The sequence below is a fragment of the Cyprinus carpio genome, chromosome B22 (genome assembly GCF_018340385.1).
Source record: "Cyprinus carpio isolate SPL01 chromosome B22, ASM1834038v1, whole genome shotgun sequence".
Classification (NCBI taxonomy): Eukaryota; Metazoa; Chordata; class Actinopteri; order Cypriniformes; family Cyprinidae; genus Cyprinus; species Cyprinus carpio.
The window spans coordinates 19,257,397-19,314,925 of NC_056618.1; the positions used below are offsets into that span (position 1 = coordinate 19,257,397).

General features: G+C 33.1%; 1 protein-coding gene and 1 long non-coding RNA gene across 3 annotated transcripts; both read right to left on the reverse strand.

Moving 5' to 3' along the window:
* Positions 1 to 1,253: 1,253 nt before the first annotated feature.
* On the reverse strand, positions 1,254 to 42,396 carry LOC109057810 (DNA annealing helicase and endonuclease ZRANB3-like). The gene is made up of 17 exons (XM_042749109.1): positions 42,285 to 42,396; positions 42,033 to 42,211; positions 38,943 to 39,174; positions 35,392 to 35,477; positions 33,168 to 33,339; positions 28,124 to 28,240; positions 24,635 to 24,754; positions 22,212 to 22,331; positions 19,713 to 19,892; positions 19,270 to 19,434; positions 18,468 to 18,876; positions 13,235 to 13,474; positions 11,274 to 11,380; positions 7,053 to 7,154; positions 6,758 to 6,900; positions 5,342 to 5,479; positions 1,254 to 1,848 (listed from the first exon to the last, which is right to left on the reverse strand). The coding sequence occupies exons 2-17, from the start codon at positions 42,209 to 42,211 to the stop codon at positions 1,383 to 1,385; spliced, it is 2,976 nt and encodes a 991-aa protein (XP_042605043.1). The 5' UTR covers positions 42,285 to 42,396; the 3' UTR covers positions 1,254 to 1,382.
* Positions 42,397 to 54,535: 12,139 nt separating this feature from the next.
* Positions 54,536 to 55,198, reverse strand: LOC109046402. Of its 2 annotated transcripts, none has more exons than XR_006157862.1 (3): positions 55,103 to 55,198; positions 54,744 to 54,878; positions 54,536 to 54,627 (listed from the first exon to the last, which is right to left on the reverse strand). It is a non-coding gene; the product is annotated as an uncharacterized LOC109046402 (long non-coding RNA). The 2 variants fall into 2 exon arrangements; XR_006157863.1 differs by having other exon boundaries at positions 54,744 to 54,851; positions 55,103 to 55,188.
* Positions 55,199 to 57,529: the final 2,331 nt, after the last annotated feature.

The window sequence follows — 57,529 nt, forward strand, 5'->3', positions numbered from 1 at the left end:
GATGCTCCGGGGAGGAAAGGACGGCTGTGTGTGTGTGTGTGTGTGTGATGATAACTCTACAGAGAGAGTCAGAGAGCAGACGCCCGAGGCCGCTAAGCTCTTATTGCTTCTGCAAGCTAAACAGGCCATCTTTATTTATCTTTCTCTGTAAGCAATATTTTTTCAATAAAATGCAGCGTCTGCTGAGTTACTTGTGAATGTTTGGGGATAATTCCAGCTAATGTGCTTTTGGAAGAGACTAATGCGTGCTTTTTCCCAAACTCTGGCCAACTTCCCAGACGAAATTAGTCCTGGTGCTACGTACACCTCGCGCAGTTTGTGAGCAGGAGCTCTGAGGAGGCCAATCGACTGCTTCTGTGGACGTGCATGAAACTCTGAGAGGACTATCTACAGAAGATTCTGAAGAAAGAAAAATAAGAAATAAGAAAAAGATCTATGAAGAGTAGATGCTGCTACTTATTGCTGCTTATTATTAATGAGTAATTAAGTAATGAACATTTCCTACAAATATTATATTTGATGATTATTGCTGCTTATTATTAATGAGTAATTAAGTAATGAACATTTCCTACAAATATTATATTTATTTATATTTATTAATATTTGCTTATTAATGAGTAATTAAGTAATGAACATTTCCTACAAATATTATATTTATTTATATTTATTAATGTTATATTGTAGTAATTTATTAATATATTCCATTAATAATAATAATAATAATAACAATATTAATAATATTTTGAAGCATATTTAGACACGCATTGCATTTTGAAGACATTTCAACTTAAATGCTTTTATAATTATTATTAAAAATGATGATAATAATAATAATTTTTAATAACAACAAAACAATATTATTTTATTAATATTTTGAGGCATATTTAGTTAAGCATTAAATTTGTAACTGTAATGCTTTTATTATTGTTATTAAAATGATGATGATGATGATATTATTTTGTGGCATCTTAGGTTTTTAAATGAGTAAAAATATTATTTGTAGCATATTTATTATTATTATTATTACTGACTATTTCTTGTTGTTAACAACAATAGCGGCTACTATTTTTAACGCTGACAAATAATAACAACATGCCACAAATATTGTTAATAATAATATTTTTTATTTTTTTTTTATTATTTATTTAAGTTTTTTTTTTTTATTTGGTATTTCAAATTATACTAGTTATTGTATTATATTAATAATTGTGGTCTGATGGTTGTTTTTTGTTTTTTTTTATTATGCAATTCACAAAAGGGGATAATAAAAATGTAGAGTGCAGTGTCTTTAATTTTTTGTTATATTTATCCTAGTCTTGACACCTAATAGCTGAGAGAGTGCTGTGACTTAAATGGTAAAAATACTAAAACTGTTTTGCATTTCAGTTTAAAAAAAAGACCAGAATATGCATATTGAAGAGTTTGAGTAACTTTAGCATGTAATGGATGGATGGAAAGAAAGAAATATGGCCAAATGTGCAGATGAGGCTCCTAGAAATGAGCCCAACCTGTTTGAGAGGGAGTTGTGCCAGCCAGGTGTTGTCCAGTATCTCCTTGCGGTGTGTGCACGGGGCGTCCCGGACCTGCACGTACAGCTGGTGGGCATTGAGTCCGCAGTGCTGACACACACCCTGCTCCGTCTCCAACACACGGGTGCGCATGTAGGCCTGATTGGAGCGCAGCTGGAAGTCCTCCATACAGGCAGGGCTGCAGAAGCCTCCTGCCCAGCCGCGGTGCTCCCCGCTGGGCTTCTGGCAGGACAGACACAGGGGGGTCCCGGCCGAGTCCATGGCCTGCAGGTAACCGGCTGTAGTGTTTGTCTGAACACACACCGAGCTCTCTGCTTCTCTGCAGACACAAACACACATTAGCAAGTAGATCTGCACAGTTTCTGAAGAAATATACAGTACTGTGCAGAAGTCTTAGGCCATTAGTATTTTCACCAACAAAAAATAAATGGTTTTAAGACATTTTATATATACATTCATATATACATTCATTTATAAACAATATATATTTATTCTGAATTTGTTTGTTGTTTTTAATGTTGTGTCTATTTGTTTTATGTTTGATTTGAGTTTTTTTTATAGATTTGTTTTTTTTTTTTTAAGTTTCCAAAAAAGCCACAAACTATAATTATGCATTATTTAAGAATAATAAAATAATTAAATTAAATAATTTGTGACTATTTTCCAAAAAAGCATAAATATGGCACATTATTATTATTATTAATACTATAACTATAAGTATAGCATCTGCATATGTATACATTTTTGTAAGTTATCAGAAGTTATATAAAATATTTGAATACAAAACAATATTGCAACTAATTATATTATATATAAATTATAAATATGGCACATACAATGTTAATTAATGTTAATTAACAATGTTAACAATGTTAATTAAAATGTGAATTATTAATATTTTTTAACAATAATAACTATTAAATAATAAACATTTATTAAATATGAATTAAAGTTATTATTAGCACTATTGTTATTTTAAAATATTAATTAGTTAAGTTATTATTAGAAGTAATATACATATTGTATTTTGTTCCAAAAAGCATAAAAAAGGGGGGGAAATGCATAAAACTATTTTTATTTGGAAAAAAACTTGCACAAATGTGGCAATAATAATAATAATAATACAAAATATTAATCAAGTTATTATTATTAGCAGTAGTAATATACATAATGTATAATTCCAAAAAGCAACAAAACGATACAAAAATGCAAAAAATAAAAAACTGCAAAAATGTGGCAGTAAAAGTTTATTATTATTATACAAATTTATTTTTTGTTCAAAAACATAAATAAAATGATACAAAAATGCATTAAAAATGCATAAAACTATATATATTTGCAAAAATGTGGCAATTAAAAAATATATATATTATTATCCAAATGTATTTTTTGTTACAAAAAAAAAAAAAAAAAAAACAATACACAAAAAACAGTTCTTAGTTACTTAACCTTAAATAATCTGCTGTAAAAAAAAAAAATAATAAAAATAAATCAAATCACATGGGTAACGTGTGCTAACCATTACACTGCGGCTCTAACAAGGCATATTCTTTCGCTAACCAATTTGAATGTTTAGTGTTAACACGTATGTATGTACGAGACTAGTCTTGACCACACTAACTAGTCTAAACTTCACCAGGAACGACTTTCTCTCTAGTCCTCCATCAGTTCTCACTTTTTCTCTCTCTCTCTCTCTTCCCGGTTTCTTCCTCTTTTCTCTCCATCGTCTAAAAATATCCAGCCCCAGACAGCACTCAGTACGTCGCAATTTTTTCCTCCCGCGGTTTCCATGGCGACGCCGCAGCACTCGCATGTGTGTGGATTAAGCCCTTATTCTCTGCACTAAGCATTCTTGAACACACTCCACACACACACACTCATATCGCAGCTTTACAAGGTTAACTGTTCGCTGCTACACACATAATTACATGCCGAAAGGCACTTTCAAAGTAAATTGTCACTCGCTGTGCAATATATCTATATATATATCTATATCTAGCTATATATCTATATCTATATCTATTGCAATATATCTATATATATGATAGATAGATAGATAGATAGAAGCTATATATCTATATCTATATCTATCTATCTATTTTTGCAGGAGTGATGCAAATTCATAGATATGTATCTGTCAGCCAAGTGAAAAACACATATATTCATTTCCATTTGTGGATTAGCTACACCTGGGGCAGCATCCGCCGCGGTTTGAGATCTCATCGCGCGACAACAAAGTCTGATGACTTTCTCACATAGCCACAAAGTACGAGAGGAAACAGCTGTCACATATGATCAAAAAGCCACGGTGTGTCTGACAGGGCCCATGCGCGCGAGTGTGTTGTGTGAGGGGGCAGATGTGAGATATTGTGTTGATGACTTTGTGTGTCTTTGAGGGGTTATTCGCTCGTGTGTCTCGCTAGTTGATAAGTGGGTGTTGTTATGTTATCAGCCGTTGCCGCGTTATTCCCTCGTTCTGGCCACTTCCCCAAAACCCAGTCTACTGAAGGAGTTTGTGTTGGAAATACTCACTAGTTGATAAGTGGGTGTTGTTATGTGGTTGCTAGGGTGTTATGAATGTTTTACTGTGTTGCTATGCACTTGCTGTGACGTTTTTGATGGTTCTTGACGATTTTCTTCTGAAGGATTTAACATTTAAACACTAGTAGCTAAGTGGGTGGTTGTTAGGGTGCTATAAGTAGTTAACTTTTAGATAATTGTGTGTTTGTTGGTGTTTTATAAGTAGTTGGTAGGGTGTTATGAGTGTTTTTACTGAATTGCTGTGCAATTGCTATGATGTTCTTGATGGTTGTTCTTGATGATCATCTGAAGGATTTAGCGTTTGAAATACTAGTTGATAACCAGGTGATGCTATGTGGTTGCTAGGGTGTTCTGAGTGGTTGCTCGGGTTTTATGAATGTTTTGTGTTGCTATGCAGTTGCTATGATGTTTTTTATGGTCGTCTTCTGAAGGATTTAACATTTGAAATACTCGATAGTTTAGCAGGTGTTGATATGTGGTTGCCAGGGTGCTATGTGTGTTTTTACTGCATTGCTATGCAGTTGCTATGTTTTTGATGGTTGTTCTTGATGGTCTTCTTCTGAAGGATTTAACATTTAAAATACCAGTTGATACGTGGGTGTTGCTATGTGGTTGCTAGGGTGTTATAAGTGGTTGCTAGGGTGTTATGAGTGTATGGTGGTCATCTTCTTTAACCGTGTTGATAAAGTGGTTTGCTATGTGGTTGCTAGGGTGTTATGAGTGTTTTACCGTGTTGCTATGCAGTTGCTAAGATGTGCTTACTGGAGAAGAATGATGGTCATCTTCTGAAGGATTTAACATTTAAAATACGTGTTGATAAGTGGGTGTTGCTATGTGGTTGCTAGGGTGTTATAAGTGGTTGCTAGGGTGTTATGAGTGTTTTACTGTGTTGCTATGCAGTTGCTAAGATGTTCTTGATGGTGGAGGTCGTCTAATTAATAGTTTCAATAAGCAGAAAGAAAACAACAAATAATAATAATAAAAAAATCTTAATTTGTCACTTTCTATTGTTAAAAATAAGCAAGTGGCACACATTACTAACATTTTTGTTATGCAAATTGACTTTTCAATAAGCAAAAATAAAATGACAAAGATAATTTTTGCATAAGCTATCACAAAATATTACAAGTGGTCTTTTGTAACTATTTATTATTGTTGTGCCTTATCTAGATTTTTGCAACATGACAACAATTAATATTAATAAAAACTACATTTGTATAACAATGACTTTAATAACAGTTATTATTATTAAGGGTTATGGGAGGTCAGACCTGTTGCTGGGGTCGGTAGGTTTGGATAAGGATTGTCTTTTCGGACCGATGTTGTCCTTTTTGATGATGCGGAGAGCTCCGCCCTCTTTCTGGGCCACAGCGATGGAGGTCTGAGCTACATCCTGTCTGGAGAGATACCTGACAGAGACAGAGAGAGAGAGAGAGAGACTGTGAAGAACTCTGAGTGCCAGAAAGGGAACATCATGGTGGCACGAAGAGGGCAGTACAGTATCTGCTCCCAGAAAACACACACAGCTGATGTTTGTGTAACAGAACAGCAAACTGATGCTTGTAATGCGCCGGAAAATCCTTGATTAAAACTTACAAATTAAAAACTACTTCACCAATAATCTCACATTATTCTTAGCCTCAGGGGAAACTTTTGCAGAAATAAACTAAAAGAAATAGCGGAAAGAGAAAAAAAAAAAAAAAAAAAAAAAAAAAATTAAAACCCATATGAATAAGACTGAAGAACTGGTTAAAAAAAAAATATATATATTTTTTTTTTAATGATTAAATTACAAACATAAGAATGTTAAAAAATATATAAAAATACAATTAATATTAAATTAAAAATTTTAATAAAATGCAATTAAAAATTGATTAATTTGAAAAAATAATACATTTAAAAAATACATAAATATACACTACTTTTCAACAGTTTAGGTCAATGAAATTTATTTAGAAACAAATTCAGATTTTTTTTTTCAGCAAGGATGCATTAAATTAAGTGACAATTTTACATAAGATTTTTTTTTCTTTATTTCAAATAAATGCTATACTTTTGAACTTTCTAATGGTCAAAGAACCCTGAAAAAAATGTATAATGTTTTCTACAAAAATATTATTATCAGCATATTAGAATGATTTCTGAAGGATCACGTGACACTGAAAACTGAAGTAATGGAGCTGAAAATTCAGCTTTGCATCACAGGAATAATTGTAATTTTACAATTCAAATATAAATCAGTTATTTTACATTGCATTAATATTTCACAATTTTAGAGTTTTTTTTTTTTTTTTTTTGATCAAATAAGTGCAACCCTGATAAACATAAGACTTCTTTCAAAAATATAAAAAATGCACACCAACCCCAAACTGTTGAACAGTAGTGTATATATTTCAGAAATAGATAAAAAATACAAAAAAGTGTATTTCCACAATAAACTTAATTATAATATAACATAAAATGTATATCTAATTAAATTTGTAAAAGGAAATAAAATATACAATAAAAATAAAATAAAGGTCCCATGACTTTGTTTAACATTTTGAGTGTGGGGGAAAACAAACAAACAAAAACAAAACCACACTTAATTTGATTGACACCCACATCTGAGCCAATGAGATTCAGATCCGCCCACACGTCCCAGAGCTCTCCAGCTTTAATGGTGTGTGTGTGTGTGTGTTTCTTGCCTGGAGGTGCTGCTGTGCCGGCGCTGGGATTGAGTGAGCTCCTCTAGCAGCAGGATGGGGCTGTGAAACACTCTTCCACTCTTCTTCACCATCCTCTGCCTCATCGCAGTCAGAGAGATCCACTCACGCACAAATCGCACAACCTGACACACAAACACACACGCACGCACGCACGCACGCACGCACGAACGCACGCACACACACACACACACGCGTTTCAAGAAATCTGATGAAACAGTACTTGAATATCCCGTCACACACACACACACACACACACACACACACACACACACACCTGTCTCCTGTTCTCGCTGTGATTGAATTCTGGTGGCAGTTCCTCCCAGTTCTGCAGTCTGATATCCAAGGGAATGAAGTTACAGTGGAGCGGGAGGCCGTCCTGTAGAGAAACACACACCAAACCATATAAACCTGAATATTTACAATATATTTAATATTTTATTGACAATATGAAATTATCCAGCATTATATTTGAAGTGTTTTTATTTGACTGTTTCCTCAAGACTGTACTGTTGGACTAGTTTCAAGCTCAGCAGTGATATCAGATATTGTTTTGAAATTTGATTCATTTCTGTGAATCGGTTCCTTTAAGCTGCCAGTTTCAGTGAATTTGCTCAAAGTGATTCAATGAAATATTTCTGTCATCACTCAGAAGTGTTATAGAAATATCAGTGGGGCATCTGACCAGTTTTAAAATGTTTTAGTAAAATGTAAGTACAGAAGTATGTATGTAGGTGCACATAAATAAAAAATATTCAAAAACTATATTAAGCAAATAAGTGGACATGGTTTGATGCAAACATTTAATCTGGAAAAAGTCAACAAAAGTCATCAACTAAATTCAAGACTAACAACCGTAGATTTATTGTGTGTGTATGTGTGTGTGTGTGTGTGTGTGTGTGTGTGTAAAATAAAATAAAATAAAATAAAGAAGCACCTAACCAATAATGTCATGATTCACACATTCACAGTTAATGAACATTCATAAACTATATTTATTAAATATTAACTGTTTTATAATATATATATATATATATATGGATATGGATATAGATATAGCGATATATAGTGAACACAGCCTGAAAAATATTCGAACACTATACCATAACTCTAATGCCTATGCTAAACAAAATATGTACATAAAAATAATTAGTAATAATAAAAACATAAATCAGTGCAGTCAGAGAATCTAAACAAGTAACAACACTGCTGTTACTTTAAGTGAGAAATATGAATATGAAGAGAGACCCAAAGGTGGTCCCTCAAGGTCATGATGACAGCGAGCCGTGTTCACGCGAGCGGAGAGACGTTCGTTAAACGAGAGCGGCCCTTACAGTCAGCGGTCCAGCTCTCCTCCACCAGCAGGACCGCCGTCCCACATCGTCTGTCCACAGGGAGACAAAAGATTACATTTCCAGCCCACGGCACGCATCTTTTCCAGCTCTTCCTCTGTCTCCCTGCTAAACTCCATTCATCACTGCTCGGCTGAGATGGCCTCAGGAAAAGCTCTTATTAAAAACCAACCCGGATAATATTTCTCAATCAAAGTCAATTAGAGGCCCCCTGCTTATATCTGCTTCCATTTAATACAGTTGCAGAGAACTGTAAGAATCCCGGCGCTGCGCTGTACAAATGAGGACGAGAGATTTGCCCTCAGATTAACACTGAACCGTGTGTTCAAGATCCAGAGAATATTTAGGGCCATTCTCATATTACAGCTACTGATGCAGATCAGAGGTTGGTTTGGTATGAAAGAAATCCTGATGAATTTGAAGAATAGAAGTGCTTCTGACAATACGTTATGTAAGAAATACATTTTGTGTCGTGCATACTTAAACACTTGGTTTTCTATGATATTACTTGTAAGTACAGCTTGTCAAAGATGTCCGGTAAAATGATTGGCTGATTAAGTAGTAACAGAATTACTTGTAATCACATCAGGTAGAAAAAAACTGACAAAATGTACTGTACTCACTGATCTATAATATAGATCAGTGACTGTACTGTATTTTCCAGAATGCCGCATTTTTTAAAACTAATGTTTAAAATGCTTGTAAAGTTTTTTTTTTTTTTTTTTTTTTTTTACAAATATTTTACATTATTCCTGAATGTAATAATAAAACGTGACTTATACAACAATGCAATTTATGAGTTTTTTTTTCCACTTAATGCAATTTTACCCCAGCATTTATTTTCCAGAAATAACGTGTCATAATGATCCAGCAGAAGTGTTATGAATTTAAGTAGTTCCTGTAAAATTATAATACTTCTATAATGTAATACAATACAATATAATATAATATAATTTTACAATGTAACTTCCAGCTATTACTGCAATTTTTAAAGTGATTTCGAAAGAAAAAATAAAAGTAATATATATTTTAAAATAATACAAAATATTACTGCTAAATTAGTTTAGAAAATAAATTGGATTAAAATATATATATATTAAAAATAATATTAAATATTAAATACTAACTAAATTATACATATAAATAAAATATAAATGTAATTTTTTAAACATAATATTGTAAAAATATAATACATTAATATTTTGAAAATTATGAAAAATATTATGTATTTTAAAATTACATATATATTTTATTTATAGTATAATTTACATATAATTCTATATAATTAGAATATGTATAATTGCATAATACTACATATTAAATTATTATTATTTTTTTTTATAAAAAGCTAATTTTAAAACAGACAATTTAATACACAACTATAGATTTATATTTAAAAAATTACATTTTATTAAAAAAATTACATTACATTACATTAATTTAAAAATGATAAATTAAAAAAAAAAAAAAAAAAATCAGGGGCAGTGAAATCATTGTCATGCCAAATATAAATATATTTGCTCAACTATGAAAGAAAAAAATATATATAAAATTGTACTGTAAAAAGAAAATGATGTGAAAATAAAATTATAAACCACCTAACCAATAATGTACTGATTCACATTAAGAGCTATTGAAAATAACTGCTGAAACGTCTAGAAAATCCATAAAATATATATTTATTAAATATAAACTGTCTTATTTTAAATATTGTTAAAACAAATTAGTATAAAATAAAAACTAAATATAAAATAATTTTAAGCATAATAAAATGATAGTGTCATCACACGTCTCAACCAATGAGAGCATTTGGACTTGGCCAAAGACTGCAGCAGCGCTCACATGAAAATTATTTAGGCTAAGCATCAAAATTCACAAACCACTGTTCACTGTTATTTTTAACAGAAAAGAATGCAACGTGCTCGTAATCCCGACTTCATGAGTGGGAAACAGGAAGTTTCTGATAGCATGTGAAGACAGAAGTGCTCTCGCTCAGAACAGTGGAGTGCATCATTTTGATAACTTTGTTGTTTTTTATATTGAATCGTTTGGGATCGTGGTAACCCACGGCCCTCTCACAATATACTGCTTTACAGATCTATCACTCCTGCTGCTCAGAAATATCCACGCAATCATGCAGCACATATCATAAGTTCAGTGCTCACACTCACTGATCTATATATAACTGAACCGCGCTCTGGCCCACCTCTTCCAACCGAGTCAGGGACAGCTAAACGAACCGCGCCCGATTTGGGGGTCAAACCCACTTGGGCACGGTTAAGATTGCCTAGTGTGAGTACCCCCTCATACTTCCGCATCCCGCACACACGAGTCTCTACCAGCACTCGCCCATCAAGTGTTGTCCCACGCTGCACTCTGCTTCATTATTGAGAAAAATAATTATTGAATTTTATGCATAACAATTGCTTCATTATTGAGAAAATTCATCAGTGAATCATTGCCTAAAATTAATAAATATATTATATAGCATATATATATATATATAATATATATATAGGATAGATAGATAGATAGATAGATAGATAGATAGATAGATAGATAGATAGTTTCTTTTCTGCAGGGGATGATTACTGAATCAAACACTTGATTTGATTCACCGAATCACACGATTCATTTGAACTGATTCACAGAAATAAGGTGCCTTTTTGATGGCAAGATACGCTATTAAAACTCACAATGCTCAGGAAATGTCAAGAGTCAAATAAAATGGCAATAAAAAATGCTTTATCGCAACATTCGTGATGTTTGGCAAAATCATTGTAATTATAATGTGAATATTGAATGTACTGCAGCTGCTTTGGTTTCTAAAGCCCCGTTCACACCAAGGACGATAACTATAAAGATAACGATAAAGATAAAGCTCTAAAAATCGAGTCCACACTACAACTATAACATTAAAGGCAAAGAGAAATGATATCGTTGGAATCATTTTCAGAACTATTTTTTTTCAGTGACTATTTTTTTCAGCAACAATGACGCCCAATCAGAAGCAATCCTGCTGTAACGAGCTGAGAATTTAAAGCAGCAGACGAGCGTGCACTTACAGATGATGTCGTTCACTGGTGTGGACTCTAATATCTTTATAGTTATTGTTCTTGGTGTGAACGGGGCTTAACACTGTATACCTTGTCGTAGATGTAGATCCTGTCCGTGTTTTTGCTGGCACAGAACTTCAGACAGTCGTACACGGGAACAGAGTCATCCGACTCCTCATGAATGTGAATGTCTTTAGCTATCAAAGAGAGAGAGAGAGAGAGAGAGAGAGAGAGACATGATGGGAAAGCCGAAGTAACTAATAGGAGGAGAAAAAAGAGAGCAGGGCAATGAGAGGACGAGAGGAGCGGATGATCATTATGCTCCTGATAAAGGTCAGGTGACGCGAGCGCTAACGAACGCTGGAATGCAGCAGGTACGCCGTGACCTCAAACAATCCTGCAGTTCGGAGAAATCAGATTCATCCGGATTTCGTCCCACAGAGCTGTTCTACATTCATTTGGGTCAGGCTCACTGCAAAGACACCCCACGAGGCTTAGTTACCAGAACCCTACTGCGGTCTAAAATAGCCGAGCCGTCGCCGGCTGGCCAATCACAACGTGTTATTAAAGAGCCATTATGCTTACTGTGTGCTGCTGGGAAGCTGGGATTCTGTGTGTGTGTCGTAAAGGTGGGCGTTAAGACAAACCCTGCAGTGTCTGAAAATTGCACTCTTTATAAGAAAGGTGAACGCTCGTCGATTGTCTGGCTTTGAAATGGCCTGTTATTATCCATATTTCACGAAGACATGCTCTTAGCTGCGGTGACGCAACTGTCAAATTGTTCTTAGAAGGTAATTTTGATCATCGAGGGCCGTTTTCTCTTAAAGAACGCAACGGGAGATATTTCGCAAAAAGTGCAAGCTGCTCTTTGCTTCTTTTCGGATTCAATGACACTGAAATTTCACGTCTTGTAACTCGTAACTTTATAAAAAAGAAAACTGGCAAAAAGAAAATCGTCCAGGTTTGAAGGTCTGCCTTGGAGTTTATGTATAATTATATTACTTGAATAATCTCCAGCTTTTTATTTATTTAAATAACTATATTTTTTAAATAATATAAAATATTAAATAATAATTGCTAAATTACACAAATATATAAAAAAGTACATTTTATTATTTATTTAAAAATTATATAAAAATATAAAATATTGATAAATATACAAATAAAATTATGAATACATTTAAAATATATTTTTAATAATATAAAATATTAAATAAGAACTGTTTAATTACACAAAAATTCTATATAAAATAAGATTGTATTTTTTATTTAAAAAGCAATCATTTTTTTAAATAATATAAAAGATCAATAAATATACAAATACAATTATGAATATATTTTAAATATATTTTTTAAATAATATAAAATATTAATTTATAACTGTTAAATTATACAAATTATATATAAAATATTTTTTCTTTAAAAAGGTAATCATTATCATTATTAATCATTCAATATTAAATATACACAAAAATTATGAATATTTAAATAATTTTTTTTAATACAATTTATTACATGGAAAAAAAAGTGTCTAGAGTTTCTGTATAATTGGTGCTGAAATATCTTGTACATAAATGTCTCATAAATAATTGCTTTCATAGTATGGAAAAAAATTAGCTTAAACATTCGGCAAAACTTCGAAACTTCATACGTTTTAGGTGAAAATTACAGGAATATCAAATATCGGTAAAAAACAGTACATAAAAACAATAACTGCTTGATAAATTTTTGACTGATATCCAATATTGCTTGCTTATTTGATTTTATTTGTATTTTAATATTTAATGTATTTAAATGCATTTATTTAGTTTTTTAAATTCAATTATTCAACACAATATTCTTGTAAAATGGGCTGTTCACTTTCAGAAGCTTGTGTCGAGTGCTTTAGTTTAGTATTGGTTCTTCATACTGCTTATTTGACAAATCAGTAGCACTCAAACAATATTGGTTGATCTAAAGGAAATGATAAGAATTGACATTTTAGGGCGAATTATTCCTTTAACATCTTGATGAGAATTCCTGAAAGTGGCAGCAGTGTGTTTGGAACAGACCTGGATCACCGCTGGAGAGAGTTTGTGAGCTGAACTCATTCTTTCGTTGCATTTCTTGAGATTCATCCATGTGTGTTTCTGCCACATCCGGACTGGCCTGTAGGTTTGGACGTGTGTGTGGAGTTTGTGGGGTGCTGGGGCTGGCTGGTTCGTTTTCTTGATCTGAATCAGAGATGCAGATGGTAGTGAGCGATGAGGAGGATGAGGGGTGATCCGGTAATGATGGAGATGTGCTGGGAGCTAACAGAGAGAGAGAGAGAGACATAGAGGATGAGTTGCATCAATTGAGTTTAAAAACATACTATTTATCAAATATCCAATTTATTGTGTATAAATACATTAATGGCACCATCTATTGAGTTTTTTTTTTAAAACAAATTACTATTAATTAATTTAATTGTATTTTGTAAATTAAAAATATATACTATTAATCAAATATAAAATTTTATTATGTATAAATACAATACATGGCACCACGTATTGAGTTTAATTGTTTTCAACTAATAATTACCGTTTAATTTTAATATGTGTATATGTTATTAAAAATATACATGATTAGATTTAATATTATATACATTTAATATATTATTAGATAAATAAATAAACAATAATAATAATAATAATAAAAAAAATTAATATATGTATATATATATATATATATATATATATATATATATTTATTTATTTCAAATGCTTTCTTTGAATAAAACACAATATTAATCATATCTAAAGCTGTCTGGTCACCTTCAGGAGCTCATTGTAACTGCATGGAAAAGAGCAACCAGGACATTATTTGCAATTTCTCTTTTTGCAAGCATCAAAAACGGCACGGGAGTGAGTAAATGATCCAATTTTCCTGTCATTTCTTGAACAGGTCTTTAATGTGGGCCTCTGGCCGGGCTCTCACAGCCACAGAGGGCCGTCACAGTTCTCTGCAGTCGTCTGAACACGCGTCGAGCTCACCGAGCGAGGAACAGATGCTGTCTGTTTTGCGTTTGACTGATTTCCTTCCCTCAGACCAGCAGTTTCACATCTCTCTGCCATATGGCGCCACGGGACACGGCAGGGGGAAAAAATACGTCTACATTTAAAGCCTCCCTTGTGCCCTTCCATCTCAGAAAAGCATCTTTACGATGTGGAGGCGCTGAAATGCATTATCTGTCTCGTAGCTGTTGTCTCACCGTCTCCCCGAGGGAGTCGATCATCAAAAACGTGACAGGACGCTCGGTCCGTAATGACGAAGTTTATTTGGATCCGCGAGGCTGTGGAGGAGTTTGATGATTGCGATTGTCTTCCTTTGAGGGCCGCTAATGAATTTCCACACCTCTGACTCGCTCGTTCGCTTTCCCTTTTCGGATTCTATCGCTCTTCTATTTCACACCATCCCCTCCAAGCTTTGCATTACCCTTTCTTTCTTTCTTTCTTTCTTTCTTTCTTTCTTTCTTTCTCGCCCTCTCCTTCTCACTCTCGCTCTCACTGAAAGGTCTCATATGGATCTTCTAAAATGTCAGCTGAATTTGTGAGAAGCCGAATAAAAGCTCCACTGCTGTGCTGTCTCTTAACGAGCCGGCTTGCCGAAAGAAAGCCAGACACTAGCAGAAAACAACTCCCGCTGCGTATCTGAACCCTCATCACTGTCTGGAGTGGCTCTGCGGTGCCACCTTTGTGGCCGTTGATCTGTAACGGTCCAGGACGGATGGCTAAAAAACTCGCCGCTTTCGTTTGGATGAACTGAAAACTGAAAGGTTCAAACGGGGAATAATATGTAGATCATGCACCGGTTTCAAAACATGAAATTGGATGATATGAGTTGTGTTAACGGGCACCTTTGTGACCACAGATCTGTTAAAAGCAAGGGCAAATGGGTAAAATTGCCATGTTCGGAAACGCTTGCTTTCTTGGATTCCAACAAGAAAGTTTACCATAAGGTCGAAATGAAAGAAACTGATGCATGATGGTATTTTTCAGAGTGAGAGCAGTAAATGAAAGTTCAACTGAACTGCCTTAAAGATAAGAAAATTAAGAATAGGTCAATTGTATTAAATTGTAAAACATTAATAGTGTTAAACAAGATTAAATAATATACTGTGAAATATATAAAAGGTCTTATAATTTTTTTTAAAATAATAATTTTATTATTTATGATTGTCGATCGTAACTGCCACTCCCTATAGGCAAAAATTTAATAATAATACTAATAATAATAATAACTAATAATAATAAATTATAAAAAGTTTTACGCAGGTCACAGAGGTTTATTTTCTTGCTCTTCTTTTTTTGTTTGGCCTTTAACAAGGCCAGATCACTATAATAATAACATATAGATAATATGATAGTTTTTTTTAATAATTTAAACTTATTTGACAACCAAAGGCAAAAATATTATCAAATATTTCTGCAAAATAGCATGGATCTGTTAAAAAGTACAGGAAGAACAACTACATGTCACTTCCACTCTTGTAAAACATATCATATCTGAGATAAATATAATAATATAAAAAAATAAACTAAACTATAGGAAACAAACTACAGTATATATAATAGTTAAATATCTAAAATTGTTGTGTGGGATTATATATTATAGATATATATATATATATCATATATATATAGTATAGATATATATATATATATTAATATATATAAACACACACACGTAACATACAATAACACACAACTGGTTTATGAAAGGTCAAACTGATGCATTATGGGAGTTATGTTTTCAGAGGAGTGCAGTGAATAAAATACAGATTATTAGATAGCGTGTTATTTATTTACAGATTTCCTCATAAAAGCATCTCAGGCTGTTGTTGTATACAATAAGGAGTTGTTTCTTAGTGCCGTGCCTGATTAAATGAAGGAGCTCGAAAGAATGAAAGAATGGTTTACCATAACAGTTTAAAGGCTAAGTTGATCCATGATTGGAGTTTTTCAGAGGAACTGAAGTAAATAGATGTGCAGATCATACCTGAAAGTTTTGAATGCATTAACACCTTGAGTTGTGTAAATATATGCCCATGACAGCGTTTCCATCAGTATTCTTGGTGTCTGATTTTATGAGTCTGAAAGCTGCCTGGTTTCTCTCCTGGAGTGAAGTCTTGACACACCGTCGCTGTAGCTTTCACTCACGCTTTGATGGCTGAGTGTTGAGTTGACGGAGACGCAGCACACCGCATGTTTGTTTTACGCTTCATATTAAGCTGATAGAATCAGATATTCTGCTCTGCAGGCAGAACTTGCTCTAATTTAACAGTGCCACTGTACTGTAAGTGAGAGCCATCTGCATTTGAAAGCCATTTAGTTACTCATATGACCTAAGTCTTCTGTGCTTTAAATATGGTTTAGTTGACATAATTCATATTAATAAAGTTTTACAGTCATTAATTATTGCTATAGTCACTGTGACAGGTGGACCCACCAAAAGAACCAACACTTCATTTAATAAGGTATTAGTTATTTACAGTTATTACACAATTTGTGAAGGTGTTTTAATAACATTAGGAACTTTTTAGCAATAGATTGGATGATTAAGATATTTATAACAACTTAGTAGATGCTTAGCAACAACTTGACATCATTTTTGGTAATATCTAGTTAGAGAATTATCTAGAAGAGAAAAAGAATAATCACATTTTTCTCATTTAGGTGAACTATTCATTTAAAGAACAAAGAAAACCTAGCTTAGTTAGTTTTGAGTGTATGTGTGTATAGCTTGTGTGCGGGGACAACCAACACACACACAGATGTACGTGTAATAATAAGACAGCAACAGCTGGCCTGGTGTGTGCTGATTATCTCTGTGCTTTTGATTTGCATCACCAGCCTGATTGTCAGAAGACAGGCTGACGATCTGATCGATGGCATTGGAAAACAAAGCTTACGAAGGTTTCTCAAAAGTTTTCCAGTGGTGACGCTGAACGAAAGCGGCATTCTTGATTTGACAGGTGCCAAAATCCATTCCGCCTCACTGTGGCCGTGATAATGAGTCATTTTCAATCTGATCTATTTCTGTCGTTCAGCGCGCACACCTCCTTTTTTCTCTTTAGAACATTTCTGCCTGTTGTTCTTTGGATTCTCTCGTAAGTTCGGCAACAGAGAGGAAGGCTTCGACACCGCTTTACTGAGGATCAGTGCCCTGGATCAGCAGTGCCTTTATAAAGCCCGTCAAATACAGAGGGGTCCAAAAGTCCCAGACCAAACTGAAAATCTGGGGTTCAAAATCTCATTTAGACCTGGAAATAAACAGCGTTTTAGGATTTGAGTGCAACTGCCACTAACACAAAAGACAAACAATATGCTAAGACATTCTTAAACTGTTAAAATAGTTTAACTTCTCATAAAAATTGTAATTTTTTTATGGTTTGAGTGCAACTGCCATTGACACAAAGCATAATATAGATATAAGTATATTTCAAAAATCAATTGTTTGTGTAATAAATCTAAAAATCTATACACTTTAATATTATTATATAGTTATAGGATTAACACAAAAGACAAACCAACAAAACAAGTTTTTTTTATATGGCCTAAATATTATTATGAATATATTTTTTGACTTCAAGTGCTACTGTCACTTAAAATCGAGAGCAAACCAAGCCAAGGCATTTTTAAATTGTTAAATAAATTCTCATTAAAATTATTATGCTACACGCCAAAAAAAAAAAAAAAAAAACTATCAAATCGAGGAATACTTATGCATTTTTATAAAAGTAAAAACATGAATTTAGTATAAGTTTACAATAATATTACCATTACATTTAAACATTTAAAAACTTAATTAATTATTTAAAATTAATTATTTTACATTTTAAAAATGTCAACTAGAAGTCACTAGTGGTCTTAGAATTTTAGACCCCATTATAAATTAAGAAAATGTGCCATAACTGCTATAATGTCAGGATGTTGCTAAGCAGTTTTGAATAGTTTTAGCATATTGTAGTTGCCAAGGGTGTTGCTAAGTACTTGCTTAGATTTCCTGAGCGATTTTGAACACGTTGCTATGCGGCAAGTTAAATAAATGTTCTCCATATTAGAATTTTCGCCTGTTCACCAAGTCTAAATTTTAACAGTACAAGTCCTAAACAAGCCAACAAGGCCGTAGGACGGACGGTGCAGAACCAGTTATATGTCTAAGTTTGTTCAAATGCAGGATGCAGTTTTTTTGTAAAATAAAGCAGACATTAGTAAAAACTAATTTATAGACAATGGTTTGTGTGTATACTGTAGATTTCACCTTTTTGCGCATTTCGTGGACTTTCACACATCTCGCAGTGTAGCAGCAGTCCACTGTTGGAGAACGTACATGCTGAACAGTTCCACTTCTGATTGTGGCGGGGCACCTGTAGTCCCGCCAAGAGCCTTTGGGGGGTGCACAAGGACGACAGGGGGCTCTTCTTACTCCCGCGTCGCAATAAGGGGCTAACCTGCCTAAACCGCTTCACCTGCGGGGAAAAATCCTTGCGGTGGTGGGCCTTCAAATCAGAGCTCTGGATCTCCGGGGTCCGAACAGGCTCCGCCCCCTCGGGTAATTGGGCGAGAGGAGATCCGTCGGAGGGTGAATCCCCGGTTCGTTTCCTCTTCTTTTCTTTGTTCATAGAGGGGGAAAAGAACGATCGGATGTCGTGCTGCTTGTCCCTTTCAAACTGTGGCGGATGGGAAGAAAAGGGAAAAAAAAATGCTTTCTGTGACACACAAAGTGTTTGAAGCTAAGAACATCATCTCTTGACAGCAAAGTAATGAAACCAAAGACACTTCTGAGAGAAAAGCACTTTGTGAGGTTCAGGTTTCCGTGACTAGAGGTATGAAGCCTTGTTATGTTTTGGGATATCAGAAGTACCAGTTCTTTAACTAGCAATGAAGAATCTATCATAATAAAGATTATGAAAATAATAATTTCATTTGCCATAATGAAAACGGCAAATTTCACTGCATGTTGTGTAATTTGTGCATTTATTTTCATATAGCATATTCGTTTTTGGTATCGTGACAACCCACATGTGACATTTAGTTATGGCGATAATGAAGCGTTTACATACGTGAGAAAAGAAAGTCCCATCCTTGTCATCCTCAGAATCACCCTTCATGGTATCGCTTGGCGTCCACGCCTTAGCAAAGTTCAGAAAGTCCCATTTCTCTTCGTCTCCCACCTCAGCTTTCAAATACTCTTTCTTTCCGTTCAGAGCGCTGCCCGTAACCGTTTCCTGTCCAATATCATTTGTAAGAATCACAGAAAATGAAGGCACATTTTCCAAACAAGTCTCTCCAAAGTTTACAGTAGATTTTGTGTTGCCACTTAACTTAGTCCCAAGACATTATATATAGATTTTTTAGGAGTACTTTGGCAAGTCTGGAAACTAAATTCACACCAATTCAAATTTAAAGTAATCTAACAAAAATGTTGACAAAATTACAGTGAGTGCATTTGTGAATACTGAAGGTTATATATATTATATTACCATATATATAATGTTATATCTACCTTTCTGTTTAACATGGCCCACATGACGGTGTCAAAGGTTCCTTTGGCGATGAGGTAGTGGATATGTACGGTTGTGGTCTGCCCTATGCGATGTGCTCTGTCCTCTGCTTGTTTGATTTGTCCCGGGTTCCAGTAGAGTTCAGCAAAGACCACATGAGACGCGGCCGTAAATGTCAGACCCTGAGCACAAGCAGATATATCCGATACATACAGTATGACAGCAATATTTGCATATGAAGTTACTGAGGTTGACATGTTTAAAAGTGTTACAAATTTGTGAGAAATATAAAGAAGCTTAGTAATATTTACAGTCTTTGCTGTATTTTATTTATATTGCTACCATATTGTACATGCATACTACATTACTAGTATTTATACTTGAATTACTGTGTAATGTACTAGTATGTTTTGAAGCAAGCATTTATAATCCTTTTTTTGTTGAGTCAGAGAGTAAGAAATGCTTCTGTTTAATTTCATCTGTATTTTTTTTAGACAATATGTTGAAACAAACATTGTATTGTCTTTTATTATCTCACTGATTGTAAAAACAATAAAAACTAAGAAGTTAAACTAGAAATATAAAGAAGAACAGTAAGATTTTAGGAGATTGAGGTGTTACGAGGTTGTGTGAAGGAATGGTGATTGAATGTACCTCGTAACATCTCAATCATATACTGTACGTTTACATGGTTGAGGTTTTACGAGGTTGCAGAACTGGTGTTATAAAGAAAAATGTTACAAGACTGTGTGGCGTATAAATGTATCCAGTGTTGAGGTGTTACAAAGTTGCAAGAGGTTTAAATAATAAAATAATAGGTTTACAAAGTTGTGTAAAGTGTAACAAATAGAGTACAGTGTTTACAGGGTTGAGTGTTACGAGGCTGTGTAAAAAGTTATACATCAGAGTATGAAATCAATATTTTGGTTAATCGAAAAATGTAAAGTAATTGAGGTTGACACGCTTGAGAGTGCTATAAGGTTGCGTGAGGAATAAAGTATGATGAACAGTATGATGCTACAAGATTGAGGTGTTACGAGGTTGTTGATTTAAGTGTGGTATGATGATTAAGTGTTTGAGATGTTACAAGGTTGAGGTTTTACAAGGTTTTGAGAGATGTTACGAACAACCTTTTGAGAAGTATAAACAAACAGTTCAGTGTTTGTGAAGTTACAGTGTAATGATGCTATGTACATAACAAAGAACAGTACATTGTTTATGACATTACGGTCTTATGAGGTTGTGTGGCATACAAAAAGTAACATAACAGTGTTTAAGATGGTAAGGTGTAAGAAGTTTGCTTTAAGTATAAAGAAGAACATTATAAACAGTAACAGTATCATCATTGTGTGATAAACAAAAGTGAAGAATGAAGATTACAATGTTTACATTAAGATGTTACCAATTTCTGTTAACTGTAAAGAAGAACCATACAATATATACAATGCTGAATGTTACTAGACTGTGTGATGTATAGGTTGAGGTGTTACAAGGTTGCGCGGATTGTAAATAATAAAATACTAGGTTTACAAAGCTTTTTAAAGTGTAAAGAATAACAGTGCAGTATTTACAAGGTTGGATGTTCTATATAGAGGAATGTTACAATGTTTCTGAGGTGGAGATTTTACAAGATTGTGTGAAGCATTTCAAATGTACTTCCAATTTTTACAGGGTTGAGTGTTACGAGGTTGTGTGACCGACTTTATAGAAGAATGTTACAATGTTCATGAGGCTGAGATGTTACAAGGCTGTGTGGAGCATTTCCAGTGTACTCACACTGATAAAGAGGTTGAGTGTTATGAGGTGGTGCTGTTCATACGAGGTTGTGTGATGTACTTTATACAGTAATGTTACAATGTTCATGAGGCTGAGATGTTACAAGGTTGTGTAAAGCATTTCCAATGCGGTTGAGCGTTACAAGGTTGCGTTCATACTACATAGAAAAATGTTACAGTGTTAGCGAGTTTTTCCAAGGTTGTGTGATACATTTACAAGTAACTTACAATGCATACAAGGTTGTGTTTTGTACTGTATAGAGGAATGTTACAATGTTTACAAGGTGATGTTACAAGGTTGTGTGCGGTGTAAAGAATAACAGTAAAATACTCACAAGGTTCAGTGTTACGAGGTTGTGAGACGTACTGTATAGAGGAATGTTAAATTGCTTATGAGGTTGTGTGACGTATTATATAGAGGAATGCTTACGAGGTGGAGATGCAAGCATTCCCAACATACAATGATTTTTAAGTTGAGTGTTACGAGGTTGTGACGTACTGTATAGAGGAATGTTACAATGTTTATGACGTGGAGATGTTACTAGGCTGTGTAAAGCATACTTTTTAATGATTACAATGCTGGGGAGTTACAAGCTTGTGAAGTAGCCTATAAAGAAGAACAGTGTGGTTGATACAAGAAACATGGGTGTTAAAAGGAACACAGCAGCACAATGCTCATAAGGTTGAGGTGTTACAAGAGTGTTTATAAGGTTGAGTACTCATTACCTGTCCAGCTGCCTGTATACTTAGTATGGCCACACGCGTGTCTGGATCATTTTGAAAACGATGCACCAGTTGGATCCTCTCTGCAGATGGAACACTGCCATCAATGCGGATATAACTTGCCTGGAAAAGAATGCAGAAAAGAGAGAGTCCAAATTAAATTCTGGCTTTTAACATTTTCATTCTTTTATTTATGTGTAAAAGCTTTTTTACGGCAAAAAAGCATTGTTTTTTTTAATGACGGCAGAAATTGCACCTTTAAATCAAAAAAAGCATTGAGAGAAGTAACTCTTCATGACCAACGCTTGATGTAATAAAGACTGAGTTTTGCAGATCTGTGTTGTTCAGAGAGCTTTAATGCACTCAAGTCGAAACTCACTACAAATGTGACACTTGCAATTAGCAGTTGGCAACTTTTTAGTGCGTTTCAAGTACGTTTTTGGGCATTATCATCTTCCTACCATCATCTGACAGCTGAAAAACACAGGTGAAGCGGTGTACAACACCTTTCTCTCTCTCCGCCACGCAGAACTTCAGAACTTTTCACACACATGTTAATTTTAGCTTCCTGCCTAACTTTTCCTCCCATCTCTCACTCGGGGTGCGAGGAGCGTGATAGGTGTGAGAAAGTCTGAGCGCATGTGCCGCCCCGTTTGCGTGCGATCACACCTGCTGGTGCGAGGCCCACTCTTCCCCCAGAAGATTCATAAGCACCAATTAACAGCAGGACAGATAAAAAAGGAAAAGCCGAAGAAAATCTTCACAGTGTCTGGGATCAAACGTCTGGCCAGAGAGCAGCAAAACAAGAAACGGGAAAAGAGAGGGGGCTGGGGACCAAAAAGATGAGGAAATTGACAAAACAAGCTCTCATTAAAACAGTGAGACATCTGTGAAGACACCGTGTCGGCAACCAGCCGCGCTCTTTAGGGTGCAAAGTGCTTTCAGCGTGCCGCTGTGTGAACAGGGACAAGAAGAACGGATCGTGGTATAAGATGAATCAACAGCTCTGATGAAATGTCTGTTAGACAACAAAAATGGATTTGTCAAATGATGCAATGCAAGTTTTGGGCCGATACCATTCAGAAGTGCACCAAAGCCTGAGTCACATCAAAGTTTATGATGATTTTTTTAGACCTGGATCACTGAGGCAGTCAGCTGAATTCGAAAATCTGATCAGTACGATTTGTAAAAGTCGTAATGGACCAACTGATTTAATCTAAAGATCTAAACCAAATAAATACTTACGAATTTAAATAAATCATAGTTTTATTTTTGTTGACAATCTTAGAAATGTAATTATTTTCCATGCCTGGAAATCATCCTTTCCATGTTCTCTTTCTTTCTTTCCATCTAAAAAAAATTTAAGAGGAAGGGAAACCTACAATCATTTGATCCACATCACAAAACCACTCAAAATTATTAGCTTATAAATCTGACTAATAAGGTTCTCGACTTTTTTAAATGAAGGAATTACTGAATCAGTTATTACTAAATTAATGAATCACTTGATCCAGTTTACAAAACAAAAAAGAAAGAAAAATAACTGAATCATTTTGATCCAGTTCACAAAATCAGTCTGAATGATTAATTTATAAACCGGACTGATCAGATTCATGAACTCAACTCATTTTTTGAGGGAAAAATGACTGAATCGTTTGATCCGGCTCACAAAATCAGTCTGACTGATTCAGTTACAAATCATACTGATTTGGTTCTCCAATTCAACTCACTGACTCAAAGATCCAATGCAAAAGAACTATTTAATTCACAAATTGGACACTGATGGATTTTAAGATGACTTCAGAAGATTTGGAATAAAGTGCATGAGTCATATGTTCTATTTTTATGATACTTTTATAAATAATTTTGAATCTTTCCAACAGCACGATATTTAAAATTCCTCTAATTTTGAATCATCGCGATAAAGAAAGTCATTAGCTGTGGTACAGGGGTGAGTAAATGATGACAAAATTGTCATTTTTGCATGAAAATTGTTTTTAATATAACTTTTAAACTCGTGGTTCATATACAAACACTCACCTGATTGACAGCAAGACTCTGACCTATTCTTTTGCTGTAAGAATGAACCAGTGCCCTACTGAGGGAATGTGTTAAAGCAAAGAATGAACTCTCTCTGCCAGGGAATCAACACGCTCTCCTTCACCTCCTTTAGTGCTGTCAAGCCCTTTCATTCTGTTTTTTCCCTTTTACACAAACACTTTTTTGGACTTATCTCTCATTCAGCTCACACACACACACAAACATACACCTCTCTTTCTCTCTCTGAATGGGTCAGTGTATGTGTGTGTCGGGATGGCAGTGTGACAATCTTTTCTGATGGCTGATTTAAGGAACAGTGTTGAGGTGCTGACATACTTTAGCTTTCACTATAGTGCACGCACACACACACACACACACACACACACCTTGACCTCGATGACCGCCTCGGTACAGGCCTGCAGCATGCTGAGATGATGAGCAAAGACCAGAAACTTCAGCTGTTCCTTCTCCAACATCATCTTTATATAGTCCTTCACTGCTCCAGCCTGAGAGATGGAAAGAACAATTCATATCGTGATCCAGCTAGGAAATGCAGTTTAGACATTTTTTAAAAATTCTAACGTTTTAACATAATATGGTACCAAATGAATTATAAAGCGGATAGTTTCCGATCAAACCTCTAAAAATGAGAAAAACTATAAAATTGGTCACAAACAACAATGCAGTATATACATAAAAAAAGTATCTATATCACATTTATATATTTATATATATATATATATATATATATATATATATATATATATATATATATATATAAAACAAAAGTTTGGTCTTAGTATTTTTTTTTTAAATAGGATTTTTTTTTTTCCTGCATTTATTTAATTCAAAAATATAAATTCTAAAATAGAATTTATTCCTGAGATGCAAAGCTGTATTTTCAGCATCATTACTCCAGTCTTCAGTGTCACATGATCCTTCAGAAATCATTCTAATATGCTGATTTGCTGCTCAAACATTTCTTTTTTTTATCAATGTTGAGAACAGTTGTGCTGCTTAATATATTTGTGGCAATTGTGGATACCATTTCTTCTTCGATTAGATAGAAAGTTCAAAGCATTTATTTGAAATAGAAATTATTTGTAATATAAACACATTTACTTTAAATCAATTAAATGTGTCCTTGTAGAATAAAAGTATTAATAATATATATTTTATTTATATGTTTTTTACATTATTAATTATTTTAAGAAAATAATCTTTTGACTTGATCTTTTGGCCAGTAAGTAACCTTCCTAACAGTTTCTTCTGTAAGAATCTAGTCTTTATATGTAATTATTTATAAAACCCTGTTGTCTTTTATTATAATGCTGTTGCTGGGTTTCAAAACCACAATATGCCACAACTGCAACCGTGATTTTACTACGTGATTTATAAAGGTGATGTTTTGCCATTTTAATCCCAAATCTCCTTTTATCCTGTGAGAACAGATTTTCCTTTTCTAAAAAAAAAAAAAAACTCAAAATACCTAAACCGTGAGATGAACTCGTCAGCTAATGCCCGTTATGGTAAGAGTAGCTGTTAAATGAACAGTGTGCGGAGTCATTTGCCGGAAGCCAGTCCTCTTTCCTTGAGTTTCAAAGCTGCACTTGGGTTTCTCATTACTGAAGAGTTTTGCCTTTTTAATATTGCCTAATTGGCGCCCGAAACTGTCTGTGAAGGAGCGCAAAGGCTTTTTTTTTTACAGCCTCGAGTGTATGCGTGTGAGCGGTGGCTCCGGTTCACTCATTTTCGCTTGGCAAAAACAGTGATTTCAAAAAGTGACACCATTCCTGACACCGCATATTTCTGCCCTGAGAGAGAGAGAGAGAGAGAGAGAGAGAGAGAGAGAGAGAGAGAGACGAGAGAGATATTTCTGAGAGGAGAGAGAGAGAGAGAGAGAGAGAGAGAGAGGAGAGAGAGAGAGGAGAGAGAGATCTCAGAGAGAGAGAAAGAATAAATGAGGAGAGAGAGAGAGGATCATCTCATCGGACAAGAGCAGAGAGGACAAGAGCAGCGGGGACTAGAACACATGTTTGACCAATTAAACACACACACACACACACACACACACACACACTGCTTTTACACACGGGGAGGTTTGATATACACACACACACACTGGAAAGCTTCATTCAGGACACATGCTGTGCTCAGGAGGATGATATAAAGTGGTTGTAGCTTAAATCTTTTGAGAAGAAAGAACGTCCAAAACTCGCAGTGGAATGAAGTGTCTTGCTTTTTAAAAAAAAAAAAATTTTATGACAAACCTGTGCAAAGTCACTTTATTCTCCAAACTGTGACATTAAAAGTTCATGTGAGTGATGAAAAAATCAGCGAAAGTTACGTCGGGTCTCGTCTGGAGCTCATACAAACACCTTGTTAAGTCCGAGATCTGCAGGAAAAGATGTCGGCCGATCAAAAAGGTCAGCATTAAGGTCGGCGCGACGCCGGTGCGGCCCTCCCGGAGCTCGTTCCCATGGCAATGCCGCGGTGTTTGATGTGGAGAACAGAAGGGCCGGTTGCCATGGTGGTCGTTAGCTGCGGTTTCACGCTGTCCCTCATCGTTAGAGGAGGGAAGCTCACTGCAGATGGCCGTTACTCTGATGGCATTCAGAGAAAGAGCTGAAGTTGAAATGAGGGCTGGCTGAATTTTCTTTTACTCAGATGCTGTAAAGAACCGATCAGAGGTGGATGCAGTTCAGTAATGGTTTGGTTTACAGAAAGGGTTGTTGAGGAGAGGCGTGATCTTACGGTTTAAGTGTTTAGGATTATGATTTTTGCCTGATTGTGAAAAATTAGTCACAGCTAGAGACCCGACTTTTCATCTAGCAACCATCCAGAACACCCTAGCAACATGGTAAAAACCACCCAAAACACCTTAGCAACATCCTGGCAACCATAGCATCAAATTACTTGAGATTATATAAAACTGTAGTTTTCAATGAACAACATATAATCAAATTTCTAATAAAAATAAATATTCAATATCAAATATATATATATTCATATCATATATATATATATATATATATATATATATATATGCAAATTCACATTACCATAACATTTTTTTAATCTATTAGATTATTTTAATTTTAATGTTTCTTTTTATTTAAACATTAATACAGTATTTTTCTGTTATTAAATTACTGGAAAAAATGCAGACATTGAAGGTTACAAATTACAACCATGATGCATACTTTGAAATAGATAGAATTATTTTTTTTCCCATTATGGCAATGTGAAATGAGGAAAAAAGTGCTTGCCTAATAATAATATTATGATTTAAAAAAAAAAAAAAAAAAACCTTTTTTTTGTTGTTGTCATCTAAGCAGTTTTTTCCCTTAAATATGTCTGTCGATTTTTTTTTATTTTTTTGTTTTAGTTTTGTACAGCAAGTTAAACTAACTTTATTTCAGTTAGTTGCCAAGGCAAGATTTCTCATTTTAATTTGAGAAATATCAGTTGATGTTTATTTCAAGTAACTTTTTTTTTTTTTTTGTACTTTAAAAACCCTGTACTAAACACAGGCTAAATTATCTAAATGTAAAAATAAATTATTTTTTTCTTTCATTTCGGGGTTAAACTTTATATGTTCATAATCGATTTCATGAGATTTACACATTTTTTTTAAAAAAAGCTAACTGATAACTGGTATGGTCGATTTATCCACTTTTTCTAAATTTGCTTCAGTCTCAAACCAGTACACTGAAAAGAGTATTTTGAGACCCAAAGGTTGTACACAACCCTGTAAAAAATAAAAGGAAATGCATAAAAAAAGTCCTACGGCACCGAGATCTACAGCCGTTTTAGACAATTAAGGCAACGTGAAATGAGAAATAAACATCTTGAGGATTCTGCACACGTTTTACCTTGGCAACGGCGGTCTGCTTATACATGTGTGTGATGAGACTCATCACCTCCACAAACTGATTCTCACTCTCAGAGCTCATCAGTTTCTCCCACCGCTCAAAACTAGCACTCGCTTCCTGTGAGAAAGAGAGAGAAAGTGAATCCATAAAGGGCAGCACAATTAATGATATCGTAAACCGTCCTACTTTCCCTGTGTTTGGCAAAAAGCAGCAAGAAAAACAGAAAATAAAGATAGATGAAGTGTGAACGAGAGAAAGTGAGGGGTAGAGGGAGCGAGAGGAAGGAGACACTATTCCCTGAAGTTGCAGAACGACTTCTTGGGTCATGTGACCTGCCCAATTATAGCGCTACAGTGACAGCAGCAGTGGAAGATGGAAACACACCGTGCTGGCGCTATAAATCTCCTGCACACACACACACACACATACACCGAGTCCTGCTCTGCCCCTTAAACAAATGCAGATCCTCACCATCTCCCTTCACACAAACGCTCCTGCACTACCCGTGAGGTGCTGCCAGCGTTTGGACATCAGACTGACAGGAAGTCAAGCAGTGAATGAAGGAAACGGATCATGAGAAAGAGACACAACCATTATTCAGCACAGAGCTCTTTATATGATTCACAATGTATAACATTACTGATAATGAGATGACAAATGTAAAGAAGAAACAGACAGACAGACAGACAGACAGATAGACAGACAGACAGACAGATAGATAGATAGATAGAAGTTGGGGGTTCGGTACGTTTACGTTTTAAAACGCTGAACTTTTGCTATGGTTATGTCAGTCGTTTACTGCTGTGTTTTCGTCCCTCGAAAACAGAGACTTTCGAAAACGCTGCAAACCCCAAATTAATTTGAAAACTAGACAAGGATCGTTAACGCACTAGTGTAAAACAGGGCCACAGGTATAATATACTGGTATTGGCGAAAATCGTTATATTTAAATAATGAAATATCGTTATCGTGTTATTCAGGAGTGTCGTTATATACTGGTATTGGCAATATTCGAAAATGAGTAGTACACATACGATAACATGATGCATAATAATCCAGCGCCATTATGGAGCGTTGAACTCTCACGTGCGTTTTGTTTCATTCATACTTTTTTCATTCCCTCGTGCAGAAAGTCCACAAGCGAGACTCATGGGAGTAATTAAACAAATGACTTTCCAGGAAATCCCTTATATGGACAAAGGCATCCAGCTGTCGCTGTAGCTGAATAAAATGCAGCAAGAAATATTTTGTACGATGAATCATGATGAGAATCAGCACACGATTTTAACAGTATATGGTTTGTCTGTGTTATTCAAGCCATCTCGGGTATTTTCATATGGATAATGTATATTTATTTTTCAATGCTAATTGACATGGCCTTTATAACTGAATAGAATACTATAAAACAAGAATAAGTTCATAGAAGGAAGTTATTTCAAACACTCAATCGACACTATAACGCAAGTTTGGAGTAAAAATATGTAGTTATTCTCATAAATTGTCTTACTTTGACACTGATAAACTAAAAAAGGGTTAGTCTTGTGGTTTAGTGTTTTTTTGTTTTTTTTTTAGTCTTTTTAGTCTTCTGTTAGTGTTATTGTTCCTTTTGTATGCAATGGTGTGATTCATTGGTCAAAAAAAATTTATTTGACTAATATTATGATTTATCTTTTTTTTAATTTTTTTTTTTTTTTTTTTTTCAAGATTTCTATAGATATCACGAAATATCAATATGAATTTTTGAGGCCACGATAATTGTGTTGTGAAAAATCTGATATTGTGACAGCCCTAACGGATACTACAGATTGACTGATTTTATTTTATTACATTTTTATAGTGTAGTAGGCCTATTTATTAATAAAAACGCCAAAATAATAATAGCAGTAGTTAATTCAATCTAGACGAAATGAACACCAACCAAACATCAACACAGAATAACAAAAGCCTTTCCTAACCGAAATAACCAAACAACTGGCACCTCATCTAGAATGTTTGTAAATATAAATATGTAAATTACGCAGTGAGGTTAGCTAGTGAACGAGTCGCAGGGTGTGTGTTTGCTCTCCCCAACTGTTCATTAAAACACAGTCGTTAATTTTAAAAGTGATCTGGGATCTGGTGAGATTTGGGTTATGGAAAGAACATAGACAGCGTGTGTGTGTGTGTGTGTGTGTGTGTGCGAGGGTGTGCTGACAGCAGATGATTTATGAGGTCCTACAGCAGGTGAGCTGCTCTTTGTGTTTCTGAAATCTGACACACACACTCAAAACTTGCTGTACAAGCACTCCTGCCCACACACACTCATTACTTTGAGAGAGAGACAGCCAGATGAAATAATCGCAAGGAAAACGAGAGCCTACAAGATACATAAGGGAAAAAAATGGCTTTATCATCAGCCAGACTGAAGGATCCTCACACATTGCCGCCCTGGTCCACAGAAAGTTCACATGAAAATGAAATAACGGGAGAAACGGGGACCTCTGACATTTTTTCTTTTTTCTTTTTAGACTACGCAGCAATTATAAGCAGAACAGAATGTGATGATTACTAACGTCTATTCCTTTCTGAATAACATGCTGGCAGCTCGCTCGGCTGCCAAAGGGGGGAAAAAAGATGTGGAAATAAAAGAGAGTGATCAGAGACAAGTGAGATGAAATGATAATTTGTGTTAATCGGATACTATTGCCTAGCAACAGGCACGGGGCGGTTGTACTGGGGTAAATCACTATATTTAACTGCTTTTGTTCTGTTAGTTCAGAACAAGTGATGGGAAAAAATGTGTAAAGAGGAGAGAGAAAGAGAAAATACAGAGAAACTAACTTGGAGAGGATCATATCGATGCCATTTATAACAAGAAACTGCTAATTGTGTTTGTTTTTTTGGTGTTTTTTTTATGTAACATTGCTGTTTTCTTTTTCTATTTACAGGTTTTCCCTTATAAGTATTAATTTAATTAGTAGTGAAATAAATGTAATAAATTTAATTAATATAGATTTTTCTTTTATGCAAGCTTTCTTATTTTTAGATTAATGTATTAATTGAATTACTAGGAAAATTTATGTATACATAAAAACTATTCAGAAATGATAAAAAGGTTATGTAATTTTTAGTCTTTCATTTAAATGTTTTTTCTTATTAATTAATTAATTAATTAATTCAATTACTAGTAAAATTATTGTAAACTTCTGAAAAAATCAATTCAGAATACAGATGATTCAGAAATTATGAAAAAGAAGGTTTCCTGTAATTGTTTTTCTTTTTTTTGTTGTTTTTGTATTCAAGTTTTTTTCCCCTTCTAACTATTTTTATATTTATGGTATTAATTTAATAACTAGTAAGATTAATGTATACTTAAAAAAAACAATTTATAAAATTATTACAAAATATTTGCTGCTGTTTTTCCCTCTAACATTTTTTGTTTTAAGTATTATTAGTTTAATTACTAGTAAATTTAATGTAGAAATAAAAAATAAACTAATATAATTTTTTTTGTTCGAGTATTTTTATTTTAAAATTTTACAGTGTTTTACAGTATTATTGATTTACTTACTGGTGAAATTTATGTATGCATGTAGAAATCCACTTAAATTATTTTAAAATACTACTTTTTGTAATCATTATTGTTTTTTGATGCAAGTATTTTTCCTTCTATTTTTAGGTATTTTTAATTACTAGTAAAATGAATGTATAAATAAAAATTTACAACTTATAATGAAATTTATGTAGAATTATTATTGATCAACAATGTATTAATTGCTATAATTAATAATATAAAAATGGTAATACAGGTTTCTTTGATGTACAGTATACTGTAGCCACTGACTTCCAAGAACACTGTGGTACTACAAAAAAATGTTAAAGGTGTCATATGATGTTGCTAAAAAGAACATTATTTTGTGTATTTGGTGTAATGAAATGTTTATGCGGTTTAAGGTAAAAAAAAACAAAACAAAAAAAAAAACGTATTTTCCACATACTGTACATTATTGTTTCTCCTCTGTGCCCCAGCCTTTTACAAAGCTCATCGTTCTGAAAAGCGAGGTGTGCTGTGATTGGCCAGCTATCCAGTGCATTGTGATTGGCCGAATGCCTCAAGCGTGTGACGGAAATGTTATGCCCCTTAACATATTGTGATGCCTTGTCCGGCCGGAGCGACGAGACATAAACATTAAAACCCATTATAAACGAGGCATTTGTTGCATCCAGTGGGGACATAATTACTGATTATAATGACTTATACTGTGTTATTACGTGTTGCATCACGCCGCGTAAACATAAAACCATGTCTGCATTTGTGATCTGAGAAATGAAAAACAACAAGCGCTACTCTACACTGCTCAAAACTCTCGTTTGAATCGTCAGTGGCAAATCCTTTAAATATAAAAGTCAGAAGTGCCGGCATTGTAGTCTACTCTACCAGTCCTCCATAAAATGCGCTGGACACATCTGAATATTTGGGTTAAACTGTGTTGTAAATACAACTTAACCACTGATTTCTAGTCGTGTCCTCTTTTGGAAGACCAAACAAAGTAGTTTCGCTTTCACAGTGAAACACACAGCGTCTATACGACATTGCGGCGCGGCAACAATAATACTACAACGAGAATAAAAGGTACGCCTTCTTTCTTTGCGTAAACATCTGGGTGGCATTATGCAAATCTTCCCACATACTGACGTAGAGATGTGGGGGGGGGGGTGTTAGAACGAGCCATTTTAGGGGAGTGTGGTTGACTCTTTACTTTTATAAAGAATATCTCTTTGGATTTGAGACTTTATTCTTTGCAACTTTACAGATCTTCTTTATACACCAAGAGCTTGTAACACTCTAAAGAGAAAGGAAAAATTTTATTTGTTTATTATGAGACTTTTAAATTAATTTAAAGCAAATAAATAAGTAAAATAATACTAATAAATAATAAAGTAAAACACTGTATTAGCATGGTACTTCAAAAATAACAAAAAAAACCACATGGTACTGACCATGGTAACCATATGCTTATTATATTCTGAACTGTGAAGCTGCTTGGAAACGTTCGCTGTATACCTTGGCAGCATCTTTGGGAAGGTCGAAGGGAATTCGTTGGCGTATTTTGGGTGGCAGTTGAGTCAGCACCTGATTCTTGAGTCTACGAATCATAATCTCGCTCAGACGCTGGTGTAACTCGTCTAAATGAGACGCGCCGCGACAGTCCCACTGCCGTCTGGCCCCGAAAAACCTGCACAAGAAAACAGACATTTAACTCATTCGTAAAACACACTTTTGCTGTATATCTACCTCATTCCTCCAAAATCCTCAGGTATTATCATTGTAATGAGACCTTTTCTGTCTTAAATGTGTGTGTGCATGTGTGAGAGATTTAATTATGATTGTTTTATATTTACTGCCACATATACGAATGATTGACAGGAATTTGTGTGTGCGCTATCGAGTCTTTTCCTCTGTAGATTAATTTGTACTCGGAGACCCTTGTGTGAATCGCTGTCATTTCATTTCTCTGCTGTAGATTTGATAAGAAGAACACAGGAACAAAACTCCTCTCAGATGTTCTGAACACCACTCATCTTCATGACACAACTCATATCTGAGCTTCACATTAATGCTGCCGCCACACACACACACACACACATAAGCAAATTAGCTCTGCACCAAACCCTAGTCAGCTGTCTACCTAGAAAGCATTCTAAGGGATGACAAACTTGTGTTACAAATGTAAAATGTATATTTAACAGAGTAAATAATCACAGAATGCACTGCAATGAGCTTAGATGGCAGACAAGCAAATTTCATGAAATACTGAAAAATATTAACGAAAATGCTTCAATATAATAAAAATGTTACTATTTCACACAATATTTGTGTGTGAATATCAGGAATTTTCAACATGGAAAATGGAAAATGGAAAATTGTTTGCGAACAATTTGCAGAAAAAAATTACTCTGCTCATAAGAATGGTTTGGTGAACAATTTGCAGACAAATTCGTTCTGCTTGTAAGAGTGTTTTATAAACATCTTACACAATTTCATTCAGCTTATAAGAATGGGTTTGGGAACCATTTGCAGAAAAGTTTGCTCTGCTTATAAGAATGGTTTTATGAACATTTTGCACAAATTTGTTCTACTTTGTAAGGTTTTTGGCAGAAATTCACTCTGCTTGTAACAATGGTTTTATGAACATTGTGCATAAATTTGTTTTACTCAAGAATGGTTTTACAAACAATATTTCTGCGTATTTCTCCCTGCATCTGAAATGACAACTTCCTCAAGTTGCCTGAAGAATAAATAACAATAACAAAACAGTAACGCTAAATAAAGAATTAGGTGCAAAACAACTTGTCTTAGTCTTCTAATTAAATAAATATAGCCATTTTTGGTGTTAAACTTTTGTATGTACCCCTTAACTGTCACCCCCCATTTTTTAAAATAGGCATTAAAGTGCACTATCCAAACTTAAATTGTTGTATTTTATGAACACTTTGGAATATAGACCTAAGGTTGGTCTCTTTTTAAAGAAGAAAATTAGCAGATTTTGGCAAAAGTGGAATTTAAAAAAAAAAAAATAAGTATCAAAAAGTTATAGAAGTTTAAATGTACTGTAAATAAAATGCGCTATATTAATTTTATTATATTTTATTTATTATAAATATTTTACATAACAGGTTTTACTCTAAAAAATTGGTTATAAAATTAAAGCCTTGTGTCTAAATAAGTTATGTTCCAAATTGAAGTTGATATGCAAAAAAATTGAGGTTCCTGTGAGATTTTATTTAGGGCGTCATACCACAAACAGCCACTGGGAGCCATCAAAACTCCTTTGAATTTTTGTTTAATGAATTTTTCCCTAGATTCTCTGTCAATTTTACTTCAGTACTCAAAATAACCACAAAATATGGAATCCTAAGACTCAGACCTTTCCAATGATATGTTTGTTGCCAAGATTATAAAAAGTTTTGATTCTAAAAGACCGTAATGCATTTTGTAAATATGACACTTGACACTGCCCACTAGGGGGAGGAGACCGCCATAAGAATTTAAAGTACCATTTTCCATGGTAACGCAATGTCCGATTTCAAAATGGTTTTCACAGGATGAATCTTGGGCTTCTAAGCTTTCAAATGATATATAATTTATGATGATTACTAAAAGATTTTATAGAGAAAAAGGACAACAACAAAAAAGAGTGCCAAGCGTCCCACAGGTGGGACGGTGACGCTTTTTATTAAATTGACATTTGAAAGCTGTATTGTACATTCAAAAGAAGGGTTTTTACTTGTAGTGGGCATTGCAGTATTTTTTGGCGTAGTCGCTCCAGGTTCCAAATCTCCGTGGATACAAAGCATCGATTTGCATGAAGAGCTGAAAGAGAGATCAAAACATCAATCATTGTGACATCATAAATGTCATATACAGAACTAACTTTACACTAGTAACTTCCAATGGCAACAAATAACTTTAAAAAGAGGGACACTTTTATAGTTCTGACCTTGGGCCTTTGCAATCATGAGTTTATTGAAAATCGGTCAGCAGATTTCTGTTTATGGCTGGTGAAAACAAATACTCTGGTGATTTAATCGGGTATTAAGTTCATAAAATGCAAATGTGCTTCCTCTAAGAGAAAGTCTCACAGTGCACATTACGCTCAGTAAAAACTTAACAGTGGTTATCTTGATAAAGTAAGAAAACACTTTTGTTGTGTCTTTTGTAAGAAGTTCAGATAGATGTTTCAAGGAATTAGAGAAGCAACGGCAGTCGAGACTCCCATAATACACACACAAGAGTCATCTTGAGAGGTCTTTGCGTATGTAATGATGTACATTTTGGTAATGCTTTTGTCCAGTGAACGTTTTAAGAAGGAAAATAGCAGCTCTCACAATGTACCAGAACAGTGCACAGAACGTGGCATCCCTCAAAATGAAGCCTTTAGTATTTGCTTCTTAATGTATCGGTCAATAAACTGGCCATCAGTGACTGGTAGATCTGCTATAAAAACTAGTGGGAGTAAACACAATATTTAATATAACAGGAATAAAACAGAAGCTGTGTGGAGTGGAACTAGAGTCTGTTCAATGGGTTTCATTAAAGCACGAGCAGAATGAATTTCACATCTAACATTCGGAAAACCATTCATATTGAACTGAATGTAACACTTTACATAAAACATGGTTTTTATGAACCATTTATTCAAATTCAGTCTGTTTTTTTTTCTTTTTTTTTGGAACAGATTTCTTGTATGAATGGTTTTACAAATTATTTGTACATGGAATTCATTCTGTTCATAATGTTTTTGAGAATGACTGGCACAAACAATTAGCTTGTATTGGTTTTTGTTAATGATTCACATATGAATTTCTAATGTTCGTCATGGTTTGTGAATGATTTGCACAAATAATGGTTTTTAGGAATGGGTTTGTGAACTATTTGCAAAGAAATTTGCTCTGCTTGTAAGAACGGTTTTACGAACATCTTGCAGAAATTCTCCCGCTTTTAAGAATGATTTTGTGAATTATTTGCATATGGAATTTCATATATGGAATTCCAATATGTTCATAATGGTTTTGTTAACAATTTGCATTCTGATTCAGAATCAGAAACAAAAAGAGCTTTATTGCCAAATATGTTTGCACATACAAGGAATTTGTTCTGGTGATAGAAGCTTCCAGTACATCGAGACAACAACAACACATAGGTTTTCAGACAGTCTGGTGTAACGCCGTCTGGGCCTGGTGCTTTCCTCCTCTTTTGTTTCCTGACCACTGAGGGACTGTTTACATGACAACATTTTCAGCCAAAAACTGGAAACTTTTTATGTGTTTTGCCTGTTCATTTACACGACAATGGCGTTTTGGGGACTGAAAACACATATTTTTGAAAATTGTTTTCAAAGTGCAAGTTTTTGAAAACGCCACCGTTATCGTTTCCATGTAAACACCCAATACGGGAATCTTTGAAAACGTTCAACAAGATTAGTTCTATTCCTTAGAATGACTTTGCGAACAATTTGCAATAAAATGAATTCTGCTTGCAAGAAAAGTTTTACAATTTACACTTGTCCTGCTTATAAGAATGGCCTTGTAAACCTTTTGCAGAGAAGTTGGCTCTGCTCATAACAATGTTTTTTCCGAATGATTTCAGAGGAATTTGTTCTGCTTTTAAGAATGGTTTTATGAACAATTTGCACAAATTAGCTTTGATCGTAAGAATGTTTTAAGATGATAATTTACACAGAATTCTACTTGATTTGCAAGAATAGATTTATGAACAATTTACAGAGAAGCGGAACTAGAAATCAGGAAATAAAACCTTTTCAGTGAACGATTGACGCTTGTGTATGCAACGTCACTACACATTGTTTAAGAGTCATTTTCGTATACCCCAAACTAAATATGGCGTCCACTCTAACCATGCAGAATTATTCACTAGAAATGTATCTAAAGATGAATTTTCAATGTTTCAATATTTGAACAATTAACACCCAGGTACACAGGACTACTTTGTTGAACCATCAGTTCACCAACTGCTTTAAATTAAGTTATAGTTCACCCAGATTTGTCATCATTTACTCACCCCCAAGTTTTACCAAACTTGTATGAATCTTACTTCTGCTAAACACAAAAGAAGATATTTTGACGAATGTTGGTAACCAAACAGCTGATGGTCCCCATTGACTTCCATATTTTTCTCCATACTATAGAAGAAAATGGGGCCTATTAACCATTTGATTAGCTGCATCCTTCAAAATATCTTCTATGTTCAACAGAAGAAAGAAATTTATACAGGTTTGGAACAACTTTTCATTTTCATTTTTTTTAGGGTGAATTATCCCTTTAAATGTATCCACTCTGATTAAAATCTACTAGAACAAAGCAGCCTGATTCTTGCATTTCTAAAACCGGCATGGCAGAGTCACAAATTGTGGCATGAAAGCAAAGACCCAGACACTGTAAAAAAAAAAAAAAAAAAAAGAAAGGACGGGGCTAAAAGAGAGCAAGAGAGAGACAGGAACAGAGTGAGACGGTATGAGGACAAGGGTGTTTGTGGAAACTACAAATATTACTAGCACACCTCTGGACAGAGTAATAACAGCAGAGATGAGCGTTGTGCTTTTGAGACCTATGAAAGACAGCGCTCGCTCTCTTCCCTCCATCTCATTCAGAGCCGTGGCTCTTAAGTCACTTAAAATCCTCTCATTTTTTCTCATGTCATCCCTTGGCATTGATAGTCCGCCTCAACAGAGGTCAATGGGTTAAATAAACACCCCCGCCAGGGTAATATCGAGGCAAACAGAACAAGGTGGACAAAACCACATCAAATGAGATTAAATATCCAACACTGGTGTCAAATTACTAGGCTGCATCGTATAAAGTATCAACACAGAAAATGATCTCTTGTTTGATTGATTAATTTAATTTCGCTGCCAGCGAGTCATTAGACCAGCGAGATAGTAACTGTGTGACAAATTTCATGCTGTCACTTTACAAAAAAAAATGAGAATGACATTAAATGTTTATTCCTAATGTAAACTAATGTGCCGCACAAGAACTTCATGTAGTAATCGGATAATTTTATAGTGAGTACAATAGTAAAATAAATGATTTTAATAACTTAGTGGTAATATTGATGGGGGAACTTATCGAAACTTTTAGTTTATTATATTATCGCACTCGCAATTTTGGGTGACATGAGCGATGACTGGAGTATGGGAAATATGTCAGCTAATGACAAGATCTCCTCCTGGTTTAGCTCAAACAAAACCATGCTGCATATTACCAAATGGCTTAATAAATCAAAGCAAATGACAAACAGATTTGGAGGAAACCGTACCTCCTCTGGTCTGCCCAGCGCCGGGGTGCCAGTTAGAAGGATGGCACGCTTGGCGTTCTGAATGACTGGCACCAATATTTTACTACGAGCTGCGTTGCGAGATTTCAGGTAGTGGGATTCGTCCACTAGGATGACACCGAATCGTTGTTTGTTCAGGGCCTCCAGCAGGGGGCGTGCGTCTGTCGTGAGCAGCCCGTATCCAAGTATAGTCACTTTGCTAGTGCCAATGCTCCTACAAAACAACAACAAAACAAATATTTTATTTCCTTAGCTTTCTCAAATGTACCTTGTCCTTTTTGTTCGAGCCAAAAATACACCAAAAAGGCTGCTGTCCACCACAAATAACAACATGTCTTCTGATGCAACTAAGGTGACGGATGTGGAAAAATACAGTATTAAAATAATAGTTTACCAAAAAATTTAAACTGCCACCATTTACTCACCAAACAGTTGACGGTAGCCATTGACTTCCATATTATATTATGCATGTCTGTTGTCTTAAAAGACTTTATTCACAAGCTATACAAGCACAAAATAAGGTTTTTCACTAATTTACTAAACATTATTTAAAGATTTTTTTTAACTTTATACATTTTAACCTTGCAGCTTCCAGTTGTACTTGCTAATGCATCACATTACAAATGTTATGCGTTGCAATATAAACAACCAAAACAGCTAAATTTTCACATAAGAAATGTCTGGCAACATCTCCATGTTGACGTTTGTGAAAATTTAGCTTTCTTCTAAAAACAAAGTTAGGTTAGGTTGGGCATATGGGTTTTGACATCAACAGCAAATATCGAAAATAATTATAAACAATTATATGGTTAGTTACAATTAGAATTTAGCATTACCTTTTTGTATAAAACAAAAATAATTTTGGGTCAAGACTTGGGTCAAGCGTACAAATCTGTCTCAACAGAAACTGTGTACACTTAGATGTATTTATAATAGTTTACATTATTAGTGTTTTCATTGGGCTTAAAAGCATTTTACGTTTTTTATCCTCGTAGTTTTTTTACGATACAGACTGTAAAGATGCCAGCCGTACACTGAAAGGAAATGATGTGTGTTCCTGCCTTGCACTATAAGCCATTAGAGTTAAAATATCATTCACCATGCTGACAGGCCTTCATCAAGCTCAGAGGGAGCTGTTGCCATGGTAACGACTTTACAGGTCGTCTCAACCCCGGGCCAGAATTCTCAGGGTAAACAGAGCAATTTGTGAGCCTCTTTTTAGAAGCATCAATAACAGGCAAAAAGACAACATGACCCTCTGACTGCACGGGCTGTACAATCAATCCCAGCATCCTCTGTGGAAGGGCAGCTCTTGTAAGCTCTCTCCCAGTCCTAAGACAGAGCTAAAGTATTCTTTGTGCCAGATTCGTAGCCGTAAAAGGTGAGGTAATTTAGGATTTGTTTAATATCTCTCTGGGGAGGTGATTTGATTTCATTCGTCTGCCGTGTAATTTGTATCGTGGTATAATTTTGTAGTCACTGAACAGGAGATTTTACTTCCGTTTTGTTTTTCTACAGGCTGAAAATCTGCAAGAACGGATTTCATAACTTTCTAAAGCTACTCATAAAAGTGCGACACACAGGGGGAAAAAAATTAATAAATCAAGAGATTTCTTCCTAACTTTTCCGGAGGCTTCTGCAAAGTCGTACTCGGTCATAAATTTCATGAATCAATTTTGCCACTATGATTAAACTCACACCCAGTCTGAAAGAATCAATCTTTCATTTTGAGCAAAAAAATCTCTCGGCCACCAGAGCAGACGTCCTTTAGTACGGTCCACTGGATCCCAACTAACCGATGTCCCCCTTTTTTTCAGGGACTGAAAAACAATCTTAAACGATCGATTACCAAGATGCCCATTCGGTGTGTGTCAAAATATAGCTACAATTTACACGTCATTAAATGTCCTCCGCTTGAACAACATTCTGATGTTTATATGATCATATTTAGATTACATGGTAATTTTTAAGATGTTTAGTGGTTGTTTGGATATAAATATGACGCTTGAAATAGCATGCAATGTTTTCCAGATGGTGTACGCTCTCAAAAATGTCTCTGCAATGCATGTTTGTATTGTGACAATACAATGCAAATATTGTGACAATTACTTCTTTTGAATTAATTAGTATATTAAGTTTTTTTTTATATAATAATATAAAATAATAAATAAAATATACTTCCATACATACACACACATATTTATATATATTTATATATATATATATATATATATATATATAATATATATATATATATATATATATATATATATATATATATATATATATATATATGATGTTTAATTCTTTGTATGTATATGTTTAATTCTTTGTATGTATATGTATGTATATGTTTTTTTTTTATAAAATGCAATATTTTCGAGCGTGCTCTTTCAAAAGGGTTTCTGCAGCTTTTATAATTATTATTATGAAAGCAATATTCAAACAGTGGCAGTTACTACTTTTGAATAAATCAAATAATAATACATATGAGAATACATATAATAATTAATATTAATATAAATAAAACTGTAATATATAATATAAAAAAACTAGAATAGAAAATAAATTTATATGAAAATATTAATATTTTACATGCAATCCCCCCCAAAAAATATATAAAAATATTATGTAAATATTATGTAATATTATGTGTTTTCAAGATGGTGTGCTCTTTCAAAAATGTCTCTGAAACGTATGTGTTTAAGAATTGTGATTTTTTTTTTGAAGCAGCACATAAATATTATGACATTTACTTTAGTTTTTTTTTATAATGATAAATATTATGTATACACACACACACACACACGCATATATATTTATATATAATAATTAAAATACTTTTTTTATTTAATTAATATTTTTATTTTAATATATATTAATATAATATATATATATATATATATATATATATATATATATATATATATAAAAAATATTAGGTGTAAATATCATCACTTATGATGTTAACTCTAAGAATCCATTGCACTATGGAGAAAATCAATGCAATTTTTAACTTGTTTACTTCCTGAACCCAAGTGATGTGCTCTATTGAACTTAAATTTCTCGTACATTGTATCCGTCTTGCTTTCCACCAAATTGATGTGTCTGGGGTCGAGTTCGGGAATCCACTTCTCCAGCTCTTCAATCCAAGGGTATTTCAGAGATGAAGGCACCACAATCAGCAGAGGCCATTCCTGTTTGAAGATATACGCCACCGAAATGGCTTGGATCGTCTTTCCCAAACCCATCTGATGGAGAAGATGGCGGTTAGTGGTTTAAGGACTCTCTGAATTAGAATCAAGAAAATCAAAATGCTCTTACCTCATCTGCAATCAAGCACCTGCAAAACAGAAATGAAAACTAATGAAGCACATTGCACTTACAGTTTCAGAGTTCAATGACGATGACCCACCCAAACACCAAAATCAGCTGTCTCTAAATAATTACCCTCTGCATCATGTTTTTAATTTCTTCCCTAAACCAATGTCCAGAGAGGCACGTATTGATCCAGGCAATATTGTGAAAGCTGGGCTTCCAAGCCAGTGCACATTGCTCAATATAATTTCCCGCACACCTGAACTCAACGCCAATTTCGCGCCGGCAGCCGACGGCATGGAAAAACTCAATCCCGAAGCAGAAGCGTGTGGAGCCCTGCTGCCGTGTACAGGGGTTTATTTAAAATGCCCATTCATTTAAGACCCCAATAACCATCTAATATAGGTTGTGAATCAATCAAGCTGCTCTCCTTAATGAAGTTTACCCAGCATCTTGAGCTCAGCATGTTGTCGTTGAAGATATGGGCCACTTGAGTCCTAATCAATGCCGCAACAAGACATTACAAAGATCCATATTGTACACTTTAGTAGTTTTTAATTTTGAATTCCTTGCTCCCTCCAGACTTCCACTTAGAATAACAGTCAACCAAAAAAATGACCATTTTACAACCCTTTGAATTAAACAACCTGTTTTTGTTACTGTACTTCATGAGTCATTTTCAAATGTTTTGAGTGAATTTATTATTATGAAACTATTTAAGTCAGTATATTCATTAAAATATTAAAGTAAATATTAAAATATTACACTAACATTGAAAAATATTAATATATATATATATATATATATATATATATTATATATATATATATATATATTATATATATATATATATCATATATATTTAATATTCGTTTATATGTAAAAAATTGAGAAAATGTATAAATATATATAAATATAAAATAAATTTAATATTATTATATTTAAATTAAATTTTAAATAAATATTTAAAAAGTTTAAAGGGAAAAAAAACAATATACAAATAAAAAAATACAAATTAAAATATATATTTTTTATTTTTATTCTAAAATGTTTAAAACATTTAAAATGTTAATGTTCAATGGTAGCCGTTGAAGTCCACTATAAGGAGAATAACTCTGGAATGTTTTCATCCAAAACCTGAATTTCTTTTCGACTGAAGAAAGAAAGACGTAAACAGTAAACTAAAGAGTGTAATATTAAGTTGTTTATATAATATAGTAGAAAGAAATAAAAGAAAGACTTCAATAATATGTGTGTAATATATATATATATATATATATAATATATATATATATATATATAGATATATATATATATATATATAAAATTAAGTTTTATTGTTGACATTTCTGAACCATTTTTTGCAGTTTATTTTTGATGAATGATCTGAGCAGAGCTTTGGATTGTGATCATTGCAGTACAGTACAGTTTTACACATCAAACCACTTTGAAAGAGAAGAACGCACAAAAAAGGTGTTTTATGCACATCTTGTACACACTTTTCCTCTCATTCCTAGCGTTTACTGTATGACAAATCCACCAAGATCTCAAGTTTCTTCGAATACCACCTGAAGACAGATGCAAACAAAAAGTAAAACAGCCTACAACATTTGTTTATATCCTGGTGATGACGTTCCTCATGTTGGTTAGTGAAATGTCACCATGCTCCCCGAGTCGCCCGCATCCATTGTTCAAACACTGGATCTACTCATTAGAGGGGAGATGCTTCCTCTTTTTCATCTTGCTTTCTTTCTTTCTTTTTTTTTTGTTTTAAGTAATGCCGAGAGACACTGATCTTCTGCGGATTCTTTCAGGGGAAAAAATTTAATTGCTCATGTGTCGGACAATGTTCAAGGATTTACTAGGAACAAATGAAGCAGATACATGCAGGGCCACAAAATGAAAGAGCTTTGCATCTTTTTTGTTTATTTGCTCTTTTCGGTTTATTATTAATGTGGATTCCAGCAACGACGTACGGGATGGCCGTTATAAATACACTCCCTTGACTGTGGCGCATTTAGCTAATGCTGATGTGATATTTGCATACGGTGTACAAATACAGTGTGCTTTTCAAACAACAGTACATTCAACAGGAGGACAATGTATTGTCACAATTGTACAAACAACAAATCCATCTTTATTTATAAGAACAAAAAGTACTATGGTATTAGGTAATTATAATAATAAATGAATTTATGTTATATATATATATATATATATATATATATATATATAATATAAATATATATATATATATTATACAAAATTTTTATAAAATATTAATACTTGTATAGTTTTAGTATTTTAGTATTTTTAATTTTTTTATATTTTAGTTTTTGTGTAAAAATTATTGTTATTGAATTTAAAAAATATACAATTTAAAATCGTAGTATTTTTAAGCAAAAAATTAAATGACTATTTAATTAAATGACTATTTATCTAGAAATATATATTAAATTAAATGTTAAATTATTAGACTGTTTAAGTCTAATATAATTAAAAAATAGTAAACTTATTCACAATTTATTGCTCTTTCTATATATATTAATATAAATCTATAATTATATACATATACTAGCATTTATATTTTAATACATATAAATATAAGTATTATAATTATAATCAATTCTAGTTATAATATTTATTTATTATTAATAATAATAATAATAATAATTATTATTAATGTTAAAATAATAGACATTTTGAATATTAAAAGCAAAATAATGATAAAAAAATATAAACTACAAATGATCTACAGTATCTATCTCTCCCTACAAATATATAATATTTAAAATATAAATAAATATAAGCAACATGCAAATATGGTGACAATTTCCCTTTTTAAATTAATAAATATAAAAGCTAATAATAATAATAATAATAAAATACAAATATAGTAGTTATTATTGCTTATCTTAATTGTAGGAAATGACAGTTTAATCTATTATTATTATTATTTATTTATTATTATTATTATTATTATTATGACAGTAGATATATATATATATATATATATATATATATATACATTTTTTTTTTTTTTTTAAATAATCAGAATACTAAAACTTTCAGTTTATTTCCAGGTTCAAACCCCACTAAAATAGCCACTATATATATCAAAGTACCATGGTATTAACCTCACTGTACCATGAAATGGCCCAAATACTTTTTTTATCAAGGTAGTAAGGCATAAAATAAACTAATATAGCTATATTATATTTTTATCAGTATCAATAAAAGAATAAAGTGACCTCTTGAAATGTCTAGGAGTGACAGAGGCACAAATAAAGATAAAGAGGGGAGAGACAGCTATGATGCCCTCTTCATCTTGTGTTCTCCTCCCTCACTGTGAAAGGATGATTAACAGCCTCTGTCCTGCCACTGGCTTTTTTTCGCCTTCAAATTGTTGGAGCACTTGCTAGCGCCGTGTAATGCGCTCTCACACGCCTCGAGTGCCTCTCAGGTGTGTGTGTGCTGTTTCTCCACACATTAATCACTGTTCTTTAAATAACGCCGCTTGCAACTGATGCACCGCTGTGTCCTGAAGGAGGCTCCGTCTGATTTGCCTGTCAACAACACCATCAACTTAACTCTAGTACACAAGTTTCCTAATTCACAATAGTAAATAATAAATAAATAAAATATCAAATAAAAATGTATAAAGGAAATGTAGATAAAGTTATATCAAATATATAGAAATTATTTATGTAAATTCTATAAACAATAATTAAAAAGCCCCATGAAAGGGCTTGACGAGCAGTTACTTTGAGTTGAGTTACAACATCTCAAAATTATTGTAAGTTACCAAATCACAATGGTGAAAATATATAAATAAAAAACTATAAAATATATAAATAATAATTAAAAAGCCAGTTTTCTTCAGAAAGTTTGAATAAGACAATTACATTAATATATAAATATATTTGTAATTAACTTATTAATATATGTGTAATTTATTAATATAAATATCAATATATATATAATTTATAATGAATACAATATATAACATATAAATGTAAAAATAGCTAAATGATATTAAAATCTAAAAATTATATAGAAGAATATAATCCAAACTTAAAAATATATAGATAATATTTCTATAAACAAATACTGTACAGAAATTTATGTAAAATATATAAATGACTTTCCTTCAAGTTGGGGTGGATCATATCAAAATTATCACGAGATTCCTGATCACAATAGTGAAAATTATACAAATAAAAGATATAAAATATAAAGGTATAAAATACATATATATATATATATCAAAACAATATTTATATAAAATACTTAATACTTAAAATTTGGATACGTCCCTGAGAAGTTCTCAATATTTAAAGTTTGTTTTCCTAAGAGGAAAAACAGTAAATTTATCTAGTAGTAAAATTACATTTTGTCAACATTTTGTAATAAACTAGCATATAGATTACATCAGATCTAAACATTAAAATATGTATAATTATGCAAATCCCTAATACCTTCTGATGATATTTTAAAACTATATTTCATACACACCTGTCATTTTTTTGCCCTTTTAGTCATTGCCCCGATACTAGCGAAGACGACTTACTTCGCACTAATTCGCTTTATTTCACTTTCGTTACAAGTGAAATATTGAATAATCTCTTAATCTTCCCCCATGCCTTCATTTGCACCTCTGATGCAATTATAAGCGGCCGTACAGTATCCCTTCTTCACAGCCTTCTATCTCAGATCAATAGCTATCGATCGTCTCGGCCACAGCACTCGATACAGAGACAGATATAGTTTAGCTCCTGTGTGTCACATGGTGACTCGTGGTGTAGCCGTTTGATTGGTGGGTTAGAGTTCAGGGCTCATTAAACCGCAGTAATTGTGTCAGCAAGGCGTATGCTAATCCGCCCTCGTGTAGCATTTCATCATCCGATATGATGAATTAGCATTTAGTCATAGTCCATACGCTGGTGCATTATGGCTTTATTAGCATCTTTAATGTGGCGTGAGGGTGTTGCGTGTTAGTGTTAGTACAGAGAACTAAATTAGCATTATGCTAACTGGCTAGCTGTTCTGTGGAAACAAAAATCTTAAAGCGACAGACAATAATATATAGTGTAGCAGTTTAGATAGTCTAGTTGACTTATACTGCAGCAATGCTTTTTGTACTTTTATAAATACCTTAATGTTGACACTGATTTTGTTTTTTTAAACTTCTGAAGAAAAAGTTAGTCCTAAAATGGTTGCTAAGTACTGCTTGCGATCAAAAGAGATCACCCCTAAGTTTTTATAATGTTTAGATTTTTGTCTGGTAAAATAAACAAAAAAGATCAAAGTATATTGCTTAGAAAACCAATGAAAAATGAGGGGGAAAAAAGCCCAAATTAATTTACTGTGATTTTACAGTAGTAACAGTAGTAATTTTACAGGAAACTGTGGTTAACAGTCATTTTTTGTAATCTATAGCCTTAGATCTAATACTTCAAGACGCAAGTAAGGTTTTATCAAGTAATGGCTGCCGTTCACCTTTTGTGCTTTCAAGATATGAAAGCAACCGTGGATATCTGTCTTCTTGACTGGTAACAAGCCGCTGATGAAATCACGCTATAAGTAGCACAGTGCAGCTTAAAACACTGCATCATCTGAGCAAGTATTGTGTCTCAGTGTGTGGTTTGGCTGTGCTGTAACAAAACAAAAAAAAAAGCAATTCTGCTTCAGGGGGATTATTGAATTGCAGAGAGAGAGAAGTGGGAGATAAAGGGAGAGAAAAATGGAAATCAATGGTTTAGAAAACACAGAGTGGTTGTATTCTATTACATGAGAGGCAGATCTACTCCAACCGCAAGGTAAAGATTCACACGATTAAACAAAACGGACTCTCCAAACACGTAAACAAATGCAAACACCACATAATACTTCCTGCCTTGGTTTGCTGATGTATTTCATGTGGCCGTAACTGTACTCCACCGTTTACGATAAATCTGTAGTGTTGCGACATCAAAGATAGAGACAACCTGAGACTGAAAACAACCCATTTTACTTGCATGCTTCTGAATTAAGCACGGATTACAATAACTGGTGTGGAGGAAGAGAACCAGGAATGATCTGACATTAAACGTTGACGTTAGTGGAGAATGAAAAAACAAAATGCCAAAAAAAGAATGTGACAATTACGTCAACAATCATTAGCTCAATGAGTCAAGAGCACTTGTGCTAACCACAACAAGAACAAGGACAAGGACTTTCAAATACTTTCCTTATGAATAGTAACAGATCTCTTTCAGATTAATGGCCTGACACTAAAAACAGCATGGAAAAATGGCTCGATCACAATTTGTATGCAAACCTACTTGCAACTAATTTGAGTTCCGAATTTAGGAAAGAAACAATATGTTCTGATAATTGGTGTGGAGGAAGATAACAAGGTATAATCTGACATTAAACTTCGCAATTAGTGAAAAACAAACTAATATAATGTTCAAAATGAATGTGGCAACGTTTAGTCAACATTAGGGATGTAACGATTCACTCAACTCACGATTTGATTCATGATTTTGAAACAAACTAATTTCGCTTCACTTTTTTTTTTTTTTTTACAAAATGAAGATTGAGCAGACAAATTATAAATTAAAATGTGTCCTTTGATTATTTGCTTGTGGATAAAATTCACGCAAATTTTTCTTTGGGTGAAATTGAAATATAAGACTAGAATATAATATATATACTCCACTAATATAGCACTTGCATATTATTGCTCTTTTGTTGGTCTTGATTGCTTCTATTGTCCTCAGTCGCTTTGGATAAAAGCATCTGCTAAATGACAAAATTTATATATTTTTTTTTTTTATTTTATGTGTATATATGAAATTTTAAAACAAATATACCAAATCAATAATAAGTAACACCAATCAATGCGCATAGACTCTCTATCATACTAAACAAAAATAAGGCTTTGTCTATGCACTTTCCATTTAAAATTAGAGGCAACCACAGCATTTTTATAATCATGGTTGATCCAAACTGTCTGAAGATGCTGCATACATGCAACGTGAGCAGTTTTTAATCAATAGACTGTTTGTAATTTCGAAATTTTGAAGCGAACAACACAGAATGTTTTGACTTCGGTTTTTGTAAAACTATACATAAAAATATCTGCATGAAACAGCAGACAAGCTGAATGAGACGCAGAGTCACTCTCTGCCAGCAGGTGGCGCTTAAAGCGTTTCCTTGGTTTCCGCTGTAAACAAAGCAGAGCTGCACTTATGAACTTTAATATGCATTATACAGAGGCAAGATGAAAAGAAAAAATACCATCTAAAACTTTTCTAAAGACAGTAAGTTCCCGTCATACATGGATTTAAATAAACTCCTACCCATAAATGAATCGAGATTTGTTTAGCATTTCAACCGATTTGAATCGTCACATATTTGAATCGATTTTTAACCGGCTCGCGGTTAATCGTTACATCCCTAGTCAATGTTAAATAAACTCTAGCAAATTTCAGCTTGTCAATTTACTGATTTAGCATAGACACTGCTCTAAAACAGTCCGTGATTTTAACTGTTAAGTCTATCAAGCCAATTGTGAATTCTGTTTGAAGGAGATCCTAAATTAATTTACTAAGGTATTCTAGACTTTGCGTTTTTGAGAAGTTTTTTGAAAAGACAGAAACATTAGAATGATCCCCATTCACACAGATCCATGAAGATGAATAAAAATGCTGTATTATGCATGCCAGGCCAGTAGGTGGCGATGTCATTTTGTAATGAAACACTACACAAACTTGTTTATACACAGTTTGAACACAAACCAACTTGCAACCACTTTTATTTCTGAATGAAGAAAGTATATTTCAATATTTGTTGTCGAGGAAGATGACGAGGTATGACATTAAATGTTGAAATTAGTGAAAAATGAATAAATAAAATGCTCAAAAAGAATGTAGATGTGTCAATTTATGTTAAATGTTAATTAGAAATTTTCAGCGTTTTTGGTTTTTTGTTTTATGTTTGTAGGATTGTCTATAGATCATCCACGTTAATGAGATTTTCTCTTAAGGCTGTCAAGCCTAATATTAAAAATAAACAGTAACTAACCGCCTTCATTTCCCATGGCAAAAACATTAAATGAAACGTGGCTAGTCATTGGAGATGACACACAGCCGTGTGGACGCCTGTCCCAGGTCATTAGACGATAGGTGGAGAGTCTCTGTACGGATAAAGTAATTACAGTCGAGGATTACTCGGGTTATTGGCTGGAGTGGAGATTACATATTTAATTAGAGAGCAATTATCTGGGGCCATAATCCACATACTAACTGATTAGCGGTATCAAAGCGCTACACAAGGGGAAATTAATCGCTAAATTAGATTCAAGTACAAAAAACAAAGGACGAACCACGTGCCAATTCAGATAAAAGTGATAGCTTCATAGAGGGTGATTGATGGGTGAATGCGTGTTGTTTTATGTTGTAACTTGTTTTCTTTTTTTGTTGTATATAGTTTCTACAGAGAAAGATTTAAGAGAGAAAGAGACATTGCATCCAAATGAACCTGTGTGGAAAGTGAAATTTAGATACAGTAAGCTTGTTTAGAATGGTATACTGTAGTGTTTGATTCTTTGATGAAAGTTACAAAAGTATCACGGATTTCACAAAATATTAAGCACAACTGTCTTTAAAATTTGTAATAATAATAAATGTTTCTTGAGCATATTAGATTGATTTCTGAAGGATCATGTGACACTGAAAAATGATGCTGAAAATTCAGCTTTGAATCACAGGAATAAATTGCATTTTAAAATATATAAAAATGGAACAGTTATTTTGAATTTACTTTCAGACGCAATGTCAATCATTTACCTCCTTTTTTGACATTTTTATAAAAAACTGCATTGAAAATAATTAGATAATTAAGAGAAATAAAGCATGTGACAACATCTGCCATTATATTATAATGATCATTTTGTTACTGTCAAAATGCACAAAAACAACAACAAAAAAAAATTAGTTATGCATTTTGCTTAAACAAAAAAATTGATGTTACATCTGTCAATCTTTCATATTCAATCTATCAATCTTTTATATTGTTCAAAGCTGAAAAATAAATCGTTTTTTATTGTTTTAGTCTTAAATAATAATATATATTATATCTTGCAAAGTTGTTGTAAGTTATCTTCTATTATGTGCATGATTGTTTTCAAAACAATTTATTCTATAAAATTTTAATATTTATTTAATTTTGGGTGTAACAAAAAGTCTCACTGTAAATGGAAGGCCAAGTTGATCATGTTGGATAACGGCACTCATTTCTGTTTCAGGTCATCAAACAATCCTAATATTTGTTGAGAGACTGAAGTAAGACGACAATAGCATTAATGACGAGAGTTTTTCGATTGAAGAGAGTTATCTAACAGCAGCTGGCACACTGCGAAACACTACCTGTCTAGTTAAAGAGGACATTAGTGTCGGCTCACTGAATACAGTCAGACTTGATTACATTTATTCTAAAGCTGGTTTATTCTACAGCTAGGTGGGAAGAAAAGCCTTAGTACTAATACCCTTACAATTATTAGGTTTTGCTTAACTTAAGGCCGCTCTGAGCACTGCCCCTTAGCATCCGTGTCAAGAGGCCAGCAGCAAACATATTACGCCAAATCCATCAGTGTGGAAAGTGTGAAATTGTGTTTGAGTGTTTTCTAGAGCTGTTCGTTCAATATCGCGTTCGATAAAAGTCGCATTATTTATGACAGCTTAAAGAAAACAAAACATCTGCCAGTTTGTGGATGCAAAAATACATAAAAATTGTGAAATAAAATACACAACAAAAACGTTTTTGTTTATAAAAAGAAGGTTATTATTTTTAATTTTTTCTTTGAATGTTTTGCAAAAATACAATATTTTAAATCGTAACTAAATATGTAGACAATTGAAATTGTCTGATTGAAGAGAATCATTCAATAAATCCAGTGTTCGCTGCAAAACATCTGTTTTTTGGTTGTAGAACTACACTGCAACAGGGACATTTGTTTATTTAATATATGTTTATATTTAAATAATGTTAGTTTATAAAAAATCTTTTTTTGGTTGTAGAAATACATGAAAACAGACATTTTTGGAAGCCGATAGGTGCATACTTAAAAAAAATATGTGTGTTGTGTGTGTACATATATATGTATAATGCAATAATACATATGAGTTTTGCTTATCATTTGATAAATATTGTTATGCTAAAAAAACTAGGTGCACTATTAAAATGTAAATACATTTATTTTTTGTACAACAGATACTGTTATTATGAATTAGTTTTTATTTTTTATACTTCATTGCATGTTTTAGTCATTTCGTTGTGTGTTTTTGCCATTTTGTATTAGGTTGGGTGGGTTTTGTAGTCCTTATATAGTATTTTTTTTATTTCAGTTTAACTCATTATTTATTTGTTATACCATTGTTACAATTTTCAACTATTTAAAATATTTTACAATATTGAAAATATTTTCTAATGTGTATATGATACTATATATATATATATATATTATATTATATATATATTAATATATATATATATATATACTATCACTATATATATATATATTAGTACATATGTAAACTATACATATGTAACTACATTTTATGGCTTTTCTTTTAAATAGTTATTTTACTACATCTGTTCAAACTAGAAGAAATGTTGGCTTTTTTATTTAAGAACATTTTTTAGGTTTTTTGTTTTAATGAATTATAATAACCCTGTCAGTAATTGGCTATGTTTTTGTTCTCTCCCTTAAATAAAGCTATTGAACCAAAAAATCAGACATCTGTAACTACATCCACCCCATCATCCACTGTGACTCCTTTGGGATTGTGTAATATCCGTCCCGCTGAATGTCTGCCTAATTAAGTGACTGACCCTGTCTGCACCAAACAAAACTGTGTGTGTCCTGCCATCGATCCAGGACCCTCGGCAGCGTGGACGAACTGACCCGTCTGACCCAGAACATTGACTGACAGAACTGCAGTAAATTAGACTCGCACCTGCTTAAATCAGGCGCAGGTTAAGAGATAGAAAGATATATGAAGAGTGAATGGTGTTCAGTTAAATAACTAATGTATTAGTTCATCTTGTCTTTTCAGGTCCTGTTGTAAATAAATCTGTAAAGGAAGTGTTTAAGAGGTTTAAAAATGCAGTTTCTTATGTATGCATGTTTTATTGTGAAGTATTTTGGAGAATACAAACAGTGATTATATCGTAAACTATATATTACTTCTTCTGAAATTATTTGCACATATGAAGCCAAACTGATTAAGATCCAATGTCTTTTTGAAATTTCTTTGTGTGAACTAGAGTTCAGTATTAGTTCCTTAAGATTCATAAAAAATAAAAATGCTGCTAAGTTTTTGAGAATATTGGTAATTTTAGGAATTACCAAAATTTTTAAACATGTTTTTGTTTTTTTTTTTTTTTTTTTTATTGTTTTTATTTTTGTTTTATATTTTTTTTTTATTTTGGGAATATGTTACATTAATGTATACATGTGTGCATTTTGGATTTCTTTTATCAGTCTTTACATTTCATTTATTTGATATTTGTATCAAAAGTTTAACATGTTGAAGGAAATAAAAATGAAATGACATTTAAAAAAAAAATTTAAAAACTACATTTATGTTGTTACATAGATTCTGCTCATTTGATCAGTCTTAACATTTCATCTACTTGTTTTTTTTATTGGAGCTTAAAAATAAAAAAAAGTTTAAATGCTGTTTAAAGAATTCAAAAATAAATGTTTTTAAAAAGTTTATTTGTTATATTTGTTATTAAATAAATTCTGCTTATTTGATCATCTATACATTTCATTTACTTGTCATTTGTTTTAAAAGTTTAACAATTTTTTTTTAAATAAAATAAACAAGTTTAAAATAAAACTATTTGCTATACAAGTTATGTTTATTTGAAGTTGTAACATTGCATTTAATTGTTATTGTTGCTATTGAAAGTTTAAAATGCAGAAAATGTTATTTTTATTTACAATTTTAAAACAAAAGTTTAAAAGTTGTTATAAGTTCTACTTAGTAGTTTCTTGTTTTGCCTTATTTGTTGTATAATTGATATATATATATATTGATATATATATTGATATATTGTATATATATGTATGTATATATATATATATATATATATATATATATATATATATATATATTTTTGTAAAAATAGACAGTTGTTGGTGGGGGGGATAGAAACTTAAATTAAACCTACCGTCCATCCCTTGATAGGGCAAAAAGGACCCCTTCTCTCTGGGAAGGAGTTGAAGTGCATCCTCGCCATGGAGAGAAGCCCCATCTGGACCAGATCTGCCTTGACTTCTCATGGTTTTCATACTCTGTACAACAGAAATACATTCAAAAAAGATTCTTAATTGAATTAGATGCATTGTGGTTTGCAGTTAAATAAATTATGTATGCATCATATTATATAATCCTGCATTCACACACTCACCAAGAGACGATCATTTCTGAAATCCTGCTGCCATGATTTGACATTTCGCGGCAATACAGTCAGTGGCGTCACAAAACGCACCGTGCGTCATATCCGCGCGACGAGTGGCTATTTGTTATAAATGAAAATATGGATCTGCAGTCATATTATAATGTATGTTAGTTTTATGTCATTAACGAATAAGAGATTTCATTGCATACTAACGGGAAGGTAAAAACAGACACTAAATTAAGGGTGCTCGGTATCTTCAGATGTGTATATTATATAAGTTACGGTGCCTCGGTGTTCTAATATTTATAAAACAGTCAAAAGTGTGTTTTAATCAAATGTAGTAAGCTGTAAGAGCAAATGCCACTCACTGGGTTTCTTTCACCCTTGTGTAGATCTATGGTGGAGATCTTAGAAATGTAAACAAAACCCAGAACGAAGAACAGTTGAAACAGAGCACAACTTCCGGTACGCTAGTGTCACGTGACAAAATATCATCGCTACAAAAAAATCCAAAAAGAAAATGTTTATACTTACAATAAAAATTGTTTTTCCTATTATTAATATTTAGTTTATGAATTAGTTGCATTTACATAAATGTGTACATACGTAAATGTATGTAATTTAATTAGACATATTACTTGCGTATTATTTTCTATTTAACATACCTTATTTTTTTAATTAATTGTAATTAATTTTTAAGCTTATTCCCTTTTAAAGTTGCTTTAAAGTTTAATGTTTTACATATTAATTAAATAAAAATCATAAGAATATTATACTTTTATTCTACAATATTGCTACATTATTTGTTTTTATTTAAAATAATTTTAAATATCTTCGAATTCTTGAAAGCCTTCTAATGAACAAGAACTCTATTTAAAGTGGCTATAAATCTAATGTTTTCAATCATTTTGTTATAGCATTAAAATTAATTTTAAGTAATAGTTGTTGAATTATTGAATTATTGAGCCACGCTGCGCCCTCTTTAGGTATAATATTGCTATTTTACCACCTGCATTTCTATTTTCCCTTCCAGGCTTTTGAGTATTTTGTCTTCAATGCCGCTGACAGACCGACAGCTTTGACTTCAGCCTTTAGCAGCCATTAGACTCATAATTTCTCTTCATTCCTCCAAATATTTAAACGTCTATCTATTCCACAGGTAAGCTTACAACATACTAACACCCTTAACCCTTAAATATCACGATTTTTGGTGTAATTCGTGTCAAGTTGATTGATCTGGAAAGGTTGTGTGTGTGTTTAAACCCATTTAGCTTTACCATGTGTGTTAGCACACCACAGTGTTTTAGTCTTTATGATGATTTTAACCCAAACATCAGCCTCGGATGATTGACAACGTGTCTTTTTAGTCTCAAAGTGTGTTTTATAAACAGTCTGCGTGTTTTGCTTTTCATGTGTTTGAAGTAAACATGATAAATGATCTTGCATATCAGGGCCAAGGAGAGATCAGAGACATGAAGAGTAAATAAACACGCAGGTGTATAAATCACAGACATGTTCATGCTTTCGTGTGCTTTATTTATTGTTATTTCATCTAGCTGCAGCACTGATGTGTTTTTGTAGCTTTAGGCTTGATCTTTGTAGGTTGATGAAGCTCCAGGCTTCATTCAGAAGGGCCTGTGCAGGTGATTAAACCCCCAGGAGGAGATATTTAAAAGCAATGAGTGTGTTTTTGTTTTAAAACAAGATTTTTTCGGTATTAAGTATTATATTTACATTTGACACTTAATGAACTTGTTTATTTTCACCCTATTTTGAAGTTTTGCTTAGGAATTGCAATATATTGGTAACCAAATTGTTGTTTTTATATGTTGGTATTAATATTTTTTGCTCCATATTAAAATGGCTACATACTGCACAGTATATACACTGAAATGCATTGATTTAGAGACATACTTTAAGTTTTTCTATAGCAGATTTCAAACTTATTTATTTTATTTTTTTATCTTTTACATTATAATGGTTACATACTGCACAGTATATACACTGGAAAATTGGTGTTTAACTCAATTTTTTAGTAGATTTCACAATCAGTTACAAAGAAACGGCAAATAACATTGAACTAACCTTGAAATTTTGAAGTAGAAAGACTGAAATAGTCATTTTTGTTTTATAAAATACAATCCAATAATCTTTTATTTACAACTTTGAATTTTTTTTTTTAACTTTGTGCTTGAGTATTTTACACAAATGCTGCATTCATTATGTAACTATAAACATGCAACCTTATTATTACTCAAAAAAATTTATATATATTATATATATATATATATATATATATATATATATATATATATATAGTAGTTCTCTTGTCATGCTGAGAAATTCAACCATGTTGATTTGTGGGATACAGTATCGGTTTGGTGTTTTGATTTATACTTCATGTTTTTGCACAAATTTATCAGATGATCCAGGTATCCAATCATACAAAAAATTTGCATACTATGTGCAATATACACACTATGAACTGCAGGAATAGTCTGGTACAATGGTATTTTAAATGATTCCTAATTTCAAGATTGATGTTTCAATCTTGAAGACTTTTTTTTGAAAAAGTAAACTAAACAGTATAGATTTAAAATATATATGAATTTAAAAAATAAAGATATACTAATAAAATTATCGGTATTGGCTGGAAATTTCTAGATCGTTGTGTGCCAATATTACACCTACGATCGAAATGTTTTGCCAATTATTTTTTTCTTTATTTCTACATTACTAAATCAATAATTGTGAATATATTTATAGTAAAATGTGTCTGATTTTAGGCTGATTTT

What these genes read in the sequence shown, in the direction of transcription:
- LOC109057810 (XM_042749109.1), bottom strand. Translation starts at nt 42,211, where the DNA reads ATGGGTTTGGGAAAGACGATCCAAGCCATTTCGGTGGCGTATATCTTC. An exon ending in GAAAGCAAGACGGATACAAT is followed by an intron (nt 39,175 to 42,032) that starts GTACGAGAAATT and finishes GTTGTTTTGTAG; the next exon opens with GAGCATTGGCACTAGCAAAG. An exon ending in GGGCCATGTTAAACAGAAAG is followed by an intron (nt 19,435 to 19,712) that starts GTAGATATAACA and finishes GATATTGGACAG; the next exon opens with GAAACGGTTACGGGCAGCGC.